Source organism: Neovison vison, chromosome 11 (assembly GCF_020171115.1).
Source record: "Neovison vison isolate M4711 chromosome 11, ASM_NN_V1, whole genome shotgun sequence".
In the NCBI taxonomy this organism is placed as follows: Eukaryota; Metazoa; Chordata; class Mammalia; order Carnivora; family Mustelidae; genus Neogale; species Neogale vison.
The window spans coordinates 25,218,603-25,279,374 of record NC_058101.1 but is presented as its reverse complement, the minus strand read 5'-3'; the positions used below and the strand labels follow the sequence as shown (position 1 = coordinate 25,279,374).

The window sequence follows — 60,772 nt, the reverse complement described above, 5'->3', positions numbered from 1 at the left end:
TGGCTCAGTGGGTTAAGCCGCTGCCTTCAGCTCAGGTCATGATCTCAGGGTCCTGGGATCGAGGCCCGCATCGGGCTCTCTGCTCAGCGGGGAGCCTGCTTCCTCCTCTCTCTCTCTCTGCCTGCCTCTCTGCCTGCTTGTGATCTCTCTCTGTCAAATAAATAAATAAAATATTAAAAAAACAAACAAACCCTCAGATTGTTTTTCAAAGTCCATAGTCTCTCGTGGTTCACCTCCCCATCCAATTTACCCCAACTCCCTTCTCCTCTCTAACACCCCTTGTCCTCCATGCTATTTGTTATGCTCCACAAATAAGTGAAACCATATGATAATTGACTCTCTCTGCTTGACTTATTTCACTCAGCATAATCTCTTCCAGTCCCGTCCATGTTGCTACAAAAGTTGGGTATTTGTCCTTTCTGATGGAGGCATAATACTCCATAGTGTATATGGACCACATCTTCCTTATCCATTCATCCATTGAAGGGCATCTTGGTTCTTTCCATAGTTTGGCGACTGTGGCCATTGCTGCTATAAACATTGGGGTACAGATGGCCCTTCTTTTCATGACATCTGTGTCTTTGGGGTAAATACCCAGGAGTGCAATTGCAGGGTCATAGGGAAGCTCTATTTTCAATTTCTTGAGGAATCTCCACACTGTGCTCCAAAGAGGCTGCACCAACTTGCATTCCCACCAACAGTGGAAGAGGGTTCCCCTTTCTCCACATCCTCTCCAACACATGTTGTTTCCTGTTTTGTTAATTTTGGCCATTCTAACTGGTGTAAGGTGATATCTCAATGTGGTTTTAATTTGAATCTCCCTGAGGGCTAATGATGATGAACATTTTTTCATGTGTCTGATAGCCATTTGTATGTCTTGATTGGAGAAGTGTCTGTTCATATCTTCTGCCCATTTTTTGATATGTTTGCCTGTTTCGTGTGTGTTGAGTTTGAGGAGTTCATTATAGATCCTGGATATCAACCTTTTATCTGTACTGTCATTTGCAAATATCTTCTCCCATTCCGTGGGTTGCCTCTTTGTTTTGTTGACTGTTTCCTTTGCTGTGCAGAAGCTTTTGATTTTGATGAAGTCCCAAAAGTTTATTTTCGCTTTTGTTTCCTTTGCCTTTGGAGACGTATCTTGAAAGAAGTTGCTGTGGCTGATATCGAAGAGATTACTGCCTATGTTCTCCTTTAGGATTCTGATGGATTCCTGTCTCACGTTGAGGTCTTTTATCCATTTTGAGTTTATCTTTGTGTACGGTGTAAGAGAATGGTCGAGTTTCATTCTTCTACATATAGCTGTCCAGTTTTCCCAGCACCATTTATTGAAGAGACTGTCTTTTTTCCACTGTATGTTTTTTCCTGTTTTGTCGAAGATTAATTGACCATAGAGTTGAGGGTCCATATCTGGGCTCTCTACTCTGTTCCACTGGTCTATGTGTCTGTTTTTATGCCAGTACCATGCTGTCTTGGTGATCACAGCTTTGTAATAAAGCTTGAAATCAGGTAAGGTGATGCCTCCAGCTTTATTTTTGTTTTTCAACATTTCCTTAGCGATTCGGGGTCTCTTCTGATTCCATACAAATTTTAGGATTATTTGCCCCAGCTCTTTGAAGAATGCCGGTGGAATTTTGATTGGAATGGCATTAAAAGTATAGATTGCTCTAGGCAGTATAGACACATTGATTAAATTCTTGACCATGAGTACTACCTCCTGTTCTTTCTTTTGGGGTGAATTTCTCCATCTCCTCATTATGTCCAGAAAAGAATAGAAAAAAGAGAGAAAAAAGACAACAATACCACCAAGAACAGAAAACGAAACAAAACAAAACAACAACAACAAAAAAAAAATAGGAAAAAAAATCAAACAAGAAACAAAACAGAAAGTTAACAAAATAGATCCTGTGTGTATTTTAGTCTATTTGTTAAAAGAAACTGATCCCACAATAGGAAAGAAAGAAAAATTTATACATTTACTAAAATAAAACAGAACAAAATAAAATAAAATACAATTAAAGGAAACCAAAAATTAAAAATACATATATAATGTATATATAAAATAAAAATTAAAAAAGATTTTAAAAAACTGAAAAAAATGAGAAATAGCTGAAAAAATAAAACTGAAAGACTAAAGAATGGAAAAAAAAACCCAAAAAACAAAAACATGAACGCTATATACTGTGTTCCCCAAGAGCTGAAGTCTTACAGTCCTCTATGATCAATAAACTTGGTACTAGCCTGTTGTTCCTTCCCCTCCTGAGGACGGGGGCTGTTGGGCGGATTCTCAGGTGTCTTTGTCCAGAAGGAATTGCATCCCCTTTGCCAGGGGGCCAGGCTCAGTGTAAGCAGGTCTGGATTGCAATATGTGATGCTGTTTTGCTCCTTGAAGGCTTTCAGCACCAAAGGCGGGTAGGGGATGAAAATGGTTTCATCCAGCTCTCTTGTCCCAGGGCTAAAAGTTCGGGCCCCCACTCTTCAGTGAGCCCTCACAGAAAAGCAATCATTTTTATCTCCCTGGTTTCTGTCCCAACTCTGTGTTCACCCAGTCTGTGACTTTTTCTTTTTAAAGATTTTATTTATTTATTTGACTGACAGAGATCACACGTAGGAAGAGAGGCAGGCAGAGAGAGAAGAAGCAGGGGAGCAGGCTCCCTGCTGAGCAGAGAGTCCTACAAGGGGCTCGATCCCAGGACCCTGGGATCATGACCTGAGCCAAAGGCAGAGGCTTTAACCCACTGAGCCACCCAGGCGCCCCATCCTATGACTATTTTTATTTTGGGCATGTGACTGAGTTTCACATCTCCAGATTTTATTTTATTTTCATTTTTTAAAATATTTTATTTATTATTTGACAGAGAAACAGCAAGAGGAAGAACACAGGCAGGGGGAGAAGGCAGAGGGAGATGGAGAAGCAGGCTTCCCGTGGAGCAGGGAGCACCACACAGGGCTCCATCCCAGGACTCTGGGATCATGACCTGAGCCAAAGGCAGACGCTCAACGACTGAGCCACCCAGGCGCCCCATCTCCAGATTTTAGAGACGACTGCAGCACCTGCACCTTTCCTTCCAAGGGAGAAATCAGTGTCTCCACCCACTTCTGCCTCTTGCTGGGCCCCAGTTAGGAGAGGGGTCATGTGACCATGGAGCAGTTTATGGCAACACAGAGCAGAAAGCTAGTGTCTAGACTCACTGTTCTCAGCAGCTTCCTCACTCTGATGCCTGGAATTCTGCTGCACTCAGGCAGCCCCCTTCTTCTTGTGACACCAGGGATCTTGAGACCACACTGTCCCCTAACCCCACTTCACCACCTGAGCAGAAAGTGACGTTTAAGCCAGGGACGTCCCCCTGCTGTAGCAGACTTCTAAAAGTTCTGATTTTGTGCTCTGTTGCTTATAATACTTGGAGGATTCCTCCTTAAGCCAGTCCCTCCCTGCTGCTCTATTCTCTGTTGTATCACCATGAATTCAAGTCTCTGCACCTCTTACCTACCAAAAAGTGGTCACTTTGCTATTTGTAGAATTGCAGCATTTCTTTTCTCAGATCTTTCATTGATTTTGCAAGAGTTCAGGATGATTTGATAACCACCTTGCTGAATTCCTGGGACCAGATGCACTTAGAGTCCCCTGCTCGTCCATCAGCTTAACTCCTCCCCGCAAGACTTCATCTCTTAATATCATCACCCTAAAAGGTGAGTTTTCAACGTATGAATTTATAATCTTCTTGCACTTAGGAACCTTAAGCAGTAGTTGGGACTTTTTTTTTTAATTGCCGTAAAATATATGTGGTAAAATTTACCATTTTAACTATTGTTTAAAAGATTTTATTTCTTTATTTGAGAGAGAGAGAGAGAAAAAACACAAGCAGGGAGAGGGACAGAGGAAGAGGAAGACGCAGAGTCCCCACTAAGTGGGGAGACCAACTCAGGGCGCAATCCCAGGACTCTGAGATCATGACCTGAGCTGAAGTCGGATGCTTAACCAAATGAGCCACCCAGGTGCCTCCCCCTGCCCCATTTTAGCTATTTTTTAACTATACGGGTCAGTGACAGTAAATACTTTCATATTACTGTGCAACCATTACCACCATCATACAGAGATCTCCAGGACACTTTCATCTTCCCAAACTGAAACTCCATAAACCATTAAACAATACCTCCCCAATCTCCCTCACCTCAGCCCTGGAAGCCTTCATTCTACTTTTTGACTCATAATTTGACCATTCCAGGTAGTTCACATGAGTGGAATTATATATGTCCTTGTTACGGACATTTTTCACTTAGTGTAATGTTCTCAACTGTCGTCTATGTTATAGCTCATGTCAGAATTTCTTTCCTTTTTAAGATTAAATAATACATAATACTCCATTGCATGTATATACTGTCTTTGGTTTATCCATTCATCTGTCAATAAATATTAGAGTTGCTTCTACTTTTTGGTTATTGTGAATAATGCTACTGTGAACCTGGGTATATGAGCATCATTTTGAATCTCTGCTTTTACTTCTTTTGGTATACAGCCAAAAGTGAAATTGTGGATCATGTGGTAATTCTTTGAATCTTTTTTTGTGTGTGTGTGGGAGGATTTCATTCTGTTTTCCACAGCAGCTACATTATTTTATATTCTCACCAACAATGCAATGCACAAGGATTTCAATTTCCCCATATCCTTAGCAATACTTACCTATTTCTTGTTTTTATGTTTTTGGTTTTCAGTAGCAGCCATCCTAATGGGTGTGAAGTTGTACCTCATTGTGGTTTTGATTTGCTTTTCCCTAATGATTATTAATTTTGAGCATGTTTTCATTGGCATTTGTATATCTTCTTTGGAGAAATGTCTATTCAAATCCTTTGACTATTTTCTAATCAGGTTGGATGCTCTTTAATGTTGAGTTTTAAGGGTTCTGTATGGGGTGCCTGGGTGGCTCAGTAGGTTAAGCCTCTGCCTTTGGCTCAGGTCATGATCTTAGGGTCCTGGGATCAAGCCCTGCATCAGGCTCTTTGCTCAGTAGGGAGCCTGCTTTCCCCTCTCTCTCTACCTGCCTCTCTGCCTGCTTGTGATCTCTCTCTCTGTCAAATAAATACATAAAATCTTTAAAAAAAAGAGTTCTGTATATATTTGGGATACTGTTCTCTCTTATCAGATATTTGATTTGCATGCATTTTCTCCCATTCCTTTGGTTGCCTTTTCACTATGTTGATATAGTCCTTCAATGAACAGAAGTTTTAATTTTTTTAAAGAGATTTTTATTTTACTTATGTATTTGGGGGGATGGTTCACAAATAGGCAGAGTGGCAGGCAGAGGGAGAGGGAGAAGCAGGCTCCCTGCTGAACAGACAGCCTGATACGGGATTTGATCCCAGGACTCTGGGATCTTGACCTGAGCCAAAGGCAGATCCTTAACCAACTGAGACACCCAGGCACCCTCAAATGTTTTAATTTTGATGAAGTCAAACTTTATTTTGTTTTGTTTGCTGTGCTTTTGGTGTCATATGCAAAAAAAGTATTGCCAAATTCAATGTCATCGAGCTTTTCCCCTATATTTTCTTTTAAGAATTTTAAAGTTTTAGCTCTTGTGTAGTAATTTTTATAATTTTGATTAAAAACATATAACATAAAATATACTATCTTCAGGTATGGGGGGTTATGGGTTCAATATATGAATTTGAGGGGGACCCAATTCAACCTATAATGGCAGGATTTCCACCTTTAGGCTGTACAGACATCTATAAACCAAAGTGATCTTTAAGCAAATAGTCTTTAATTATCTGATTTAGCTGCATAAATCTCTTCAACAAATGGAGCCAAAACCAACCAACCAACCAAACTCTGGCTTCTTTCCTTTCATGGTATATTTTATGATCTGTGTAACTGCAGGGATTAATTCCCCATCCCACCCCACCAAACTAGGAATTTCTATATGTTTTAGTCACACATATACACTGAAGTGGCTTCTTTAGGGACACCTGGGTGGCTCAGTTCATTAAGTGTCTGACTCTTGATTTTGTGCAGGTCCTGATCTCAGGGTCATGAGATCAAGCCCTGTGTTGGACTCCATGTTCAGCAGGGAGTCTGCTTGTCCCTCTCCCTCCACCTGTCCATCCACTCTTAAGTAAACAAACAAACAAACAAACAAATAAAATGTTTAAAGAGACTTCTTTAAAAATTATGGTAAAGGGGCGCCTGGGTGGCTCAGTGTTCTGCCTTTGGCTCGGGTCATGATCCCAGAATCCTTGGATCAAGCCCCGCATCGTGCTCTCTGCTCAGCAGGGAGCCTGCTTCCTCCTCTCTCTTTGCCTGTCTCTCTGCCTCCTTGTGATCTCTGTCTGTCAAATAAGTAAACAAAATCTTTTTAAAAAGTTATGGTAAAAACACATATAATTGAATTGATCATCATGACCATTTTTGGGGTATACAATTCAGTAGTATAAAACTTTTTTTCCAGAACTTTTCATCTTGCAGAACTGAAACTCTATACCCATTGAACAACTCCTTTTTTCCCTCTCCCCCCAGCCCCTGGTAACCACCATTCTACTTTCCATATATCAATGAATTTGACTACTTCAAACACCTCATGTAAGTGGACTCATATAGTATTTGTTGTTTTGTGTCTTTCTGTATTGTTTGGATGGGGTTTTTTGTGATTCGTCCTGCATAACCAACTACTTCGACCTGCATATACGCAGGCAGGCTAAAAAATGTTGTTTGTGAGACTCGTGCTGCATAAGTGACCTTGGGAGCCTGATCAATTGACAAGAGGTGGCCTCCAGGTCAGAATTGACCCTTCCCGTCTGGACACCAAGAGCTGTAAATCTTACCTTGCATCTCCTCAAGCTCCAGGCTGGGCTGCCTCCCCCAACCCCAGAATGGAATCCGGAAGGGGAAGCAAGCACACCTAGCCCAGACTCCTTGAAGATGTAAACGCATGATAACATAGGAATGCAGCTTGCACCGAACCGCACGTAGTCAAACAAATGTTTAACTTCAGATCCCATCATTTGCCTTATAAACACGGCCCTTATAGAGTTGGTCAGTTGGAAGTCTGACCTGAGAGGAGGGCTTCTTGATGAGTGCTTTCAAAAGCTTCCTCCCAGTTGAGACTGGCTGTGTCCACAGGGGTTCGCCAGTAGATGAGATTGGATGTTGTAAGTATGTGATATGATCTCATTTTGTCTTAACTCTCCTTTCCTGGTTACTATTGTCCTCATCTATGTGCAGATTTCCCTCTTCTTCTTTTATGTTTCTACTACATTTTTATAATATCAATAAAGTGGCTTTTCCCCTTTGAAACTGAGAGTGTAGCTGCTGTGAATCTTTTGTTTAGAACTCTGTCTTATTTCACTTAGCATGATGTTTTCAAGGTTCATCCATTTTGTGACACATGAAAGGTTGCATGGTGCATTCCATTGTGTTTATGCACATTTTGTTAATTCATCCACTGCTGGACCTTTGGGTTCCATGCTCTTGGCTTTGTGAATAGCTCTGCTATGCATATGGGTGTGCAAATATCTATTTGAGATCCTGCTTTAATTTCTTTCGGATATGTATCTAGAAGTAGGATAGCTGGGTCATACAGTAATTCTATTTTTAATTTTTTAAAAATATTTTTAATTTTTTGAGGAACCGCCATACTGTTTTCCATAGTGGTTGTACCATTTTTTACAGTCCTACCAAGAGTGTCAAAGGAATCCAACTTTCCATATTTGTGCCAATACTTGTTATTTTCTGTGATTTGATTGTTTTTTGTAGTAGCTATCCTAATGGTGTAATGTCTTATTGTGATTTTGTTTTGCATTTCTCTAATTATTAGGGATATTAAACATCTTTTTATATACCTGTTGGCTATTTGTATATCTTCTTGGGAGAAATTTCAATTCACATCCTTCGCTCATTTTTAAATTGGGTTATTTGATTTTTCGTTGTTTAGTTGTAGGAATTCTGAATATATTCTGAATTGTGTCCCTTATGAGATGTATGATTTGCAAATATTTTTCTCCCATTCTTTAGGTTGCCTTTCACTTTGTTGATTCTGTTCTTTGATGCACACAAGTTTTAAAAAATTTGTTTTGTTCCCATTTGTCTATTTTTTTCTTTCATTGCTTATGCTTTTGGTATCACATCCAAGAAATCATTACTGAATCCAATGTCATAAAGATTTTGCCTATGATTTCTTCTTAGGAGTTATATATCTTTAAGTCTTATATTTAGGTCTTCAATCCATTTAGGGTTAGTGCTTGTTTATGGTGTAAGGTAAGTGTCCAACTCTTCTTTGGTATACGGATATCCATTTTTCCAAACTAGATATTCAGTTGAAGATATGTCCTTTCCGCAATGATTGCTCTTGGTATGCTTATTGAAAATTATCTGTGGAGCACCTGGCTGGCTCAGTCAGTAGAGTACGTGATTATTGATTTCTTAGTTACAGTTTCCACCTCCAAGTAGGGTATAGAGAGCACTTAAGATTTTTTTAAGGGGTGCCTGGGATAGAGCCCCGCATCCAGCTCCCTGCTCGGTAGAGAGCCTGCTTATCCCTCTCCCTCTGCCTGCTGCTCGGCCTACTTGTGCTCTCTCTCTCTCTGTCTAATAAATAAATAAGATCTTTAAAAAAATTTTAAAACATAAAAAACAAAACCATTTGGCATTTATTTCTGGGCCATCTGTTCTATTCTGTTGTTCTGTATGTCTGTCTTCTGCCAGCACTGCTGTTTGATTACCATAGTTACGTATTGAAATCAGGAGGTATGAGACTTCCAACTTTCTTGTTTTTCAATATTTTTTTTGGCTATCTGGGGTCCCTTGAGATTTTTTACGAATTTTAGGATGGATTTTCTCATTTCTGCCAAAAATGCCGTTGGGATTTTGATAGGGATTACATTGAACATGTAAATTGTTTGGGGCAGTATTGACATCTTATGTCTTCCAACCATGAATATGGTATGTTTCTCCATTGACTTGTGTCTTTAATTTCTTCTAGCAGTTTTATAGTTTTCAGCATACAAGTCTTTTGGGGCCGTGTTAAACAGCAGAATCACCAACCAGTACAAAATGTGAAAAAGTGGCACTGATAGATCACAAATGGGACATCTGTTTACAGTATAAGAGATGAAACAAATAAGGCTGAGCACAGCCTTATTCTGCCTCGGATGGGACTTTGGATGACTCTAATTTTTCCCCTTCTGTGTATGTTCACAAATGAATGAAAAAGGGCCATAGGTATTAGATTTTGTGGGTTACAAGTAAATTTTAGTAAGTAGTTGAATTCACAATTATGAAATCTATAAATAATGATCAGCTGTGTATGAAATAAAGTACATGCAACAGTAGCACAGGAAATCTTCCACTGCAGAATACTGTTGTGTGGTACTTATGCAATAGATAAAATCCTTATGCTATAGGTGGTATAATACTATGTTTATACTGCAGTCGGTGTAATATTTCTTGAAGGGAGACTGTGGTAATAAGGATGCATACTCTTAACCCAAATGCACTAACCAAACCAAGCCAAAACAAAACAGAAGAAACAAAAAGAGATACTTTAGATATTAAATATTTAGATAATATTTAGATATTAATTAGACACAACTCATAAGCTAGTAAAGACTACATAAAATGAAATAATAAAAAGTAATGCTAGTGAATGGATAAGGAAGATGTGGTCCATATACACTATGGAGTATTATGCCTCCATCAGAAAGGACGAATACCCAACTTTTGTAGCAACATGGACGGGACTGGAAGGATTATGTTGAGTGAAATAAGTCAAGCAGAGAGAGTCAATTATCATATGGTTTCACTTATTTGTGGAGCATAACAAATAGCATGGAGGACAAGGGGAATTAGAGAGGAGAAGGGAGTTAGGGGAAATTGGAAGGGGAGGTGAACCATGAGAGCCTATGGACTCTGAAAAACAATCTGAGGGATTTGAAGCAGCGGGAGGTGGGAGGTTGGGGGAACCAGGTGGTGGGTATTAGAGAGGGCACGGATTGCATGGAGCACTGGGTGTGGTGCAAAAATAATGAATACTGTTGTGCTGAAAATAAATAAATAAATAAATAAATAAATAATGCTAGTGAGATATCAAGGACTATGGGAACTAAACAGTTCACTAATGAAACATAATGACTGCAGAAAGAAAGAGACTGACTATGAAGTATTGTTTTATATTCTGAGCATATTATTGCTACTTTTATTACTAGATTTTATTTATTATTATTTATTAGATTTTATTTATTTTTATAGATTTTATTTATTGGATTTATTATTTATTAGATTTATTTATTAGATTTTATTTGAGAGAGAGATAGAGCACATACAAGCAGGGAGAGAGGCAAAGAGAGGGGGAGAAGCAGACTTCCCATTGAGCTGGGAGCCTGATGTGGGGTTCGATCCCAGGACCTGAAGATCACGACCTGAGCCAAATGCAGACCTTATGTGAACTACCCAGGCACCCCTATTCTGAGCATATTATAAGAAGGCAAACTGCAATGTCTTCTGGAGAGGACAGCCAGAACATGCAGTGTTGGTGTTTGTTTCTCCTTCTTCCAAGAAGAGTGAAGGATCCATCCTCTCCTTATGTAACCCCAATCACCAAGAACTTATATTATTGAGGGATAACTGCCCTGGCATAAGGCAGTTTTTAGTCTAGGAAGCAATTTTTTTCCATATGATTATTTTGTGATGATTAGCTGGAGCCACCATGCTGGAATGGTTTGTGTTATGGTTGAAATAAACTTAGTTAGAGCTAATGAAATAATGAAATAAACTTAGGCAGAGCTACTTACTAAGTAATGCCAACCTATTTTCATGGAATTAACTAAGAGCAAACCTCAAAAAACTGTGCATGGATTTATGCACAGAGCCAATGTGGACAGCATGAGGGATATATTAGTAAGTATAAAAAGTCAAGAGTCTAAAATAAATAAATTAATAAATAAAATAAATAAATTTTTAAAAAATGTAAAAAGTGAAGAGTCTAAAAACTCATCTGTGAAGAAAACATATTTTAAAAAATGCCAGGAAATACAGTCACTCAAATATTGAGATAAAGTTTACTGAGACAGAGTTTTAGAAATGCTAATCCATAAATGTAAAATTTTTCCCCAAACTGTAAAGAACTAAGAAAAAAATCACATAGAATAAAAATAATCACAAAAAAATGTTAATTCTTCTTATCTGTTTGGAATGATTGTCCTGGAAGACACCAAAAGAAAAGTCGTTCTTGGATAAGTTCTTGAGTACCATAAGAACTACCACACATCAAGAATGAGTTCTTGGTGGGCGCCTGGGCGCTCAGTTGGCTGGGCCACTGCCTTTGGCTCAGGTCATGATCCTGGAGTCCGGGATCGCGTCCCACGTCCGGCTCCCAGCTCTATGGGGAGTCTGCTTCTCCCTCTGACCTCCTCCCCTCTCATGCTCTCTCTCACTCCCTCTCTCACTCTCAAATAAATAAATAAAATCTTTAAAAAAAAAAAAGAGTTCTTGATCAGCATCTGAATTATTTTTACTTTATTTTTGAATTTATTATTTCCCCTGTAGTGTGATATATAGAGACATCTAAGACACAGATATGTATGAAATGCTTGTGTTTTTTAAAAACACTTTTCCTCCATGTTGAAAGCGTTACAGCACCAAACAATTTCTTTTTAATTGCTTTTATTTCCTAGATTTTCCTTGTGAAGTTCAAGTTAGTAAATCTGTTCCTCAATAGCCCAAAGCACACAGAATCAGGTATGGTGTTAGAGGTGGCCATGCCTTAGCAAAAATTCCATTCTAAAGTTCCATTTCTGATAAAAATTCTTAGTATGATAGAAACAGGAAAAAAAATTGTTGTTGTTGTTATTATTATTATTATTATTTTAACAGGCTCCATGCCCAGCATGGAGCTCAACATGGGTCTTGAGCTCCCTACCCTGAGATCAAGACTTGAGCTGTGATCAAGACTTGAGCTGTGATCAAGAGTTGGACACTTAACTAACGGAACCACCTGGGTGCCCCCAGAAAGAAATTATTTTAAACTTGGTAGGGGACATTTGTCAGATGTTAATGGTTAAAATTTTCCCGAGTTGTGAAACATTCACAATATCCCCATTAAATCTGGGACCAAGAAAAGCTACCCACTGTAATCATTTTACTTAATGCTTTTGTATGGGTTCTAGCAAGCCATAGAAAGGAAAGTGAATTAAGAGGTACCAACATTGGGAAGCCTGGGTGGCTCAGTCAGTTGAGCATTGGCCTTCAACTCAGGTCATGATCCCAGGGTCCTGGGGTTGAGTCCCACCTCAGGCTCCATGCTCAGCAGGGGGTCTGCTTCTCCCTTTGCCTGCACTCTGCCTGTTTGTGCTCTCTCTCCCTCTTTCTGACAAATAAGTAAATAAATCTTAAAAAAAGAGGTACCAATATTAAAAAGGAAGAAATTTAATTATATAAATGTAAATATGTGTGTGTGTGTGTGTGTGTGTGTGTGTATATATATATATATATATATATATGTGCAAAAACTTAAATTGTTACTCAGATGCATAGGAAAAGTTTCCAAAGTTTCCACGCTTTTGAACCCATGAGCTCATGAAGTCCAACAGCTCAATAACATTTCTCAAAAAAATGATTTGATGGACAGTCTCTGAGAAATTCACAAATCTATAAGAACTTTGTAAATGACACATAAATCATTCTAAAATTCAGAATACAGTATTTTTTAAAAAATAGAAATGTAAAATTAAGTAGATTCTGAATTTACAGACTATTTTGTTCTCTAATAGACTTTGAACTTAAAATGAAGAAATATGATAATACTTTTTCCTTGTATTCCTTTCAAGCAATACAAATTAAATCCTGTATTTCTCAGGCCTCTCATAAAGCAGCACAATTTCATAGGTTATATTTAAAAATAAGCCTTACTTGCAGTCTTATCAAGAACCTCAAAACTGGAGCATGTGGGTGGCTGAGTCAATTAACTGTCTGTTTTCAGCTCAACTCATGATCCCAGGGGCCTGGAATTGAGCCTGGCATGGCTCAATTGGTGCCTGCTTGGTGGTGAGCCTGCTTCTCCTTCTGTCTGCCGCTCCCCCTGGTTGTAGTCTCTCTGTCAAATAAATAAAACCTAAAAAAAAACAAAAACAAAAACAAAAAAAACTTCAAAACTTTTCTATCTCTTTGAAGTAGAATTGCTAGCAGGAAAAGAGTACTGAACTAGAATAGATAAAGCCTCACCAGGGTTATATCTCTCACACCTTTGCCTATGAGCTGTGTGCCCCTATGCCATGTTTAACCTCTTTGATCTGCAGTTTCTTTTATCTGTAAAGTTGAGGGTTGTAAAGATTAAATGAAATAACTTAATGCATAGTGCTTTGCAAGCTATAAAATAACTGTGCAAACATTGCACTTTTAGGTAGGTTTAACTAAATCCTAACAACTGTGGAGGACTGAAAATAAAAGATACAATTTTTTTATAGGGCACCTGGGTGGCTCAGTGGGTTAAGCCGCTGCCTTCGGCTCAGGTCATGATCTCAGGGTCCTGGGATCGAGTCCCGCATCGGGCTCCCTGCTCAGCGGGGAGCCTGCTTCCTCCTCTCTCTCTCTGCCTGCCTCTCTGCCTACTTGTGATCTCTCTCTGTCAAATAAATAAATAAAATCTTAAAAAAAATTTTTATATTATCTGCTTTATGCAATGAACAAGAAGATGTCTGGACTGGTAACAGATGTTGAGACTTTGTCATCAGAGTCATGGCTGAAGGAGTTAAGGCTGCTAAGCCAAAGAGCCACAAGCGCAGGGTGCAGGGGTAAGACATCAGGGTTTCCCTCCTGCCCTGTGGAAGTAACTACTATATTATTTGGCTTTCAGTAGTGTCAGATTTTTTTAAAGTATTTTGTTTTTTTGAGAGAGAGAGAGCACAGTGAGGGAGGGGCAGAGAGACAAGCAGACTCCCACTGGGCATAGAGACTGACATAGGCTCCACCCCGGGCTGGATTCCCAAAGACCCTGAGATCATGACCTGAGCTGAAGTCAGATGCTTAACCAACTAAACCACCCAGGCGCCCCTTAATAGTGTCAGATTTTCTCTTTTAAGATTTTATTTATTTGAGAGAGAGAGAGAGCACAAGCAGGGGGCAGAGGCAGAGGGAGAAGCAGATTCCCCGTGGAATAGGGAGCTCAATGCTGGACTTGATCCCAGTGCCCTGAGATCATGACCTGAGCCAAAGGAGAGGCATAACCAACTGAGACACCCAGACACCCCTTAATAGTGTCAGATTAAAAAAAATATTTCTGTTCTATATAAATACAAGTGGTCAATCTCCCCTCGCCCATTTTCCTCTCTTCATAACATTTCCTTAGCCTTTGAGGCTATCTTCAGATGGGCCCTTGGCTGACTTCTCTACTTGTAGAATCTTTCTAGTGAGGGGTAGGTGGCATTTGGATGTGATCTCAGAACAAAAGTGTGCACATGTATGGGGAGGATGGGGAAGGGGATGGGGAGGAATCTGAAGTGTGTGTGAATTGGTACAGGAGGACAACAGACAATTATTCAGCCTTTGAGGCACATATGCACTGGGAGGTATTGAGTGGCAAGTCTGGGTGCCCGTGGCAATTCTCAGAAAAGGATGTTCATGACAAGAGAAGTGGGGAGCTGATGCCCAAGTTAGAAAACTGCTCAGGAGTGCACAAATGAAGATTGATGTTTGGAACTCCAATTTCCATACCTTCTATTGTTTCTTTTTCGTAATAATGAGTCTGTCTTTCTACCTCTCTTTATTCAGCCAAGTAAGACACAGTGAGTTTAATGAGTTTTGATTTTTCCCAGTCAGGAAGACCTGTCAATATTTCATAGGCAAGCAGAAAGAGGCACTCAAAGAACCCTATTAAAATATTTTAGTCACTTCTGCAGATCCAAAGACAGTTCCTTTTTGCAAAGCTTTATTCTCTTTTATGAATTCCTCTCTTCGCAGATTTTCTTTTGTGATCACTCCAAGATCAAACAGCTCATACAATGTACGTGAGTCAGTTTTACCAATCTAGCCCCGTAGCCTGTTGCCTTCCTAGCTGTCAACCTGCAATTAAGTTGTCAAAAATGTTCAGCTTGCTACCTATTTACAGTGTAAACAAAGGGTTGCTAATATCACACTATTTGTGACTACAGGATTTTTGTACATTTTCTTGGCTAAAAGGGTACCCTTTAAAAAAAAAACAACTTCCAGAATAGTTGAGGTTTTTATCAGAGACATGAAGATTTATTGTGAGTTGTGATTTTTGTCATAATAAAGAGTGAAGCAAAGTTTTCGAGAGAGCCGAGCTATTTCATTGTGTTAATCAACAGATATTTGTAGGATTATTATAACATCGCTGTCTTCATGGATGTGGTTTCAGTAAATTGAAAATACATTTACTTTATATAATGATACATGTGCTGTTCTGGGTGCTCCTTTTAAATTTATTTTATTTTTGTCCAGCTTTATTGAGATACAATTGATGAATAAAATTATGTATATTTAAAGTGTACAACATAATAATTTTCCCTTTCTTATGTCTATTTATACTCCCATGTGTATTGGGGAAAACTTTTTTTCAAATATAGTGGGGTAGGTGTGAATTGCTTTATAACACCTGGATGTATGAATTGCTACTGTGTCTATGTATTCTAAATCCAATATTAGTTACACTTTGGGGAATTTCATCTTCTTGTTAGGGTCTTCTAAAAATCCAGGTTGGGTGGGGTTTTTTGCCTGTCTAGCAAATGAGGTGAGACCCAGGCTTTGGTTGGAAGCATTGAGATCCTTTTTAACTTCATGACTTTGTTGACCAGAGTATGCCCACCCACAGACTCTGATGCTTTGTGCAGGCTCAAAGACATCAATATAGTTGGCCTCTCTGCTGACCACTAACTCAGCCACAGTGACCCTCCCTGCTGTTCTCAAGGCTGAGGGAGTCAGGCAACACCTCACTGGGATGTTGTCATTTGAGTTAGATGGAAGGAAGAGTCATCAGATGGTATCTGAACGAACAGCATTCCAGGCAGAATGTAGAGTCTGTACAAAGGCCCTGAGGCAGGAGTTTGCCTGGAATGTTTGAGGAGCAACAAAGAGGCCAGGTCAGCTATAGCAGAGTAAGTGCTGGGGAGGGTACTAAAGGCAAGATCATAGCAGTGTAGGGCTCTAGAGGCCACTGTTTACTCTGCATAAAGTGGCAGAACTACTGAAGTGTTTGGAGAACCAGTCTGGCTGTGTGGAGAACAGCCATGAACAGTACAATTTATTTCTCACAGCTCTGGAGGCTGGAAGTCTGATATTGGGGGCCCACATACTCAGGCAAGCGCCCTTCTGGGTTGTAGACTTTCATTACATCCTCAGGGGGCAGAAGACCAAGGAACTCTCTGAAGCCTCTCTTATAAGAGCACTAATCCCATTTATGAGGGCTCTGCTTTCATGACTTAATCATCTCCTGAAGACCTCATCTCCTAACACCAACACCTTGGGAGTTAAGATTTCCACATAAGAATTTAAGGGTATGGGGAAGACAAACGTGCAGAACATAGGAGATAATAAATCTGTAAGAACATTTCCTAAGCAACTGATAGAAGGAAACAGAGTACTCATAAATCAGACCATATTAAGAAGCAACTCATGAATACCTTTTCATTATCTATTTGGGTTCTTCTCTCATCCAGACAGCACCTAGATTTTTCCTCAGGGAAGCCATGCTTCTTCCTTGGTGTAGTCAGGTGCTTTGGTTAGTGTGGATCCCATCTCTTGCTCTAATGGAAGGCTTCACTTGCCATAAGCCAACCAATGTGTCTTTGGAGACTTCAAGGAGATTCCTAGTAAATCTAGGAATCTTCTCCCTGCCTAGGTCTGAACAACTAGAAAAATAAAACAGAGTACATATGAAGATCCCAAACAGCACTTTATTGTCATGGAGGCCAGAGTCAGGCACACAGCTCAGGTCTGTTAGCCAAGTGGACTTGCTAATATCCAACCCCAAATTATACAGACTTGGGCACTTAGTCACAGGTCGCTGTGGACTTTAACAGGTCCTGCTATATGGAGTAACAGAAGGGAACTCCTGTTCTCTGAGATTCATTTCCTCACCTCTAAGAAGGTTTGATAATTGACCCTCTCCATGTTTATACTTGTCTACTAACATTTCTGCTTTACCTGGTCTATACCATAATTTTTGCTCTGAATTATAGATTATTATTAGTGTTTTCATAGTATAGTTTTCATTCTCCTTTTCTTTCAGTCTGTGTCCTTACATTTATTTATTTTTAAGATTTATTTTTAAGATTTTATTTATTTATTTGACAGAGATCACAAGTAGGCAGAGAGACAGGCAGAGAGAGGAGGAAACAGGCTCCCTGCCGAGCAGAGAGCCCGATGCGGGCTGGATCCCAGGACCCAAGCGGAAGGCAGAGGCTTGAACACCACTGAGCCACCCAGGTGCCCCTGTGTCCTTATATTTAAAGTGTGTTTTTTACCTATAGCTTATAGTTGAGTCTTGTTTTTGTTAAAATCTAGTCTGCCAAATTCTATTAGAGTTTAGGTCATTTGTATTAAATTAATAACTGATATGGTTGATTCAATAGTTGTTAATATTTTTAAAAATTTAATCTGTTCTGGGGCACCTGAGTGGCTCAGTGAGTTAAGTGTCTGCCTTCAGCTCAGGTCATGATCCCAGGGTCTTGGGATAGAGCCCTGCTTTGGGCTCCCTGTTCAGTGGGGAGCCTACTTCTCCCTCTCCCCCTGCTTGTGGATGGACACATGCTCTCTGTCAAATAAACAAATAAAATCTTTTAAAAAATGTTCTTTGTTTCTTTGTTCTTCCTTTTTTGTCCTTTTTGTTGTTTGTTTGACTATATTAGTTTAACTTAGTATTCCATTTTATTTCCCCTACTGACTTTCTAGTAATACCTCTTGGCATTATTTTTAGTGGTTACTAGTCTAAAGTTTGCAATATGCATTCTTAACTGATCCTTATTGTACCACTTTATAAGCAATCTAAGAACTTACTATAATGTACTTAGTTCCATTTATTACCCTTCTGACCTTGTGCTATTGTTGTCGTGTATTTTTTCTTATCTACTATAATACATTGCCATTATATTTATTTACTTTTAAAATTTTTAAAGATTTTATTTATTTATCTGACAAAGAGAGCATAGGCAGGGGGAGCATTAGAGGGATAGAGATAAACAGGCTCCCCACTGAACAGGGAGCCCAATGCAGAGCTTGATTTCAGGATACTGGGAACATGACCTGAGCCAAAGCAGACACCTAATTAACTAAGCCATCTGGGTGCCCCTTATATTTACTTTCAATAGTCAGTAGACTTCCAAAGAAAACATTTTTAAAGGAGTATTTTATATTTGTTCACATCTGTGTTCTTTCCAGTGACCTTCATAGATTCCTTCTGGAGTCATCTCTCTTCAGCTCAAAAACTTCTTCTAGCATGTCTTCACAGTGTAAGCATTTAAGGGACAACTTTTTCCTGTTTCTGTTTTGATTTTGCCTTCTTTTTTTAAAGGCTATTTTCACAGGGTATAGAATTCAAACTTGACTACTCTTTTTTTCATATGATATCCTATTGTTTTCCAGCTTCCACTTTTTTCTCTGATGAGAAGTTAATCAACGTTTTAATTTTTGTTCTCTTAAGTATCATTGTCCCTTTCCCCCCCAGTCTGGCTGCTTTTAAGATGTTTCTAGGTACAGCTCTCTTTTTATTTCTCTAGCTTAGTGTTCACTAAGATTCTTGGATATATGGGTTTGTTTCTTTCATGAACCTTGGAAAATTCTTCACCACTACCTCTTGAAATATTTATTTTTACCCCAGCCTCTCCTCAATTCCTAGATTCTAGCTGCCTGTATGGTAGATTACTTAATATTGTCCTATAGGTCTCTAGTCTCTGTTCATTTTTTTTTCTTTCACAGTTTTCTTTATTCTTAAGTTAGGATAATTTCTATTGACCTATCTTGGCTTTCACTAGTTCTTTTCCCTGTGATATATGTCTGCTCTTAAGTGCAACCAATGCACAGTTCATTTTAGATACTGTAATTTTTTTTTAGAGTCTTCTTCTTAGAGTTTCCATTTTTCTGCTGCAATTCTCCATCTCTTTCCTCACTTTGTTCATTTTTTACCTAAATTCTTTAGCATATTTGTAACTTATTTAAAGATTCTTATCTGCTAATTCCAACACTTGGGTTATCTGTGAATCTGCTTTCCTTATTTTTTCCCTCTTGATTATAAGTCATAGTTCATCACTTTTTCCCATATCTTGTCATTTTTGTTTTAGACATTTTGTGTGTGTTTGTTTATAAGTAGTATTCAGCCCCAGAAAAGGCAATGCCCTTTCCTCTAACATTAGGCAAGCCAGGTTGAGGGGCTGATCTCTTGTCTACTCAGAGTTTGGGCTGGCACATTGGTTAGTTTCAGTTCAGTTCACCTCTGGTATCAGATGTCTTGAACACGATCAGGTTCTTCCCTCCAGCAGAGCTTTGAAATCTAAGCATCATGAAACAGTGAGATCACTAAGCTTTCCAGTAGAGTCATCAGTTTCTTGTGCCACAGAAGTCAAGCAGGTAACTTAAACACATGAAGTCATCCAGTCATTGTGATCTGGAGGGTACAGGGAGCCAGAGGTCAATTCTATCCTATTATTTTCTTGCAAAGATTTTAGTCTAGCATGTCAGACCCTCTTCTTTTTCATTTTTGCTAAAAGAATCCTGAAATTGAGGACTTTGTGTAAATTTTCCCAATATTTCATGTTGGCAAATAATTCAAAATTCCTTTAAAATGTAGTTCAGTCCTAACAAAATACATGTTAGCTTATTTCAGTCCATGGACCACCAGTTCTCCATCTCCGATGTAGTCCAACTTTTTCATAGTAGACAAAGAGAAGACCCCAAAGTACTTACCCTTACTTTAGTTAGGTTAAAAGTTAAAAGAAAATGTTTTAATTCTTACAAGTTTAAAAATGTTTAAATTTGGTTACTCATTTACTATAAGGCCTTTTTGTCAAGGATTTTGCAAAGTTAGGAAATATAGAAATTATCCATCCAGTTTATGTGGCATAAAGGATTAGGGTGGGGGGCAGTTAATGTTTAAATGTCCATTTTCCACTCTGTAGACAGACACATCAGTAGTAATTCCAGATGGGTAAGGAAATAGGCTAATTTAAAACCCCTCAAACATACTGTTTGTTTGTTTGTTTTTATCTTATGACAATATACCAGTTTTGTTCTGTATTTTCTGAGAAATCTATTTCTCCTGACAACTAACTTCTGTGGGCATGAGATCTGCCAGAGAATAGGACTATGGGTATATATTTCTGGAAAAAATCATTGCATTTCAAAATTGAATTCTTTTAATCTTTTTATGCCAAACTCTTATTTGCTGTTTATAGAGACCTATTTATTAAGGTTGCTTACCTGGCTGGAATGACAAAGAAAGAATAGTCAGTATCTCTTCCTGCAAACCATTTTAATATTCCTGTTTCTTCAGACAAAGTGACCCTTACATAAACATAATTATGGGTGCTGAGTGCTATATTTTGTAATTAAAACCTAAAAATCACTCCTTGTCTTGTATTCCCTTTCACATACATACATGTACTCATCCCTTCCTATCTCCCACAAGCGCAGAACCATAATTCTGCAACTAATTGAGATGAATGTATTTTATGATGTATTTATTTCTCTCTCCAAGCTCTGAAAGAAAAACTGGCCAGAAGCCAATGAGCATTAAGAACTCATTTCTTGGCAGGCAGTTACTATTATTTGTTCAAAACATATTCATAGAGTTGCCACTGTAACAACTTGGAAAGTAGATTAAAATCACACCATCCCTTTCCACCCCCCAGTAAATAACTTTGCATTTCAATGCCTCCCAGAACATTTCAGGAATAATCAACAGGACTCAGATTTTTCTTTTTCAGCTTGAAGGCAAGAAGTTTGAATGATAGGGTTGTCAAGTCTTGGAAGATTGGACTAAACTCTTCCCTCTCCTGCCCCTCAAAGGAGTAGGTATTCCCTAAGACTCTGTCTTTTTCTTGTTCCTCACTCTCTTCCTCAAAGCTCTTGCATCTCCCAGGGAGTCAATTATTTTTTTTATAAGATCAGTGATTAATGGTCATGTAGGATCAATGATCTCCTGTTAGAAGATTTGCAGATCTAATATTGCTTTCTTTGTGTGTGGCAAAAAGCACACAACATAAAATTTGCCATGGTAACCATTTTTAAGGGTGTAGTTCAGTGGCACTGAATGTACATTCACACTGCTGTGACCCATTGCCACCCTCCATCTCCAAACTGATACTTTTTAGCCATTAAATAATAGTTCTCCATTCCTCCCCTCACATGGTCCCTGGAAACCACCATTCTACTATCTGTCTCTACAAATTTGACCAATGTAGGCATCTCACATAAGTGGGGCGCCTGGGTGGCTCAGTGGGTTAAGCCGCTGCCTTCAGCTCGGGTCATGATCTCGAGGTCCTGGGATCGAGTCCCGCATCGGGCTCTCTGCTCAGCGGGGAGCCTGCTTCCCTCTCTCTGCCTCTCTGCCTACTTGTGATCTCTCTCTGTCAAATAAATAAATTAAAAAAAAAACATAAGTGGACTCATACAATATCCGTCCCTCTGTGATGGGCTTATCTCACTTAGGAGAATGTCTTCAAGACTCATTCATTTGGAGCATGGATCATAATTTCATTCTTTTTTAATGACAAATAGTATTCATTGCATGTGTACACTACCTTTTGTTTATCTGTTCATCTGTTAACAGACATTTGGTTTGTGTTTTGGCTATTATGAATAATGCTGCTACGAGCATGGATGTGTACAGATAATCTATTCTAACATCTCTTCTAGCTACCTCTGTCCTGAAGACGGAATTTCCAACTGTTGCTGGACACTTTCACTCTGCTGTGCTATGGCTGAGCCTTTCTTCTGAAGAAACTCCGTTCCCCCCTGCAATGCAGGCTTTGGAAAGACAAGGTAACTTTACTTCCATTCATTTTTAGTGTCACTGCCTGAGCTTAGGCCCTTAATATTTCTACCTCTTAGTATCCTTAATTAATTAATTAGGATGCCTATCTCTATTAGGCATGTTGTGCTTTCCTGCACCAACCTTGTAGCTATGCCATTCTCTATATGGGGGAGGGGTTGCTTGGAAAACACAGGTGACAGCACTCAGGTGGCACTCAGTTTGCAAAAGAAGGCATGGTAATGATTTGAGATGATGTCATTTTAATGGCGGTGGGAAACTGACAATCAATGTAATTTATTTCATGGGTCACAGAAGGAAAAACCTTTTCCTACCTCTGTGGGAAAATCTACCCAGCTCATTAATGCTGTGTCTATTGATGTTCCTTACCTGTAAGTTCATTTAATGTGAGGCCATTTATTTCTTCATTAATTTATCCATTCCTTCATTCATTCAATAATCAACTGTGGAGGCTTTCTGTGAGGGTCTCAGGGTAAGTCACACAAATGGTATTTAACCTTAATGGAGTTGAAAATCTAGTGAAGAATGAGGTAAAATAGTCACAAATAAGAATAATTTAGAAACAGTGATACGTTCTGTGAAGAATGTGCAGATGCTGTCCATAGAGAAACATGGAAAAGAATTCTCTGAACTTGGCTTGGAGAAGTGCTTTCCAAGGTGATAACATTTAAATTGACAGCTGAGAAGGAGCTGCTGGGCACCCTTAAAGTAGAGGGAAGTGTGTTTCAGAGGAGACAGAGCAGTGTGTGATGACCAGGACTGGGGGACACAAATTAGAGAGGGGAACTAGAGAGCACAAATAACCATCTTTAGGGAATGTTTTGATGTGGTAGTCAGAGTATAGATGAAGCTACCGGCATGCTTGATTTAAGTGCCAATTTTGCCTCTTACTATGCTGTGATCTCAGGAAAGTTCTATGCCTCAGTTTCCTTATCTATAAGATAGTGTTCACAAATAATACCTATGATGCAGAGTTTCAAAAGAAGACATAACTTAGATTTTTTTAAATAAAATTTACAAATTTTCAAAATCTGGCCACTAATTTTATTATATTCATTTATCTTTTATTTTAAAAAAATTTTTTATTTACTTTTTAATTTCTTTTTGGTGTTCCAGAATTCATTGTTTATGCACTACACCCAGTGCTCCATGTAATACATACCCTCCATAATACCCACCACCAGGCTCACCCAACACCCCCCCCGCCCCTCCCAAACCCTCAGTTTGTTTCTCAGAGCCCACAGTCTCCCATGGTTCATCTCCCCCTCCAATTTCCCCCAACTCACTTCTCTTCTCCATCTCTTTGTTATTCCTTATGCTCCACAAATAAGTGAAACTGTATGGTAATTGACTCTCTCTGCTTGACTTATTTCACTCAGCATAATCTCTTCCAGTCCCATCCATGTTGATACAAAAGTTGGGTGTTCATCCTTTTTGATAGAGGCGTAATACTCCATTGTATATATGGACCATATCTTCTTTATCCATTTGTCCATTGAAGGGCATCTTTGTTCTTTCCACAGTTTGGTGACTGTGGCCATTTCTGCTGTGAACATTGGATACAAATGGCCCTTCTCTTCACTACATCTGTATCTTTGGGGTAATTTTAAAAGGATTTTATAAAAACTGAGCAAGTAAGCCCATCTATGAACTCATTGTGGCATGGGAGTCATCAGTTTGAAGCCTTTTTCTTGGGACCTTACGTGTGATGTTACATAGTTTGGATTTTTTTCCCAAGTGGGAACTCTTTGAGGTAACATGGTCTGAACTATGTTTTAAATGTGATGTCACTGACCACTAGAAGATGGATTAGATAGGGCAACAGTAAAGTAGTAAGCACCAGTAAGACTTCAGTGTGGTTTCTGGAAAGACTCCAGAACATTTGATGCCTTACCTCTCCTGATCAGTTACTTCCTTTTCCATCCCATCCAGCCAAACTCCCATTAGTTCAGAGTTATTTTTTAAGATTGTCCTACGTGTTCATTTACTTTAAAACAACAACAACAATCATAAACTTTCTTTTTTAGAGTTGTTTTTAGTTCACAACAAAATTGAGTGGAAGGTACAGAGATTTCCTAATTACTCCCTACCTCAATAACCTCCCCTATTTAGAACATCCACCATCAGGGGATTTTACCCATTTTTTACAATTGATCAGCCTACATTGACACATTGTTATCACCCAAAGACCCTTTTTTACATTAAGGTTCATTTATTATTATAAGTGTTATTATATATTCTGTGGATTTGGACAAATGTAGAATGACATGTATCTACCATTATGGCATCACAGACAGTAGTCTTACTACCCTGGAATTTCTTAGTGCTCAACCTGTTCATCCTTCTGTCCCCTTTACTCCTCCTGGGAACTACTGATCATTTTACTGTTTCCAGTTCTGCTTTTTCCAGAATGTCATATGGTTAGAATATATGGTATATAGTCTTTACAGATTGGCTTCTTTGACTAAGTAATATGCACTTCGTTTCCTCCATGTCTTTTCATGGCCCGATAGCTCATTTTTTTTTTAACACTGAGTAATATTCCATTGTCTGGTTGTACCACAGTTCATCCATTCACCTACTGAAGGACATCTTAGTTGTTTCCAAGTTTTGGCAATTATGAATAAAGCCGCTATAAACACCTGTGTACAGGTTTTTGTGTGGACATGTTTTCAACTCCTTTGAGTAAATACCAATGAACATGATTGTTAAATTGTGTGATGAAAGTATGTTTAGTTTTGTAAGAAATCACCAAAGAGCTTTCCAAAGTAGCCACACCATTTTGTATTCCCACCAGCAGTGAATGGTAATTCCTAATAATCCACAACCTTACCAGCATCTGATATTGTCAGTGTTCTGAATTTTGGCCACTCTAATAGGTATGTGGTGGTGTCTCATCTTAACTTGCATTTCCCTGACGGGATTTGATGCAGAGCATCTTTTTGCCTGTGCTTATTTGCCATCTGTATATCATCTCTGGTGAGGAGTCACTTAAGGTACTTGACCCATTTTTTAATCAGGTTGTTTTCTTATTGCTGAGTTTTAAGAGTTCTTTGTATATTTTGGATTTATTTTACTTTTGGAAGCTCCTCTCCACATTATGTATTCATTTACTCATTCACTCATTCACTCATTCCTTCACTTAACAAATACTTAGTTCTTAAATTAAAAAAAAAATTTTTTTAAATATTTCACTTATTCATTTGACAGAGATCACAGATAGGCAGAGAGGCAGGCAGAGAGATAGAAGGGGAAGCAGGCTCCCTACTGAGCAGAGAGCCTGATGTGGGCCTTGATCCCTGGACCCTGGGATCATGACCTGAGATGAAGGTAGAGGCTTTAACCCACTGAGCCATTCAGGTGCCCCCAAATACTAGTTTTGAAAAAGGATTTTATTCACCTATTTAAGAGAGAAAACAGGAGAGAGAGAGAGCACACACAAGGGGGAGGGACAGAGAGGGAGAAGCAGGCTCCCCACTGAGCAGGGAGCCCAATGCAGGACTTAATCCCAGGACTCTGGGATCATGACCTGAGCTGAAGGAAGACACTCAACCAACTGAGCCACTCAGGAGCCCTAACAAATACTTATTTAGCATTGTCCTCCATGCCAGGCACTGTTATAGGCACTTTACTTTTAGTTCAGTTCACATAGCTTTCTAGAGTCAGGTACTATTATGATCTCATTTTACAGGTGTCTTGCCCCAGGTCAAACTTCTGGAATGGTGAGGAGTTTTTTCTGGGCAGTCTGGCTCCAGAAGGAGCTCAGTATATATTTATTGGATAAATGAATGATACCGAGATGCTTTTTCTCTTCACTCTTTCTCCCTGGTTCTCTTTTGTCTCTTCCCCTTTCCATTATCTCCTGATTCCTCTTCATTCTTGTCTTCCTCAAATTTGTAATCTCTTCACCTGACAAGAGATATTTTCCCACTCCTTGTTCATGTATTTTGAAGTGAAGGGCTGCTATTTTTCCCCTCCAAATTGTCATTCTCATTTTCAAATATGTGCTCAAACAATACTACTCTCCAGCTCCACCCCCCAAAATACTCAGCAGCCTCAGCAAATGGAATCATGAGTTAGATGCATAATACTTGCAAACATAATAATGTTGAATAAAAATAGGAGAAAGAAAAGAATTCTACTTTGCACTGGAAAAAAGATAGTGGGCAATATTTCTGAAATGTCTTGACAGTCTAAGTCTCCCAATAAAAGATAAATGTGCTTTCCTTTGAAAACTGTTTGCCTGTGAAATATTTTCATGTTTCAAATTTGTCTCAGTTATTAAGCTTATGTCACCTACTAAAACAGAAATTAAGTTAGAAGAGTCTCATCAGGGTTGGAGGTGGCAATAACTTACTAATCTAGACCTCTTTAAAATGAGACAATTTGGGGCGCCTGGGTGGCTCAGTGGGTTAAAGCCTCTGCCTTTGGCTCAGGTCATGATCCCAGGATCGGGCTCTCTGCTCAGCAGGGAGCCTGCTTCCTCTTCTCTCACTGCCTGCCTCTCTGCCTACTTGTGATCTCTGTCTGTCAAATAAATAAATGAAACAAATCTTAAAAAGGTGAATATAAGAATGTTTAAAAAAATAAAATGAGACAATTTCTTGCAATAAGTGTTTTTAATTTCTAAAATGCTTGTCACCTGAGACCATGCAACTACCAGTAAATGTAAATGGTCTTATTTTCCTGTGATAAAAGCATTTAATAACATTTTGTACTACAGGTAGCGTTTCTCCTGCGAGCTCTAACCATTCATTGTTAGCCCCATGAGGTAGGGAGGGAGGTATACACTGAGAATAGCAGACTCTATTTTGCAAGGGGAAGAATGGACATCAAGTGGTCAAGTGACCTGACATTGACTGGAGGAACAAATGAAGCTATGGAAACTCTAGGAAAGTCCAAATTTCCTTTCCGGGGATCATTGGGCCTGAGGAACAAAGGAAAAGTGAAAGCTTAGTTTGTCCCATGTTGACAGGTTTTTGTTTTTGTTTTTGTTTTTTAGCCTTTTAACTCATATATGATACTGGACTATTCCCCACTCTTTTATATCATTAGGGCATACATTTAGAATAGCTTTCCTGGGGGTGCCTGGGTGACTCAGTTGGTTGGGTGACTGCCCTCAGCTCAGGTCATGATCCTGGAGTCCCAGGATCTAGTTCTGCATTGGGTGCCCTGCTCAGTAGGAAGTCGTCTTCTCCCTCTGACCCTACCCCGTCTTGTGCTCTCACTCTCTCTCAAATAAATAAATAGAATCTTAAAAAAGAAAAAAAAAAAGACTTGCTTTCTTGGTATTTTGTGTCTATCAAATATGGAGAGAGCAAAGTGTCATAGAAACAACAGTCAGCTAAGTTTCTGAGTCCTGGCCCTGCCAATAGCTAACTGTGTGCCCTTGGGGGTGTCCTTCACTGCTCCCGCCTCAGTTCCTCAACCAGCAGGAAGAAGAGGTAAACCAAAATGATCATGAAGCTTTTTTTTTTTTTTTCATTGTAATAGTGCAAGACTGTTTTGCTTTATTTCCTTTTCCTTTTTGTTCTTTATGGTAAGCTCCCAAGACAGACCTCACAAGAGAGAATGTGAAGCCAAAATTGATGTACATGACTATCTCCCTTCTGGTTTTGGTTGGACATCTAATAATTCCTTTCTAAAAAAAATTATTTGCTTTGTGTGTTGTCACCAAAAAAGGAGCAGTTAAAACCAGTCTGGGTCATAAGAGAGTACCCATCCTGCTCAGGGAAGGGAAATCTTTCTGGCCAGTGAGGGCTGAATTACTGGTGGATGGGTAAAGATGCTACAGGGGGTTCTGGCCATTAATTTGCCTGATTTCATTCTGGCAACTTGACCCTATTAACTATTGGGACCTCTCCTACGTAACACATGGACAGTGGATGGCTGCCTTTCATTCTGCTTTGCTGTTAAATCCTATCAATATATGTGTACCAAATTTCTAGAAAATAAGGTGTACATTATGGGGAATATAGTGATACCAAAAGCACTCCCCTAACCTAGTGAGATTTGGATGGGCATGCAGAAATGTGCTCTTTCATTGGGGATATGCAGTTTGTCTTCCCCTTTGTTTGGATTCTTTTTTTTTTTTTTTAAGATTTTATTTATTTATTTGACAGAGGGAGATCATAAGTAGGCAGAGAGGCAGGCAGAGAGACGGAGGGGAAGCAGGCTCCCTGCTGAGCAGAGAGCCCGATGCGGGGCTCCATCCCAGGACCCTGAGATCATGACCTGAGCTGAAGGCAGAGGCTTTAACCCACTGAGCCACCCAGGCACCCTGTTTGGATTCTTTTAGTTGCAAAGATCAGAACGCTAAAATTGACCTTAGCAAATTGACCCATTGGCTTTTAATGTTGAATAGTTCAGGCAAGTCTGGATTTCAAGTCTTAAACAATATCACTGGGGTCAGGTCCAACTGTTGGCTGGATTCTCCCATGCTGACCTTGCTGTCAGGCAGACCTTTGTTGGAGAGGTGAAATCCGGCAGAGCAGCACTCCCACCATCCTGACAGATTGTGTTCAACAGCATATAGAGTCCCCGTTGCCTGGTCCTTTCAGCCAGAGTTGTGGCATTAGCTGTGTTGGTCTGATTGAGTGGAGTGCCATCGCTGAACCAGTCACAGTGTCTGGGGGGATTGGTGGTGCAGGGATGCAGGGCTCCTCTGATAATCTGGTCAGTTACAGGTCAACAGAAGGAGCTGAGACTGTGGTCAACCCCACTCATCTGAGAGGCAGCAACTGAGAGTAGTGGAGGAGGGGTATTATTTCCAAAGAGAAGGAAGGGATGACATCACCCCAAGAAGAGTGAGTGAATGCTGGGCAAGCAAAGAGGACCAATATTGACATTATCTCATCATGGGAACTTCTTGGTTCAGAATAATAGTGAAGGGGGACTGGGCAGGCAGAGAGGACCAGGAGATATACCAAGTATGGGGTAGAAACCTGACCAGCCCAGGATTGCCTTATTCTGAGAGTCCTCAGAATAAGGCTGAGTACTATATCCACCACTTCTCTGGTTGTCTTCATCAATATTACAAGTTAGAACTCTTAGAAATCCTGAGGAAAGCTGCTCTTTACAATGAGTACACAGAGTTTTAGTACATTATTGTTTAAGTGTTGAAAAGGGTTTCTTTTTTCTCTCCCTCATTGCATTTTGGCTTTTCATAGTGTGTAATTTTGCTGCATTTATAATCATTATGTACTTTGTTTGGGGAGAATGCATTTTGTCATAAAAGCTTTTCATACAACTAGAGGAATGATCAGCCTCACTATCAATATTTCCGTACAACCCGCTCTTTCCCTCTGGGAATATTTAAAGTAGGTTGTGAAACTTAGACATACAGCAGTTGAAAAATGAACACCAATTGGATTCTCTTAATTGAGAAATAATTAATTGGTGCATGACAGTATTAGAGGACTACCAAAAAAGTCTTCGTGTATTCCTCTCACTTTCCCTATCACAAAGTTACCATTTAAATCTAGCTTCGTTTGTGATATAATGTAGCACTTGTGCACAAAGTGAGACTAAACTAATGCAAAGACTTTTCTTTTGAATAGGAAAGATGGATTTTTTTTAACTTAAAGGAAACTGTATTTAAAATGTAATTTTTGGAAAATATAATAAAGTCAAATATAAATATTGTGAACAGATGTTTCTTAAGAAGTTTCTGAAATGAATAGTCACCATCTGGAGCCATTTACAATAAGAAGAAGGTAAGCATGCACCTGTTCCTTTCTTTAAAAAGATGTAATCTCTGTACCAAATTATAAACAAGTATGGCAGTTTCCATAAAAATGCAATATTCAATTTGCCAAAGCAGTTTAGAAACATATTGATAAGAATGTGATTTTGAAAAGTATGCTTCTAAAAGACTCAGTCTCTTTTCAGATTTCATTCCTTCCTTGAAATGTTTTAAAGATAAAACTCTTCAAAGTGGGTGCGTGTTCTACCTTGTTGGAGACAGACACAAGCCGGAATGGCCAGGGCCACTGCTGCCACCGCTGTCCAAAGTGTCTCTTTCCCTGATGCCACATTGCAACCCCATTCTCTGCAATGTGATGTTGTAGGAGCTTACACCAAGGGTTTTTTTGTTTTGTTTTGTTTTTTCTTGCTCCATCCTTTGAATCAGGGCTGACCTCGTGACTTTCTTTGAACAACCTAATGCAGGATAAGGGACAGCATGTCAGTTCCAAACTTGACCTCCAGAGGATTTGCACACTTCCATTTTCTCTCATGGAGGCCTACCTGATGGAGAACGAGAGACTCCGTTGGGGAAAGCCCAGTTTTCCCCACAAAGGCCATCCTACAGCAGCTTGCTGCCAGCTGACTCCCCAACATGTGAGAAACCCAGCCAAGATCAGCAGAGTTGCCTATGTCAGAAGCCCTTGGGCTTTTGCCCATGGCAAGAGGATTGTAATTTTTTGATGACCAGTGACTGACAGGAGTTGATGCCAATTGCTAAAGAATTTTAACCTCTGGCTGCTGTCCTTTATCTCCTTGAACAATAGGCTGGTCAGTACAGTTGCAGGGACATAGAGACAAACCATGAGAGACTGTGAACACTGAGAAACAAACTAAGGGTTTTGGATGGGAGTGGGGTGGGGGGTTGGGTGAGCCTGGTGGTGGGTATTAAGGAGGGCACGTATTGCATGGAGACTGGGTGTGGTGCATAAACAATCTTGGAACACTGAAAAAAAATATTAAAAAAAGAGAATATAATAAAAACAGGAACAATTTTTTAAAAGATTTTATTTATTTATTTGACAGAGCGAAATCACAAACAGGCAGAGAGGCAGGCAGAGACAGGGGGAAAGCAGACTCCCTGCTGAGCTGAGAGCCAGATGCAGGGTTCGATCCCAGGACCCTGAGACGATGACCTGACCCGAAAGCAGAGGCTTAACCCACTGAGCCACCCAGGCGTCCCAGGAACAATTTTTAAAAAAGAAAATGCAGGGATTTCCAGGTAGATCTCAGTATGCAGGTTGAAAAGTATGAATACATGAAATAGGAAAAACAAATTGGGTGTAGAAATAGGGTCAAATGCCTGGATAGGATAATCTATCTTTAATAATTTCTGCATATTTTTGAATATAGTTACAAATCAGGCTGATCTCTTTGTTGAAACCCATTCTTCCCGCAAGCAAATTCTTCTTGTTTCAACATTTGGTTCTACTTGCTGTATTTTTTTTTTTAGTTCTATTAATTAATTTTTAAATTAGTTCTGCTTGCTTCCTGACTAATTAACCTTAATTAGGATAGTTTTCCTGTAACTGCATTGTTGGGGTTATAGTAACTCCTTAAGCAGACTGACATGTTAGCTATTGACAATGGATTTCAAAGAACAGAGCAATCAAAAGTTTTTTTTTTACATTTGTGGTGATTATTTACTGGTTACCTCCCTGGCACCCCTCTTCCTATTTTCCCTTCTATCCTTACTTCCAAGATTTCTTTCCCCGGTCATGTAATTTGGGTGGGAATATCCTTACTTCAAACTCCAGGGATAGGTTCTGGTTGGCTTTTACCCCACAGCCCCGTGTGGTGGTTCTAGGATCAAGCACAACACAGAGTCAATAATATGCAGGGAGATGTTGGTTGGGTTTCTCATTTGGAGAAACTTGGCTGTTTCTCAGCATGATGTGAGATCTGGAATTAAAGAAGTCATTTTTCTATGAGGGGATTCTGGAATTGGCAGGGGGCCACAAAATGAGGCCTAAGGTTGAAGCTATACCATAAAAAGCAAAAAAGGGAGAGAGAGAAAAATGGGCATTTGAAAACACTGTTCGAATTGCTGGATTCAGTCTTGCCTGAAGTTAATTTTGCTCCTGGAGTTTTCTCTGATGTGACTAATAAATCCCTGTTTTTAAGTAAGTTAAATGGAGTTGTTGTCTTCATTTGTAGCTGAAAGATCACCAACCAATATAACCTCCACCTCTTACTCTGTAGCTTCACTTCAAGCATCCTAATTCCATGTGCACTGGTGTGGTACAGGAGTAAGCACAGCTGCCTTCCATGCACCTGCATTCAGGCTCTCCTCCTTCTGGCCTGGACTGTTGCAGTAGCCTCTTAATTGCACTGTGTGCTTCCAGTCTATGCCCCTCTGATCTTACTTTGTTATTAGGTTAATATCTTTTAAGCACAGTTATTATCACAGTCTGTTGCTTCACAATGTTCAGTGGTTCCCCAGTGCCTGCTGCATGAAAAGCAAACATCTCCTTTTGACATTTCAGGCCTGCCTCAGTATGCCCCAGCCATTCTTCTTAAGGCTTCCTGTGACCTCCATTCCATGTTGGTAAATACAGAAGATAATTTCTGTTCTTTCTTATTTGACAGCTCAGTCATGTCTAGCATTGTTGATTGCTTTCCTAACATAGTCTCTGTTTTGGTTTCTGTGATGTAACAGTCTCCCCTTTTGGTCAGATCCTTCTCTACCCAATTGTTACCTGTTGGACATTTTCCAGACTGTATTCTAGGGCTATTGCTTTTATCCCTATATATTTTCTGGGTATCTCATCAACTCCCATGGCTTAAAAATTCTTTTTTAGTTCCAGTGGCTCCTAAATCAAAGCCTCCAATGGAGACATCTCTAAATTTCAGACTTAAATATCCTCTTGACCATTGGACATCTTCATCTCAGACTTGCCGTCTAATCTTCAAACCTGCCCTTCCTGCAGAGTCTTCCATGTTCCTGAGAAGTCATCACCATCTTCCTAGGTGTTTAAGCCAGAAATCTGGAAGTTATGCTTGGCTCTCCCACCTCCCTTGTCCTTCCAATTTAATCAAGCATCAAATCCTGCCAATTCTAACTGCTGAACATCTTTCTTTGTCACCTCTCTCTGTTCCCTGTTGTCTCTCTTTCCTACAAGCCGAATCACCTGTCCCCCTGGACTGCTACAATAGTCTCCCTACTGGTTTCCCTGCTTCCACTCTGGCCTCCTTTCTTTCTTCTCTCCACCTGAGTTTTATTGTTAAAGAAAAAAATATATATAATCATGCCACACTCTTGCATACAACCTCCCAATGACTTTCCAATGCCTTGAGAATCAAGTCCAAATTCTTACCATGCCCCATGTGGCCCTGATGAGCCAGCCCCTGCCTATCTTAGCTGATTTTGGGGCTATTCTGCTCACCATGCTCTTTCTGGGTCCTTAGGCTGCACTTCGGGTGTTTTCTGTACCAGTGATATCCTTTCTGCTAGCCAAACTCAAGGGTCCCAATCCAAATATCCCTCCCAAAGTCCCCCAGAGTGTCAGCAAACTTCTCTCCATCCTGAGTCCATTTGCACTTCTCTCTTCTGACACTCATTACATTTGTGGTGACCTGTTCAATGTCTGTCTACTCTCCTGGACCTTAAACCCCTTGAGGGTGGGAACTGTATCTGTTTTGTAAATTTTGCCCCTGCACTTTAATTTTCCATTGGGAATAAACACTTGGCAGAAAGAAAATGAAATCCTCCTTTTGGCTGCTTATCTAAAAAACACAAACATTCCGGTTTTTAAGAAAAAAAATTCATGTTTACATAAGCATAAAGAAATGGAAATGGGTTTAAAAGGAAAGTAAGTGTTCTGCATAAAATAAATTTTTAAAAAATATATTCCTAGCTCATAAAATAAGGAAATATTTACATAGGTACCTGGGTGGCTCAGTCAGTTAAGCATCAGACTCTTGCTTTTGGCTCAGGTTGTGATCTCAGGGTCATGGGATTGACCCTGTTGGGTTCCATGCTCAGTGGGGAGTCTGCTCCAGATTCTCTCCCTCTTCTTTCTCTGCTCCTCCCCCCGCACTCACACACTCTCTGTCTCTGTCTCTCTCAAATAAATAATCCCTATCCTTTTTTTAAAAAAAGATTTTATTTATTTGACATAGATCACAAGTAGGCAGAGAGGCAGGCAGAGAGAGTGGGAAGCAGGCTCCCTGCTGAGCAGAGAGCCCAATGCGGGGCTCCATCCGATCCCAGGACCCTGGGACCATGACCTGAGCTGAAAGCAGAGGCTTTACCCACTGAGTCAGGCGCCCCTCCCTATTCTTTAAAAAGATTTTATTTATTTATTTGAGAGAGAGAGAGGGGGAAAAAAAAGTGGGGGGAGGGGCAGAGGCAGAAGGAGAAGCAAACTCCCTGCTGAGCAGAGAGCCCCACGTGGGGCTTGATCCCAGGACCCTGAGATCATGACCTTAGCCAAAGGCAGATGCTTAATTGACTGAGCCACCCAGGCGCCCCAGTAAATGATCTCTAATTTTAAAAAAGTGTATACAGATGCCCTTTTTAAAAGAAGATTTAAAACCCATTATTTAAATAAGTCTCTTATAAGGCAATCAGTTCGGGAAAGCAAAGAAGTAAAAACTCTCAAACCCCTCAAACATCTTTCTATTTTTGTACCTATTTGTTACAGCAGAGGGAATTGCTGACACAAAAAGTTAGTTAGGTGGTGTAAATAGGAGGCAATTGCTAATGACAATGTTGCAAGTAAAAAATTTGAATTATAAATGTTGACTAATTGTCATTACATGCAATTTCTTTTGATAGGATCCTTTTAAAAGTAGTCCAAATTTTAATTTAATGCACTTAAAAATAAAATTTATGCTACTTATCAAAAGAAAACGTGGGCTGATTGTTAGTTCAGTCTTTGTATTTGGGGTAAATGAGTCAGAACCTTCCAGCACCTAAGCTTTTCATAGGTGGTAAACTAAGATTCTCTGGAATTTGTATTAACTCTTTCTAGCCACCGAAGCAGTGTTCAAGAAGCTACCTCCTGAGAGCTGTGTTGCTGGAGAAGATAGGGGAGCACAGAACATTCATGGATTTCATTCTCGTCAGTCAAGTTACTCCCCATGGCCATCAGTTATCAGAAACTCACTCTGAAACAGTTTTAAAAATTTGCATGTTAGGGGCACCTGGATAGCTCAGTCATTAAGCATCTGCCTTGGGGTCAGGTCATGATCCCAGGGTCCTGGGATCCAGCCCCCCATTGGGCTCCCTGTTCAGTGGGAAGCCCATGTCTCCCTCTCCAACTCCCCCTGCTTATATTTCCTCTCTCACTGTCTGTCTCTGTCAAATAAATAAGTGAAATCTTAAAAAACAAATGAATGAATGAATGAATGAATGAATGAATAAAGGCATTAAAGAACAGCATATTATAACTATATTTAAGACCCTAAATACACCACACATAATTTTAGGTATCTTGTGATCCTAATGATAATAACTGATACTCTCCATAGCTCTATGCTAAGTGCCCTGCATACATCACCTTAACCTTCACAACCATCCCATGTGATAGGTACTACTATTTGTTCTAAAGGTTTTATTTATTTATTTGACAGACAAAGATCTCAAGTTGGCAGAGAAGCAGGCTCTCTGCTGAGCAGAGAGCCCGATGTGGGGCTCGATCCCAGGACCCTGAGATCATGACCTGAGCCGAAGGCAGAGGCTTTAACCCACTGAGCCACCCAGGCGCCCGAGCTACTACAATTTTTTTTTTTTTTTTTTTTTTTGCTACTACAATTTTTTATTTCCTTTTTTAAAGTGGAAGCAACTGAGGCTCAGAGAGGTTAGGGAAGTTGTCCACAGTCACACAGCTAGGGGGAGCTAGAATTATGAGCCATGTTTTCTGACTCCAAAGCCAGTAGATTGAGCCACAGTGGTGTACTGTGATTTGTCAGATTATGAATTTGAATGTCACTGTTCTGGTAAGGCATGGCAATGATGATACCAACCTCACATTATGCAATAATAAAAAGTTTAATTTGATACTGTATGTAATTTTTCTTTTTTAAAAGATTTTATTTATTTATTTGACAGAGGAGATCACAAGTAGGCAGAGAGGCTGGTGGAGGGAGAGGAGGAAGCAGACTCCCCGCTGAGCAGAGAGCCTGATGTGGGGCTTGATTCCCGGACCCTGGTATCATGACCTGAGCTGAAGACAAGCTTTAACCCACTGAGCCACATAGGTGCCCCCCCCTTTTTTCTTTTTTTTTAAAGATTTTATTTATTTATTTTTAATAAAGGGAAGCTTTTTTTTTTTTTCAAGATTTTATTTATTTATTTGACAGAGATCACAAGTAGGCAGAGAGGCAGGCAGAGAGAGAGGAGGAAGCAGGCTCTCCGTGGAGCAGAGAGCCCGATGCGGGGCTCGATCCCACGACCCCAGTATCATGACCTGAGCGGAAGGCAGAGGCTTTAACCCACTGAGCCACCCAGGCACCTCTAAGATTTTATTTATATTTATTTATTTTATTTGACACAGAGAGAGATCACAAGTAGGCAGAGAGGCAGGCAGAGAGCCCGATGAGGGGCTGGATCCCAGGACCTCGAGATCATGACCCAAGTGAAGGCAGAGGCTTAACCTACTGAGCCACCCAGGCGCCCCAGTATGTAACTTTCTAACTTCCTTCAGAAGTATTTTTCCTCTTAAAGCGTTTTAACAAACAAAAATATTTCTTTAAACCTCCGCCATCCCCCTACCCACAACTCCCTCTCCCCCCTCCCCCCACTGGTCCCACCCACGCACTTCCTTATTCCAGGAAATGAGTGGACTTCTCTTATCTCTGAAAAAACAATGGCTATCAGTATGGGTTTAATTTTCAAATACTTCTATTTTTAAAATAGTTTGAATTCTATTTATATAGATAAGCCCTGCCCATCTCCCTATCAGTCAGGAGGGAGGATAACCCGGAAGGCAGTCTGACCGGAAATGCCGCACAGAGCCCCAGGGGAGATGTGCCCTGGGCAAGATGGACTAGACCGACACTTGGAGGATGATAAAATTTTCAAAAAAACGAATTCAGTGTAAGCATCTAATTGGGCAGCCTGCAGTCCAAATCACAATAGGAATTTGGATACCTCTCACTGCCAGGTGCTGTGCTCCCTACTTTCATCTGGTTTTCTGTCTGCTTCCTACCTCCCCACAGAGCCTCCTATGCTAGTTGGAGTCAGGCTGGGGCTCTACTGAAACGCACAAGAATTCCCTTTTTTCCTGCTTGCACTCAAAGACTCATTATTAGGCTCCTATTACTGGCAGTGGAAAGAGAAGCACACAGGCCAGTCTCTAAGCCCAGCATTCAGTGAGTGGCAGACCAGGGGCACCTGGGTGGCTCAGTCAGTAGGGCAGTGGACTCTTGATTTCAGCTCAGGTCATGATCTGAGGGTCTTGGGGATGAGATCCACAGCTGGCTCAGCAAGGATCGCCTTGAGGATTCTGTCTCCCCCTCCCTCTGCCCTCTCTCTCTAAAAAAAAATTCATAGGCCATTCAATGAATTGAAAGACTTGACATTACCCCCACTCCATCTCTATATCTACATCTCTACATCCTTGCCCTAGGCCCATTAACACCCCAACGGTGCCTCAGGACAGAAGTGGGTGGGGTGAAGAGGCCCAGTGAGGAAATTACTAAACACTAGAAAGGAGAAATAATGAAAGCAGTGAGCCCTTGAGAACTTAACGAGCTGCCAGTGCTCGGCCTTTATAATCACCAGCCTGAGTAAGGTGAGATGATTATATTTCACAGATGAGAATGAGACTCTAGGAGGTCACAAGAGCAGAGTCGAACTGAGATTGAAGGCCTGAAATGTCACAGGATATAGCCTCGTTTGCTCTGGGACTCTGGTCCAACAATTATTTCTACTCTTGACTGCGTTTTTCCATCTCTCTCCTCACTCACTACAGGGCTTACATTTTCTTGAAAAAAAGGTCAAAATCTTTTCCTTGACCTTGCTATGCCTTTAAGCACCTGCCCTATCTGCTGTTCATTGCTCAATCTCTTAAAAGTGGTCTACACTAGGGAGAAAGGAATGGGGAGTTCTGGTTTAATGGGTGCAGAGTTTCAGTCCTACGAGATGAAAAGGGTTCCAAAGGTGGATGTTGGTGCTGGTTGACATTATGGCCATACTTAATACCACTGAACTGTACACTTAAAAATGGTGAAGATGATTAAAAATGAACTATACTTCAATAAATACAAGGATTAAGATGGTGAGTTTTATGTGCATTTTATTATAATAAAAGTTGGGCTAAAAATGGTCTCTATACCACTGGCTAATGCTAAGATGATGAGCGGGGGCTTCTGGAAGACAAGACTTCCAGTGCTAAAGTTTGAAACATTCTAGACAAACCAGGACAGATGGAGGCCATAGCACCATTCATCCTTTACTCTGGGCTATGTTCAGATTTCACCTTAGGAATCTGCCTTCCTCTTCCTGCATCCACGGAAACCTACAAGAGCAGGTAAACCTAATGATCTATTTTCAGTTCTGCAGCATTTGACTGGTGACAATCTCCTTCTTTAAATCCCTTTAAAATTTTTTTTTTCTTTCATTACCCTCTAGAGCCCATAGTTTTATGATTTTTTTCTCCTAATAGCTCCTTCTCTTTTTCCTTCATTGACTCTTCCTGCTACTACCAAATTCTGGCCTCAGACCAGATGAGGTTAGGCAGGTCTGGGTTCAAGTTCTGATCCTTTATTTGGGAACTCCATGAACATGCCATGTTATTCAATTCCCTGTATCTCAGCTTCCTGGTCTCTAAGATAGAGTTAATCATAACCTATTTAAGATACAGTGTATCTTAAGAATTGGGAAAGAAATTTTTTAGAGTATTTAAGATAGTTCTTGGCAAAAAACAAAACCCCAATAAAAGGAAAGTATTGTCTTGATTTCATTATCTCTTAGCTTCCATTTCCCTTTCTGCGTTGCTTACTGAACCGTGGCCCCAAGTACCCTTCCAAGTTCCATGACTATATTCCAATCTGTCTTCCAGCTCTGTCAGTTCAAAATATTTAAGACCAAAACCACCATCTTCCCTTCACACCAACTCTAAGATAATGTGTCTCTAGGCAGTATAGACATTTTAAAAATGTTTATTCTTCCAGTACATGAGCATGGAATGGTCTTCCATCTTTTTGCGTCCTCTTCAATTTCTTTCAGGAGTGTTCTGTAGTTCCTTGAGTACATATCCTTTACCTTTTTGGTTAGGTTTATTCCCAGGTATCTTGTGGTTTTGGTGCTATAGTAAATTGAATCAATTCTCTAATTTCCCTTTCTATATTTTCATTGTTAGTGTGTAAGAAAGCAACTGATTTATGTACATTGATTTTGTATCCTGCCACATTACTGAATTGCTGTATGAGTTCTAGTAGTTTGGGGGTGGAGTCTTTTGGATTTTCCATATAAAGTATCATGCCATCTGCAAAGAGAGAGAGTTTAACTTCTTCTTTGACAATTTGGATACCTTTTATTTCTTTTTGTTGTCTGATTGCTTTACTAGGACTTCTAGTACTATACTGAACAACAGTAGCAAGAGTGGACATCCTTGTCATGTTCCTCATCTCAAAGGGAAGGCTGTTAGCTTTTCCCCATTGAGGATGATACGCGCTGTGGGTTTTTCATAGATAGATTTTATGAAGTTGAAGAACGTTCCCTCTATCCCTATACTTTGAATTGTTTTAATCTGGAATGCTGTATCTTGTCAAATATTTTTTTCTGCAGCAGTTGAGAGGACCATGTGGTTCTCTCTTCTCTTATTGATTTGTTCTATCATACTGATTGATTTGCAAATGTTGAGCCACTCTTGCATCCCATGGATAAATCCCACCTGGTCATGGTGGATAATCTTTTTAATGTGCTGTTGGATTCTATTTGCTAGGATCTTGTTGAGAATCTTGACATCCATATTCATCAGGGATATTCATCTGAAATTATCCTTTTTGGTGGGGTCTTTGCCCGATTTGGGGATCAGGGTAATGTTGGCTTCATAAAGAGTCAATGCCATCCTGATCAAAATTCCACCAGCATTTTTCAAGGAGCTGGAACAAACAACCCTAAAATTTGAATGGAACCAGAAGAGACCCTGAATTGCTAAGGAAACGTTGAAAAAGAAAAACAAAATTGGGGGCATCACATTGCCTGATTTCAAGCTTCACTACAAAGCTGTGATTTACCAAGACAGCATGGTACTGGCACAAAAACAGACACATAGATCAGTGGAACAGAGTAGAGAGCCCAGTTATGGACCCACAGCTCTATGGTAAACTAATCTTCAACAAAGCAGGAAAAAATAGAGATTGGAAAAAAGACAGTCTCTTCAATAAATGGTGCTGGGAAAATTGGACAGCTATGTATAGAAGAATGAAACTTGACCATTCTCTTACAAAGATAAACTGGAAATGGACAAAAGACCTCAACGTGAGGCAGGAATCTTGTCAAAATCCTAGAGGAGAACATAGGCAATAACCTCTTCAACATCAACTTCTTTCAAGACATGTCTCCAAAGGCAAAGGAAACAAAAGCAAAAATGAACTTTTGGGACTTCATCAAGATCAAAAGCTCTGCACAGCAAAGGAAACAGTCAACAAAACATAGAGGCAACCCATGGAATGGGAGAAGATATTCTCAAATGACACTACAGACAAGGGCTGATATCTAAATCTAAAAAGAACTCCTCAAACTCAACACACACAAAACAGACAATCATATGAAAAAATGGGCAGAAGATATGAACAGACACTTCTCCAATGAAGACATAAAAATGGCTATCAGAGACATGCAAAAATGTTCATCATCACTAGCCATCAGGGAGATTCAAATTAAAACCACATTGAGATATCACCTTACACCAGTTAGAATGGCCAAAATCAACAATACAGGAAACAACATGTGTTGGAGAGGATGTGGAGAAAGGGGAACCCTCTTACACTATTGGTGGGAATGCAAGTTGGTGCAGCCACTTCAGAAAACAGTGTGGAGATTCCTCAAGAAATTAAAAATAGAGCTTCTCTATGGCCCTGCCATTGCACTACTGGGTATTAGCCCAAAGATACAGATGCAGTGAAAAGAAGGGCCATCTGTACCCCAATGTTTATAGCAGTAATGGCCACAGTCGCCAAACTGTGGAAAGAACCAAGATGCCCTTCAACGGACGAATGGATAAGGAAGATGTGGTCCATATACACTATGGAGTATTATGCCTCCATCAGAAAGGATGAATACCCAACTTTTGCAGCAACATGGACGGGACTGGAAGAGATTATGCTAAGTGAAATAAGTCAAGCGGAGAGAGTCAAGTATCATATGGTTTTGCTTATTTGTGGAGCTTAAGGAATAACACGGAGGACATTGGGGGATGGAGAGAAGTGAGTTGGTGGAAATCAGAGAGGGAGATGAACCATGAGAGACTGTGAATTCTGAGAAACAAACTGAGGGTTTTGGAGGGGAGGGGTATGGGGGCTTGGGTGAGCCTGGTGGTAGGTATTATGGAGAGCACATATTGCATGGAGCACTGGGTGTGGTGCATAAACAATGAATTTTGGAACACTGAGGGAAAAAAAAAGATAATGTGTCTTCCAATTTTTAGGACTCCCAGGGATCCAGGATCAAATACCCCTGGCTGTCTTTGACTCACACTTCTCTCTCCTCAACCATATCTAGGCAGTTCCAGATCTGATTAAATCCATCTGAGGAACATTTCACAAGTGTCCCTCCTCTCCTTTTGATTTCTGGTGTCACTTCTGGCCCCCTGTTCCCATCTTAGTATTTCATTAGCTTATACCTGGACTATTTCAACAGCCGCTTAGCCGACTCTTCCATCCATGAAGATCTGGTGCCTGTCTCTGCCTGAATAATTTTCCAATACAAAACTCTATTAGACTTATTAGTCTGGTTTTTAAGGCTCAAGTCTCAAGCCTCAAGACTTTCCAAAATGGCTCCATTAACAATTAGTTTGCACATTTGCTTAATAAATGCTTTTTGACTCTTCAGATTCCAGCAAATTCCAGGAGAAATAATGGCACTGTTTTTTTCCATGTGCTCCAATCCAGATTTGACAGCATTTTCCAAAAACATTGCTCTTCTCAAAGTTACTGATGAACCCACACCACCAATTCCTATAGTCACTTTTCTGTGCATTCGTGTTACCCCGCCTGTGGGCTGTAGGATTTTGTCTTTCTTTTACAGACTCCCTCTCCTTTGCCATACTGAATGGAGTCAAGGATAATTCTAAAGTTTTTGGCCTAAGAAACCTGAAGAAGAGGGGTATGAATAAATGAAGGGATGACCTATGTTAAAAAACAAAATTTGACCTAGTGGAATGGAAGATCTAATTGGCTTGATTAAGTGATTCATGAATCAGGCAGCATTCCACCTAGGAAGCAGAGAGATGATGCTCCAAGGTGTAGTACAAAATGGAGGGCTTTTATAGGAAGAAGGGTGGTATAAGGAAGTTATAGCAAAAGAAGAGAAAAGATTATTTCAGAAAAAAATCACTTTCTCTAGGGGACAAGCAGGGGGTCTTATCATGCACATTACCTCATCTTCCTTTGCTGAGGGGTAGGGTTGGAAAGTGCCCATGTGAAGATTACTGATCAGAAAATTCCTGACTGACCTCTTAAGACTATAGTCCACTCCTGGGGGAGGTTGAGGCTACACTTAGGTTAGGTGTTAAGCCTCAGTATGGTAATTTGGCCTAAGTGACTTTATTTTGGGTCTGTGGTTTTCTTTTTGGCCGCTGGAAATAGATTGTGGCTGGAGTTGGAATCGTTGACTGAGACTATGGAAGGGATGCATAATACAAGATTTTGGGATGAGAAAATCTACACACCACCTTGGGAGTGAGTGACTGAGGTAGGGTAAAGAAAAAAATCATCAGAAGTGAAGAGTTTAAGAATATGAGAGGCCAAGATTTGGGGAAGAATATTGCAGACAGTGAAATCAGCAACAATGAGACAGCACCACATAAAACTCTCAATATATGTTTGTCAATTAAATTAGGGAGGGAATTTTTTTTTAATTATTTTTTTTAAAAAAGATTTTATTTATTTATTTGTCAGAGAGAGAGGGAGAGCGAGCGAGCACAGGCAGACAGAGAGGCAGGCAGAGGCAGAGGGAGAAGCAGGCTCCCTGCCGAGCAAGGAGCCCGATGCGGGACTCCATCCCAGGACGCCGGGATCATGACCTGAGCCGAAGGCAGCTGCTTAACCAACTGAGCCACCCAGGCGTCCCAGGGAGGGAATATTTTGTAGAGATATCTTTTTTTAAATTTTTTTTATTTTTTTATAAATTTCTTTTAAGATTTTATTTATTTATCAGAGAGAGAGGGTGAGAGAGCAAGCACAGGCAGACGGAATGGCAGGCAGAGGCAGAGGGAGAAGCAGGCTCCCTACCGAGCAAGGAGCCCGATGCGGGACTCCATCCCAGGACGCCAGGATCACGACCTGAGCCGAAGGCAACCACCCAACCAACTGAGCCACCCAGGCGTCCCTCTTAAGAGGATTGTTTAGAGCCTTACTCTAAGAATACATTTCCATGTCTTTTAATTTAGATTAGAGGTCAGCAAACTTTCACCAAGTAGTAATTATCTCAGCTTTCAGTTTACCTAGTCTCTGTTGCAATGCTCAGCTCTGCCATTGCAGCACAAAACAGTCAAAGACAAAAGGTAGGGGGCATAGCCAAGTTCTAATAAAACTTTATTTATAAAAACAAGTCTAAATCAATGTTACCCAATAAAAATATAATTCAAAATGCCTTTTGGTCACTTTTCTAGCCTCTCTTGCAGCTATATGTGGCCATGTGACCCAATCCTAGCCAGTGGAAACTGAGAGGACATTGGCCGAAGTGACTTAAAAAAAAAAAAGCGAAGCGGGGGCGCCTTCGGCTCAGGTCATGATCTCAGGGTCCTGGGATCGAGTCCCACATTGGGCTCTCTGCTCGGCAGGGAGCCTGCTTCCCTCTCTCTCTCTCTGCCTGCCTCTCCATCTACTTGTGATTTCTCGTTTCCGTAGTGTAGTGGTTATCACGTTTGCCTCACTTGTGATTTCTCTCTGTCAAATAAATAAATAAAAAATCTTAAGGCAAAGCGACAGGTGCAGAGAAAGCCTCCTCCTTGCTCATGGCGGACGCGCATGCGTAAGGACTGTCGCTGTGGCGGCCATCTTCTGTAAGCAGGCCTGACTCAGACAAAAGGCAACCCTTAAGGTTGCCAAAGCGAATATGGAAAACAACCCGGTCCCTGATGATGTCCTTGCACTTTGTATAATGAACAATCATAATAGACGTCCTGTCAAGTGAGCTAAAGAGTAGCCTCATAGTGTGAAACTTAAGTTTTCATTCAGTCAGTTACCAGCAAAAGCAGCCCACTTACCCTGAGAGAATGATTTAGGATCCTTCCGGGTCTCCGTTAGGGCTGTTTTGGTGCAAGTGGCCACAGGAATCCAACTTCAGTTTGTTTAGCCAAACAAGGCAATTCTTACAATTAATATACATGGGTGTTTTGTGAAACTCAGCAGAAATATGACCAGCTCTCAGAACAGTTGGAAGGGTCAGGATTTTCTGACTCCATTATTATGTCTCACCACTTTGAGGTAATAAATCCTTGGGCATTTGTCAGGAAAAAAAAAAAGAAAAGAAAAGAAATATAATTCAATCCACAAATGCAAGCCACATATGTAATTTTAAATTTTCTGGTACCTACACCAAAAATATGAGTCATGCAAGGTTTATTTTATTTATTTATTTCAGATTTTATTTATTTGAGGGAGCAGAAGCCAGTTGAGGAGCAGAGGGAGAAGCAGACTCCCCGCTGAGTAGGTAGCCTGATGCAGGGCTGATCCTGGGTCTCCAGGATCATGACCTGAGCTGAAGTCAGAGGCTTAACTGACTGAGTCATCCAGGTGCCCCAGGGTTAATTTTATTTATTTTTTATTTTTAAAAATTTTTAAAAAGATTTTATTTATTTATTTGATAGAGAGAGATCACAAGTAGGAAGAGGGGCAGGCAGATAGAGAGGAGGAAGCAGGCTCCCTGCTGGGCAGAGAGCGAAGGCAGGGCTTGATCCCAGGACCCTGAGATCATGACCAGAGTTGAAGGCAGAGGCTTTAACCCACTGAGCCACCCAGGTGCTCCCCTCCAGGGTAAATTTTAATAATATATTTCATTTAATCCAATATAGACAAAATGTTTTTTAAGTTTTCCATTTGTTTGTTGCTAGCATATAGAATTACAGTCGATTTTTACACATTGATTTTTATATCATTTAATTGTCCTTTTGACTATTTTCATCTTAAGGTTTCTTCTTAGATGACGTTTTCCCCCATTAGGTGACATATTTGCATTATTGAATCTCCACTCCATTTATATGGCATACTTCTTTTTTTTTTTTTCTTTAAGATTTTATTTATTTATTTGACAGAGAGAAATCACAAGCAGATGGAGAGGCAGGCAGAGAGAGAGAGAGGGAAGCAGGCTCCCCGCTGAACAGAGAGCCCGATGCGGGACTCCATCCCAGGACCCCGAGACCATGTCCCGAGCCGAAGGCAGCGGCTTAATCCACTGAGCCAGGTCTTCTTGATTTATTTCATCAGTAACTTTTAGTTTTCTGTGTAAGGATCTTGTGCACATTTGTTACATCTATACCTAAGTATTTCTCTCTTTTGGGGGGTACTATTGGAAATTATCCAAAATATGATTTCTGTGTGTAATGAACATAAAAAAAAATCAGTTATTTTACCTTCTTTTTTTCAGAGTGAGTCTTCTAAATCTCATGTATTTGCAGTACATCTCAATTCACATTAGCCATCATGTCTCAAATGCTTATTAGTCATGTGATTAGTGGGCACTGTATTGGATGAGGCAGATCTGGAATTTTTCTTGCTTAAGATCACAAGCTTAGTAGAAAATAGGGAAAACTTTGCTAAATTTGTACTGAACCATTTGCTTTGGGTCTCTAGAGTCTGTGCTTTTATAGATTTTTTGGTAATAAAATTGTTGCCAGTTATTTTGGCAAAGTTGAGTTGGTTTTAAAGGAGTATCAGTTAAGGCAGGCTGCATCATGCTGGCATAATAAGTAGTCCCAGTGACTTAAAATAAGCAAGTATTACATAATGTATTATAACACAACAACATAATCAAGCACATAAGCAAAATGTCCGTTGTGAATTAGTCATCTCCTGAGCCCCAGTGAAGCCTCCATATCTATCTATCTATCTATCTATCTATCTTTCTTTCTTTCTTTCTTTCCTTCCTTCCTTCCTTCCTTCCTTCCTTCCTTCCTTCCTTCCTTTTTGAGAGGGTGCATGCATGAGTCTAGGGGACGAGCAGAGGGAGAGGGAGGATAGAGAATCTTAAGCAGGCTCCACACCTAGTGGGAAGCCTGACATGGGGCTCAATCTCATGACCCTGAGATCATGACCCGAGCTGAAATCAAGAGTCAGATGCTTAACTGACACCAGGCACCCTGAAGGCTCCATCTTAACAAATGGTTCAAGGTCTCAGGGCAGGGAAGGGACTGTGTCTCTTAAATTCATCTGTTTGGAAGGGTAGCATGTTATCTTTGTTGGCATTTCATGGCCAAATGAAGTTACATGACCAAACCTAACTTTAAGGATGGCAGGAAAGTGAAATCTTACCTTGCGCTTAGAAGACCAGGGATTTGTATGATTAACCCTAATATCTATGACAAGTTTGCAACCTACAAACTTCCCAAATACCATGAATTGAAAAATAATCATCATGTAATAAGTGACTATTTGATATGCCTGACATGTAAAAATACATATAATGGAAACCTAGGGTCAGAAACTCTTCAATAGGGGCGCCTGGGTGGCTCAGTGGGTTAAAGCCTCTGCTTTCGTCTCAGGTCATGATCCCAGAGTCCTGGGATCGAGCCCCGCGTCGGGCTCTCTGCTCAGTAGGGAGCCTGCTTCCTCCTTTCTCTCTGCCTGTCTCTCTGCCTACTTGTGATCTCTCTCTGTCAAATAAATTTAAAAAAAAAAAAAAGAAAGAAACTCTTCAATAAATAATGCTGGGATAATTGGTTATCCAAATGGGTGGGAAAGCAGAAGTATATTCTTACATTACACCATATTCAAATGTCAGTTCTGGGTAGAATAAAGACAAAAACAAAACTCTAGGGCATCTGGGTGGCTCAGTGGCTTGAGCCTGTGCCTTCAGCTCAGGTCATGATCTCGGGGTCCTGGGATCCAGGCCTGAATCAGGCTCTCTACTCAGCGGGGAGCCTGCTTCCCCCTCCCCCCTGCCTGCCTCTCTGACTACTTGTGATCTATCTCTCTCTGTGTCAAATAAATAAATAAAATCTTTAAAACAAAAGAAAACTCTAAAACTTTTAAGAGAAAATGTAAGAAAATATCTTTGTAAGTCCAGGGTTGGGAAGGATTGATTAAGACACAAAATGTACAAATCATTCATCCATTAACTTACTTTTCCATTTACTCAACAAATATTTATTGGAATTCTACTGGATACCAAGCATGATCTAGGCACTGGGAATAAGAAGAGGATAAAACAAACACAATTCCTGATCCCAGAGAATTTATAGTTTAGTGGAACCATAGAGACAAAGAGGATTACAAAATGCAATTAAATTACATTTAATTATGTTATTACAAATCTTTAATTAAATTACATTTAATTATATGAAATGAAAAAGCTTCTAAAGAACCGAAGTTGTCACCAACAGAATAGCAAGACAGACCACAGGCTGGGAGAAGATATTTACAATGCAGACAACAACAAAAGACCAGTATCTGGGATATATAAAAACTCTTCCTAACCTAAAAGAAAAAGACAGACAACCCAAGAGAAAAATGAGCAGTAAATACAAAAAAGGAAAGCCGAATGGTCAATAAACATGATGAGATGTTCAGCATCATTTATAGTGCAGGAAATGCAAATTACAGGATATCACTTAATGCACAGAAGATTAACATAAATTACATGTATGACAATACCAAGTACTGCTGACCAGTGAGACAGCTTATAAAAGGCTGGGGAGAGTGCCAAAAAGTATGACTATTTTAGAGAGCAATTTGGCTAAAGCTGTTCCCCCTTCCACCCAGTAATTCTACTTCTCTGTACATAACCTCAGTGAAATTTTTGCATGTGAGCTCAAGGGAACAAGCAATGTTTATTGCAGCATTGTTTGTGATTGTGAAGAAATGAAAACAATTGAACTATCCACCAATAGGAGACTAGATAAATAAATACATTATAATATGTTCATGCTATGAAAACTTACAGCACTTAAAATAAATGGCCTTGAGCTGCCTGTATTAAAATGGACAGATTTCAAAAATATAATTTTGAGTAAAATGAACCAAAACTGAAAACTAAAGCAAGCCCCATGCTACTGTGGTTTCAGATGATACTAGCTTGTCAAGTTATTAGAACTTGCAAAACAATATTGTATCTTTTTTGTGAATATAAACCAGATTTTAAAAAGAATGAAAACATACTTGTAAATGAAACCATCAAATTTCAGGTGGAGAGGAGACAAAGGAAATGGAAAAGGAGAGGGATCTGCAATTTTTTAAAAAAAGATCTTTATCCATTTATTTGAGAAAGAGGAAGAGCATGAAGGAGAAGAGGGGCAGAGGGAAAAGCAGACTCCCCACTGAGCAGGAAGCCCTTACATGGACTTCCATCCCAGAGTCTTGCGGTTCTGACCTGAGAAGAAGGCAGACTCTTAACCAACTTGAGCCACCCAGGCACCCTAAGGGATCTGCAATGAGTATTTCAACTCTACCAGAATGTAACCAAAAAAAATTGAAACTGAAATTAGAATACAGTATCTCTTCCTGCCCATGGGTCCTGTCCCCATGCTTTAATAAAACCACCCTTTTGCACCAAAGAAAAAAGGAAAGAAATTACAATACAATTTTTAAAATTTGAATCATTTAAGAATAAGCGGTTGATGATGTAATGCCCATCAGACTCAGACACTTCAGAGTGTTTTTTCTAAAACAAGAACATTTTTCTATATTACCAAAATACAATCATCAAAATGGTTAAATTAGAATTGATACTGCTACTAGCTTATCTTCAGACCCCATTCAAGTTTTGCCACATATCAAAATGAGTTGATTGTGAATCAAGCACTGCATTTAGTGGTTATGTGCCTTTTTTTTTTTTCTTTTAAGATTTTATGTATTTACTTTAGAGAGGAAGATCGAGTGACTGGGGCAAGGGACAGAGGAAGAGGGAGAGAGAATGCGGAGCAGACTCCATGCTGAGCACAGAGCCCAACACAGGGCTTGATCGAAGGACCTCAAGATTATGACATGAGCGGGACGCCTGGGTGGCTCAGTTGGTTAGGCAGCTGCCTTCGGCTCAGGTCATGATCTCAGCGTCCTGGGATCGAGTCCCACATGGGGCTCCTTGCTCGGCAGGGAGCCTGCTTCTCCCTCTGCCTCTGCCTGCCTCTCTGTCTGCCTGTGCTCGCTCTCTCTCCCTCTCTCTCTGACAAATAAATAATAAATAAAATCTTTAAAAAAAAAAAAAAAGATTATGACATGAGCAGAAATCAAGAGTAAGATGCTTAACTGACTGAACTGCCCAGGCACCCCAGTGATCATGTGTCTTTAACCTATTCTGTTATGGAATGGTTCCTCAGTCTTTCATTGACTTCTATGGCCCTGTTACTTTTGACGATTACAAGTCAGTTATTTTGTAGAATGCTTTTCTATTTGGGTTTTTCTGGTTTTTCCTTGAGATTAGATTCATAGTGTACATCTTCAGCAGAGCTGTCACAAAAGCGATACTGTGTTATTCTCATGGTTTGTCAGACAGCAACAGTTTCAGTTTGTCTCAGTAATAATGTTCATTTTGATCATGTGATCCCAGTGGTGTCTCCTGGGCTTCCCTACTGTAAAGTACTCTCTTCTCCTTTGAGGTGATAACTATGTAAGCTTCCCATTCCTCTTCAAACTCTTAATTAATTCATTGGCTTATACCTGTATGAGCTCATGATTCCTATTTTATTAAACAGGTTGTAATTTATTACTATTAGCATTTAATTTTATGTTGAAATCTTATATGTCCTTTTTGACCATTGGGAGCCCATTCAGTTTCACTTCTGTGTCCTTTCACAGGTTCTCATCACTGTTTGAACACTTTATTGGTTTCTGGCACAAGATGTATGTTCCAGGCTCATCTTGTACTTTCTCAGTCCTAGCTCTAGAATTGGCCCGTTCTCTAAGAATCCCCATTCCTCTTGGTGGAGAACAGTATTTAGAAATCAAGCTCTGTTTACTATATGTGCTCATTGTGAATGGAGTATCACTGCTCCTAGTGGACAGAGGTAGGAAATATATGTGTATATATCTCTATTGGTTTTGCTGATCTCTAAATATGGAAAGCTTTATGTTTTCACCAACACATCTAATTCTAGTCCAACGTCATAGAATTTATCCTAGTTTTCTTCCTTTCCATAGAAACCTGGTTCCCATTATCTTTATTATTTTTATTTGATCAATTCCCTGAAATATAGCTAATCTTCTATCTCTTCCATCACCCTTTCCCCATGGGGCAACTTTCCTCTCCTGTTTGGGATCTGCCTCCCCATGCCAGAGGTATCTACATCCTCTGTGTAGATACCCTCCTCATGCTTTCTGGACTCCGATACTCCATACCCTTTCTTTCACGTGGGGGTCCCATGTATCTGCTGTGCTCAAGCTTTGCTTTTCCATACTGGGCCACTGTAGCTTCCTCTCTTCCCAGTCATGGAGGCCTACCATGCTCTACCTACCTAAAAGGAAAGAGGAAGGGAGAGGGAATAGGAAAGGGGAGAGGAGGGGAAGGGAGAGGAAGGAAGGGGAAGAGCAAGCAAGGAAAGAAAAAGGGAGGAGGGGGGAGAGAGGAGGAGTGGAGAGAGGAAGGGAAGAAAAGGAAAAAGGAAAAGCAACATGTGGGGTTTTGTCTCTTAAAAAAAGGTCAAGACAAATATGGTGAAATATTTAGATTTGACAAAGCTTGGGTAATTAATGGGTATCTGAATGTTTTCTATAGTATCCTTTGCTGTTCAAACCGTATGTGATAAAATTTTTCCTTTTTAAATTTCCAGTGTATCACAGGCTAACATCTTTGTAAATATAATAAATATGAGTATCCAGAAAAATAAAATTAAAAAACCAAACATATATAAGAGATAGGGCACCTAATTTTTATTATTAGATTCAACAGACATAGGTGACTCTGTGATATTGCTATGAAAATTTCTAAACTAATTCTCTCAATTTCTGCATTCTTCCCTCTGTTGACCAGGAAAGCTGTGTGAAGCAGCAGCCATTCCTGGCCTATAATCTGAGTAGTACTGCTGTCCACACTATTTTTTTAAGATTATTATTTTATTTTTATTATTTTATTTTGAGAGAGAGAGAGAGAAATATGTGAGGTGGGGAGAGGCAGAGGGAGGAGAGAGAGAATCTCAAGCAGGCTCCCAACTGAGCATGGAGGCCAACACTGGGCTCAGTCTCATTGCCCTGAGATCATGTCTTGAACAGAAATCAAGAGTCAGATGCTTAACCCACGGAGCCACCCAGGTGCCCCAGCAGTCCACATTTTTGGTGCAGGCTGGCTGGGTGCAAGGGCCCAGAGTGGGATCCCCAGCATCAGCCAAGAGTGTCCTTGGCTTCACACAGGATAGAAATCAAACATGAGCTGAGTGTCCTTGGCTTCACACAGGATAGAAATGAAACATGAGCTAAAAGGAAGTGAGAGCAGAGTTTACTGAAGATGCAGAGTCTATAGATATGGACAGAGTGTTCAGGAGACTTTGAAAGGAAAGGAGAATGAGTCTCATCTTTGCTTGGGGCCTGTGGTTTTTATTGAGGAGGGTGATCTGCTGCACGTGTCTTCTCTGTAATCCAGGAACAAAGACAAGTGTTTAGCTGTCCTCCATAAGTCACTTAGGCCCTGAGCCAAGGGTCTTAATGAAGTCAGTGGTCTTGGAAATCATTCACAGTGACCCCACCCCGCCACTCCTTAGATGTTATCTATTGTGCTGGAAGACTCCAAAGACATCATTAAATCCTTGACCTTTATAAGAAGGACATGCATGATCGGTTCTGCAAGGTCTGTGTAGGGCAGGGGTACAAGTGTTAGTAAAGATAGAAGCAGGAAAAGGAGGGAAGAAAGCAGTTTCTCATGAGATTCTTTCAGTTCCCCTGTCTCACTTTTTCATGCTTCACATACAAATTTAAAGAAAAGATTAAAAAATAGAAGGGGCAGCTGGGTGGCTCAGTTGGCTAAGTGGTTAAGCGTCTGCCTCATTCTGGTCAAGATCTGGGAGTCCAGGATGGAGCCTCCCATGGGGCTCCCTGCTCAGTCAGGAGTCTGCTTCTCATTCTCCCTCTGCCCCTCCCCCCTGCTCCTTCCCTCCCCCTCATGAGAGGGGAAAATTTATCTTTTTCAAATAAATAAACACAATCTTTTTTTAAAAAATGGAAATATACTGTGCTCGCTTCGGCAGCACATATACTAAAAAATGGAAATATACTAAAACCAAGGGCCCAGTTTCTGCCTTGAAAAGTCAAAGGTGTGCTCTGGAATTTGCGGGTGTCTGCATGAGGGCCCCAGATGACCTTTTGCAAGTATTCATTCTGCTGTCAAAACACCTTGTCAAAATAATGGTGTCTGGGGACCAGACAGGTAGGGTGCTCTGACCGTGGCCTCCTGAAGTCTAGAGAGGAGACGAGAGAAGGAGCCAAAAGACCAGGAGGAGAAGGTGGCAACATGGCGGTGTGCAGAGCCAGGAGAAAGCCTCTTCCCAGAGGAGACCTGCATGGTCACCTTCCAACAGCTGCATCTATGTCCTGGCGCTGCCCTGGACCAGGCCGGCTCCATTCCATCGGGTTTCTGGCTCCTGAGCCTGAGTCGTTCAGCTGGGGCCGGTGGCCATTCTGAAAGCCCCACCTTCGGCTCCGAGGTCTGCAGACTGTCCATCTCCCGGGGAGGCTCGTCTTCTGTCATCTGTGGGGAGCGTCCACGGTCCCTGTCATGTCTGCGATCCTTTAAACAGAACCTCCGTGGACGAGGAAAGAGAAGGAGCGGATGTGAGAAACAGAACAGAGCAAAAACCAGGTACTGCCTCGTTTTCTCTACCTATCCGCACGGACAGGACTCCATCCAGACATTTCGGGAACTGGAGGGGCCCGTGGGCCCTGAGCGTCCTCAGCACAGAGAGAACCGGCGTCTTCAGGATTTCCATCAGAGGAGCAAACAGTTTGATTTGAAGATGTGCCCGCTGAATGCCAGAAATCTCCCCAGGAGCCTCAAAGACCATTTCTTTAAATGTGATTTTTCCAGCAAAATATTTACCAGCTTTCTTTCTTTCTTTCTTTCTTTTTTAAAGTACCTTTAACTTGGAATTTTCCATAGTATTTCCAAGTTGTTGTTGTTGTTTTTTTTAATGAACTCTTCCGTGCAGCCATGTGGAAAATATTATTCGTTATATTTCCTCTGCTAGAAGCCTTCAGATTGCATTTTCCTTCAGGCTAATGGTGTTGCTCTTGGTGGCTGAGAAGCCACCGGGAGAGGTGGCGCTGAGAATTTTCTGGAGGCCAGGGTGAGGCCTGGACACCACTCCCAGGTGGTCTGAGAACAGGGTGTTCGGAAGCCAATTCTGCATTCTGGGTCTGGAATCATTTCTCACTGGGTTTCTCAAGCGGCAGCGCTGCTTGTTCTAGAAGACTTGTTTTCCTTCCAATGTGTGAACTGGGATTTTTGGCTATATGTGCTCATTAAGAAAACCATGTCACTTGTCACAAGTATAAAAAGAATGTTTCAAATGTTCCTGGAAAACCTTCAGCTGGTTCATGTCCATGCCTAGGTCCTCCCTATAATTTTTCCTATTCCCCCCTCCCCAAGATGTCGAGTGGAGTTATTCCTGATGCAGAATGACTGCAATGTTTCAGCCAGGGCTGTGCGTAGGTAATGGATGAAGTCACTGATGTGGATGACTAACTGACATTGTAAAGTTCTTCAGGGATGGGGTGAGGGGGGCTTCTGGGCTGGATTTCTCTTAGTGTGGCCAAGAAATCAGATTTACAACCCATCAGGGATTTAATACCCTTTTGCGGACAAGCTCCCAGTGGAGCTTATTAAATACAGAGGCTTATTCTAAAGCAAGGAAATTTGATGGGTGTGAAAGTACAGGGGAGAGAGCCGAGTCTTTATTTCCAAACATTTATTCAGGACAGCATTTTTCCTATTGAAACTCCATTTAAATGTAATTTTTCTGGTGCTGTTTAATCCTTTTTTTTTTTTTCTAATTTCTGAATACCAAAAGAAAATGCCCAGTGAGATCCTTCTGTGTTTGTAGCCAACGTTGTTTATTTTATTGAAGAAGGCAGCTCTCGTACTAGTACAATGGCATAGCTGAATACAGCCCCTGGGTTTCAAGGAGTAATAACTTGCATTCAAAATAATATGACTCTTCAAAGAAAGAAGAGACAAGCCACCGACTGGGATAAATGCTTTGCAAAACGTGTATTTGGTAAAGGACTTATATCCAGAAGATTCAAAGACATCTTAGAAGTTAGCAATAAAGAAACAAACAATCCAATTAACAAATGGGCAAAAGAAACAGATAGCCACCAAAGAAAAGGAGCAGACAGAATAAGCATATGCAAAGGTGCTCAACCTAGATGCCATTAGGGAATTGCAAATTAAAACAACAACAAGGCACTACTGTATTTTTCTAAGAATGATGAAAATCTCTAACATTGACAGCTCTAAATGCTACCCAGGTTGTTGAATGACAGAAACACCCATTCATTACTCTTGGGAATGAGAAATGGTAGAGACATTTTGGAAGGCCATTTGGCAGCTTCTTACAAAGCTAAACAGTCTTACTGTATGATCCCTAGGAATCATACTCCTAGGGATTTGCACAAATGAAAGCTATGTCCATACAAAAATCTGCACGTGAATGTTTATAGCAGCTTTATTCGTAATCACCCCAAGCTGGAAACAACCATGATGTCTCTTGATAGGCGAATGGGTAAATGAACTGTAGTGCATCTCACTATGGAAATGAGCTATCAACTCATAAAAAGCCATGGAGAAGTACTAAATGTTTATTTCTAAGGGAAAGGAGCCAGTCTATAAGACTACGTATTTTATGATTTCAACTCTATGATATTCTAGAAAAAGACTCACTAAAAAGATCAGTGGTGGCCAGGGTTTGTATGGACTGGGGAAGGATGACTCGGTGAAGAACAGAGGATTTTCAGTATGGTGCAACTATTCTGTATGATTCTATAATGGCGGATACAGGACAGTGTGTTTTTATCAAAACACACAGTGTACAACACAAAGAGTGAATGCTAATATTAACCATGGTCTCTGTTAATAATTGTATATCAGTATTGGTTCATGAATTGTAATAAATGTAGCACACAAGTGTTAGATGTTAGCGACAGGGGAAACTGTGTATGTGTGGGTAAGGTGTCTGAGATCTCTGTATTATCTCTCAATTTCTCTGTAAACCTAAAACTGTCCTAAAAAGTCTGTTTAAAAAAACAACAGCTGGAATAGGACTCAAAGGATCAGTTTTCATCATAAAGGAAAACTGTCTTCTGCTTTATCTTGTTTTCTGTGCCCTTGACTATCTTGTCCACCACTGGATCCTTAGTGCTCAGTAAAGACTGCTGAATGAATATGCTCACTAAAGTTCAGCCAATAGAATTCGGCTCTTGTGTCTTTCATGCCCTGTTGGATCAGATAAATCTTGACCAAATGTGAATCACTGTAATCAGTTAGTATGTATGAAACGTTCAGCATGTGTCAGGCATTTTTCTAGACCTTTGACATATAGTAATTCATTTATTCCTCATAAGAACCCTATGAAATAGGTACTTGTTTTATAGATGAGGAAACTGAGGCGTAGAAAGTTTAAGTCATTTGCCCAAGGTTATAAGACTCGTAAGTGGTAGAGCAGGGATTTGAACGCAAGAAAGTCTAGCTCCAGAAGCACACACTCTTCTGACAACTCTGCTAACATAGGAAATGTGGGAATAAGGAGACATATCCACGAATAGTCTCCTTTTGGATGTTTCAATCCATTAGGAGAGCATGCACAAATTCTGCAAACAATAGAGGGTTGACCTCTTCCCCCTGGAATGCTCACTCAGGGCGAGCCCAGACTGGCCTGTGTGGGGCTGTTGGGTCATTTCTCTGCGTCCTGAGCTTAGTTATCTCCTTACATACCATCCCAGTCAACACTTAAGAGCTATTGACGTCACTAAGTAATTGCTTCCTCTGTGTTTGTCTACCCCCAATTAGACTCAGACTCCTTTAGGTCAGAGATAAGTTCTTAGACTTCACTCTCTACCTGAATGGTAGGTGGTAAATAAATACTTTTGGACTGATTAAGTGTTGGGAGGATGCTTAGTAAGAAAACAAATTTAAGTCCAACTTTCAATAAACCAGTTCAAGAATTGTGTGTGTGTGTGTGTGTGTGTGTGTGTGTGTTTGCTTGTTTTTTGGAACTTTTGGTGGCAAATTTGCACTTCATTACATTTGATTCACTGTGAAAGTCAAGATGTTTGATATTCACCCTATCTTTGATGGCCCATTAGTGGGCAAAGTGCTTGAGTAAACAATTAACACACAGGTAGAGAGGAACTCATCTTTGGATTCCAGGGTTCAGAGGTGAAGGGTCAAAAAGGTAGGGAGGAGACTGTCTTGAGGAATTGTAGATCAGTGTTTTACCGTGATACTGTCACAGATTGTGTGACTGAGGCAGATCATTTACATTCCCCAAGCCTCAGTTCCCCCCATCTGTTATGTGAAGCTAATTCTACCTGCCTGTCTACTTCTCAGGGTTTTTGTATCAACCGAGCCTTTGGTGAGTGAAAGATCAGGATGTCACGTAACTTGAAAGAGAGAAGGTGGTGGGAAAGGATAGTAATGAAACATTTTGATATTCTCCATCAGAGGCTTACTCTTTGAAACAAGACAGCATAAATACACTTCTGATTGCTGTTTTAGACTATGTAAGAGTTTTTACAGGAGGGTTAGCTCATCTGGGTCAAGGACTGTTGAAGGACATCAAGTTAAGGCCCCTTTTTCTCTCTTAATAGGTTTCCCTTGAATGGGTTTGAAATATTCGTAACCACTCCACTGTTGTGCAGCCAAGTAGTGAGAACAAGTGCATGCTGGCTACTCAGAGCAATGGCTGTAATAGTATGACTTCTACTGGGGGAAAATGTAAACCATCATTCCACAATTTTCCTACCAGTTAATCATGGTTAAATAAAGACCAACAGCAAATAAATGCTAATAAATCATCCAATTCTATTTAATATTTGCTGACAGCCATCAGAGCACTTTACAGTCATGGGTAGGTGGTGGAAACAGTTACCAGGTTGCCCAGGAAGAGTCACTGTGATGGCACCTTGACTGCCCTTAGTTTTGCAACCAGAAATTAGGAAATAAGGTTTTGGGAGCTAGGTCTAGGCTCAAATAACAGGTAGGAGAATGGTGGAAGCAAGGATATGAGCCCCTTGCCATCTCATGCTCCTACTCTTCCATTGCCTCCCATGGATACTGCTATTGATCCCATCTGTGGGTAGGAAGGCGACAGGACGGAGAGCTTGCCCACTGTCCAACCATCCCTGTTCTTTCTTCCCATCCCCTGAGAATAAGGAAGCCGAACAGCCTTGGCAGAAGTGCCGTAGGCAAGCTCCACCAATGTGAAAATTGCCGAGAACTGTCAGTCTCAAGACACACTGGGTCAGTCATCTTCTCACTGCCTCCTCAGCAAAAAGGGGTGGTTCCAGAGAAGGAAGAGAAGGAAGCCTCATAATCAGGAGGCATTCCAGTGTCATGAACTACTTTGGTGCAGAGGTTGTGTTGGGGGTGTGTTTCCAGTCTAAGAAGAGAGGCTTCAGAAAACTACTTTGCAGTTTGAGGGAGACACCTTGGCCCTTAGAAGACAGATTGTCAGAGACAATGTAATTGTCTGAAAGTATGCACTCAAAGTGAGATATGGGAGGAGGGGAGAAGAACGTATTTTGAGGGAAGGATGCATTTTGGTGATTGCAACTCCCTGAATCACACTGATACCAAGCTCTGGGATCATTCTAGACAGGGCTGCAGAGAGGGGAAAGAACTGCAGTGGGAACACTACCCAGAGTGGTAGCTGTGATAGGAGACCCATCCAGGATGGGTTTCTGGAGCCCCTCACTCAGGCTGGATGCTGTTTGAGTTTGGGCCCCCTTCCATTTTTGAGCTTTTAGTGGGTCACCTCAAAGTGGCCCTGATGCACTCCTGGACACCTAGAGCTTCAGGAGACATTTAATGATAAGAGGCAGGAGGCTGGGGTGGATGGAAGCTGTTTGAGACCAGGTTACTTCCTCTTTCCAGGTCTCATTTTCATCACTGGTGAAAGAGAATTATGATGATAATTTCTGACCAGTAATTCTACCTGAAGAAAATGAAAACACCTACTTGAAGAGAGAACTCTACACCCTTGTGTTCATTGCAATACTTACAATATTACTTACAATAGCCAAGATATGGAAGCAACCTAAATGTCCACTGACTGATGAATGGATAAAGAAGATGTGATTTGCATGCAGTGGAATACTACACAACCATCAAAAAGAATGAAATCTTGCCATTTTGCAACAACATGGCTAGAGCTAGAGGGTATTATGCTAAATGAATAAGTCAGAGAGGGAAAGACGAGGACCATATGATTTCACTCCTGTGGAGTTTAAAGAACAAAACAAATGGACAAACACAGGACAACAGAAATAGATTCAGAGATACAAGAAACAAACTGCTGGTTGGGGTGTGGGGGGTGTGGGAGGAGCTGGTGAAATAGGGGAAGGGGATTAAGAGATATAAACTTAAACTTACAAATAAGGCACAAGGATGTAATATACAACAAAGGGAATATCATCAACAATATTGTAATAACTTTATATGGTGACAGTAGCTAGACTTACTGGGGGGGTCATTTCAGAACATATAAAAATGTCACATCACTATGATACACATATGAAACTAATATAATAAAAAAATAAGAATCTCTAACTAATAATCTGCTGGGGAGGAGGTTAAACAAAATAACATGTGTGGCATCTAGCACAGTGTCTCACATGTGGTAAGAATTCCATTATTGTCAGTAATTATCATTTCCCATGATACTTATACTGGAATTATTTGCATATATGCAAGTCACTCCCATTTGATAATAAATCTTAGGGGCAGACACTGAGTATATTCATCTTTGGGGTTTTTTTTGTTTGTTTGTTTTAGGAGCTGAAAACCCTTTGGAGGCAAGGACCTTTTCTTTTCTTTTTTTTTTTTTTTTAAAGATTATATTTATTTATCAGAGAGAGAGAGGGAGAGAGCGAGCACAGGCAGACAGAATGGCAGGCAGAGGCAGAGGGAGAAGCAGGCTCCCTGCTGAGCAAGGAGCCCGATGTGGGACTCGATCCCAGGACGCTGGGATCATGACCTGAGCCGAAGGCAGCTGCTCAACCAACCGAGCCACCCAGGCGTCCCAAGGACCTTTTCTTATTCCTCTACATATCTGTTCCCTAGCAAAGGACCTGGCTCATGGTAAACAATGTAGAAACTATGTTGAATGAATGAATGAATGAATGAGAAGTGAATGAATGAGTGAGTGAACAGAGAAATGAAAAAGACACTAGCGTGAAAAGAGTGGAAATCTGAGAACAGAGTGTGACTCCATGTGGCTGTTATTTTTGCTTGAAATTAATTCTCAGATCTCTGCTGGGATCTTGGCTGACATACATTTACTGGGGTTGACTAGATTATATAATTGCTGTTTTCTGTCTCTAACCACTGTGATTATGACTCAAGTAGTGGATACATTTACGGTGCTATGTAAATAGTAGTTATTTTAATTATGGTTTGACCTGTACAATATATTCTAACAACGAAGCTGACTGTGCATTTGTGTATATGCACTCTCGAGAGTGGTAGAGAAATCTCCTATTATGAAGGTACAAAGGAATCTCCCCTCTATGCACATGGTAATTTTAGAATTATAACATAGAGAAGTACAATACCACTGTAATTATAGCAAGTTTGCAGAAAGAAATGGCTTTGAAATAGTATATAATCTAAGTGTATTGTATTTAGATAATATAAAATTTAATTTTATTGACACTGTTTTATTTTTGGTGCCAGGAAAAAGGGTAATAGCAATTTTTCAGGCTTCCTGTAAGACTATAAAATTGCCTTCTGGATTTAAGTGTGATTTAAGCAACATAACTTGTGCAGAAGCTCAGTCAAGTGGCTGGCATGTAGTAAGTGCTCAGTAAGTATTAGATGTCGTCATTTGGCAACAGCATGTATATAAGTAAGCATTTGATGCAGATGGTGCCCTGTATGCATTTTTAGAATGAGCTCCAAGAGGAACTCACATTTGATCCACATGGTACCTGGTAGACCATGATCAACTGTAGCAAATGTTATTTTTTGCACTTGAAATGCACAAGGGACCATTTTAGACACTGGATGGACTGGAGAAAGGTCCCGGCCTCTGGGTAGGACACGGAGATGAATATCATAGAATCTGTTTCTACAGAATTTACAATGAAATGAAAGAAGCAGATGCTCATGGAATAGTAACAGAACTCTAGCTGAGCACTTACTACATGCCAGGCACTATTCTAGGTGCCTTGCTCCTACTAACTTTTATAATCCTCCCACAGGTGACATCAATTAAGTAAGGTGTCACAGAGAGCAAGCAGCTCACAAGATTCCAAACTGGGCTGTCTGACCCCAGTCCAGACTCTTGACTCCTACCTTAAATTGCCCCCCTAAGGGCGTGCACATAGCAGTAACTCAAGTGTAATCTTCAGAAAGGGGTAAGAAAACCGCTATGGGAACATTCCAACCAAGAGATTGGGAAGGCTTCTCCAACGACTGGCCTCTGAATTGAGTTTCAAAGATGGGGGGCGCAGAGAATGTCAGGCAAGAGAGAACAGCTTTCTAGAGCCTTTGATAGCTCTCGCCATGCGCCACAATT

General features: G+C 40.4%; 1 long non-coding RNA gene across 3 annotated transcripts; it reads left to right on the top strand.

The window, feature by feature from the left end:
- The first annotated feature begins 6,619 nt into the window (after positions 1-6,619).
- Positions 6,620-34,864, top strand: LOC122919232. 3 transcript variants are annotated; one of them, XR_006386772.1, is made up of 5 exons: positions 6,620-7,143; positions 20,917-21,000; positions 21,848-21,973; positions 29,635-29,698; positions 34,703-34,864. It is a non-coding gene; the product is annotated as an uncharacterized LOC122919232 (long non-coding RNA). The 3 variants fall into 3 exon arrangements; XR_006386773.1 differs by lacking the exon at positions 20,917-21,000; XR_006386774.1 differs by lacking the exon at positions 20,917-21,000 and having other exon boundaries at positions 6,620-7,147.
- Positions 34,865-60,772: the final 25,908 nt, after the last annotated feature.